The sequence below is a fragment of the Podarcis muralis genome, chromosome Z, assembly GCF_964188315.1.
Source record: "Podarcis muralis chromosome Z, rPodMur119.hap1.1, whole genome shotgun sequence".
In the NCBI taxonomy this organism is placed as follows: Eukaryota; Metazoa; Chordata; class Lepidosauria; order Squamata; family Lacertidae; genus Podarcis; species Podarcis muralis.
The window spans coordinates 29,670,692-29,742,780 of record NC_135673.1 but is presented as its reverse complement, the minus strand read 5'-3'; the positions used below and the strand labels follow the sequence as shown (position 1 = coordinate 29,742,780).

Below are 72,089 nucleotides of genomic sequence, written 5' to 3'. Positions count from 1 at the left end.
GAAATATGGAGGACTTGGCTTCTCAAAACCTTGTAAATTCCAAAAATTGGGTTGAGGGATGCCAGTGGATCACAGGGTGCTGGCAAGCGATCTACCCCACAAGGAATAAGAAGGGATGAAATTGTGATATCACACAATCATGATACCATGAAATATAATAATAATAATAGTAATAATAATAATAATAATAATAATAATTTATATACCGCCCTTTATCCAAAGATCCCAAGGCAGTGAACAACATTAAAAACATAATTTAAACAGCATACAGTGGTACCTCCAGTTGCAGATGGGATCCGTTCCAGAGGTCCGGTTGGATCCCAAGGTCTCCACAACCTGGGGACCGCTTCTGCGCATGCGCGCACAGCGAAACCTGGTCAAATACTTCTGGGTTTGCCACTTTCACATCCTGAAGCTTACATAACCAGAGGGTTACGTAACCGGAGGTACTACTGTAATAATAAAAAACAATAAAAACAATCACGGGGGGGGGGGCGGGAATCATAGTGACAGTTTTCCCCCACCAACCTCAGTCTGCATTCAGCCAATCCCCACCTGCTTTTCTCCTTGCTTACAGCAAACAGTCCAGAGTATGACGCCAGCAGTCAACTTCCTTCTACTTAGTCTCAGGACTGCCTCTGCAAGGAGGAGGATGGGAACAAAACTACGATTACTTGGTACCACCTGTCATTGGTTCTGGCTCTAGCTACTGTTGGGCTCCCTGCCTTCTACCTTGTTAGTCCCAATAGACACTAGCCACCACTGATTTTCACACGAAAATCCACCCCTGCTGTGTCCCCCACCTAAAAAAATAACCATACCATTTTATGCATTTCAGAAGCAAGAGTGACTTTTAATTGTTTCTATTGCCCAGCTGTTGGGAATTGGAAACCCCTCATAATTTGTTGCAGTTTACTTGGGGATCTGGCAGTAGATCTCGATCTACCTTTGGCCAATCCTTGCCCAATACCATCTTTTGAAGGAACTTCAGAAGCTGTTAATCTGGTCTGTGTTAGGCCTACATAACCATTGCACCCAGCATTTATGGCGTATGTTCGGGACCCAGTATAGCAGTCGTTAAGGAAGAAAATGGATGACACTGTGCCGTGTCTTTGTCTCTCATGTAGAACCTGCTTAGAGCTTTGCACACCTATTTGCTGCTTTTGACAAAGGCTCACAGAGACCTTGGCATTGTGTTAAGAGTAACAGGAGAAGCAGCCAGAACAAAGACGAAAGCACAACATGTTTTGTCAAACCAGGACTGGAAGTGTGTCAACATTCCCTGTATGGTGAATAGCTGATATAGAAGGGTCAAGTTGCTTGTTTCCCTCCTCCCACCTGGACATATTATGATAGTCCATAGTTTACGTTTTATGTGGCTTTTTATCTTTCTCCTCTCTCCACCTTTCCCATTGGCTTCTTTATGTACCCAAATGTAGGAGCGCTATGCTTTTCAGCTAATCTGCTGATGTTCAGCCTCTTCAGTCCACTGTGAGGCAGTTGTGAGAAACCACATCCATCTGAAGAAAGGAACATGGCTTTAGTGAAACCTCTGCATCAGAGAACATTGAGCATAAGACATGCTGTCACTAGCATCTTGCTTCATGGGGGGGGGGGGTGTAACAGAGGCTGTACAGCCATTTCCACTGGGCTGTGTTGGGTCGGGTGGGGTGGGGAGAGTTTGAAAAACACCACTTTAGAGCCAAAACAAAATTTCATAAGAGTTCAAGTTGGCAAAAATAAGGGCCATTTGAAAAGCATGGCACTTGCTGATAAAATTTAAGGGAGCAGAGTTGAATAACAGATCCATTATTTTATAACTCCCCTCCCCTAGCAACCTCAAAATCCAACTGCATCCCTAAAAGGCAAGACTGAAAACACAAACATGACTGTGAGAATACAATGCAATTTTTGCAAGCAGATTTGAGGCAGGGAAGTTTCCTTGAGCTATTGTTTCAGCAGTTGTAGTGTGCACTAGGAACATATGGAATTGCCTTATACTCAACCATTGATCTATCTAGCTCAGTACTGTCTACACTGACTGGCAGCAGGTCTCCAAGGTTTCAGAGAGGGTTTTTCCCCAACCCTACCTGGAGGCAGTGGCATAGCATGGGGAGCCCATGGCCCCAGACACAAATTTGAGAGGGGTTGCAACCAGCTGCCCCCACAATAGGCTCCCTCATTGAGGCTGGAGCCATGGGGAGGAAAGCTGTGCCCGGGTTAGGCCTTGGGGCTGGGACAGCAGAGATGCCTCCTTCTCCTTGTGTCTGGTGAAGGAACGCCTGTGCACATCCTACCCTTGGGCTGGCCGAGAGGGATGGAGGAAGAGGAAAGCAGGAAAGCACTGCTGGAGTCACATGTGTTGTCTGGAGCACCACCCTGCAAGGGCAGGAGGGTGAGACGACACAGTGGTGCTCCTGGCTTCGTGCTTCTCTACCTTTTCTCTGCTCCCAGGTTGTGGCTGGTTTGCAAGGAGAGACTCCCTTGATTAGATGCTGACTGGCAAAGGGACTGAGTGCTGCCTAGTCCACTAGGGGATTGCAATACTTGCTCTGCCCTGGGCACCGGCAACCCACGCTACACCCCTGCCTGGAGGTGCTGGAGACTGAAGCTGGTACCATTTGAATGCAGATCGGATGAACTGCAATGCGTCTTTACCTTTCTTTCCCCTCCATCCCCCTCCCACATGCCATTCTCTCTACTTTTCAAGTCTCTTTTGCCCATCGTATTCCTCCTCATTGCCACTTGAATGTAATTGGGACAAACAGTACACAGGAAGAGTCCTTCTGGATCATGTCATCTAGTCCAGCATTCTGTTCTCACAGTGGTCAACAAGATGTCTGTGGAAAGCACAATCACATCAACGGAAGAGCAACAGATGTGGAAAGGGGACCAAAAAAGGGGGGGAATTGGATGTTGTATGGAAAGATTACTAAATGCCCTAAATGCCACATATGCGCTTCAGTATGTGTTCTTGAGGAATGCCATGTGCACAATTGCTCAAGGACTGGCTGCTAAATGTTACTTTCGGGATTTGTCATAAAGGGAGAAAAAACGGGTTTCAAAAATAGAGTGTATCATGGTTTAAGTGGTACTCACTTGCTCTAAAAATATCAGAACTGCAGACACATTTAAACCAAGCCTTACTCACCACCAGCACTTTCCTGCCAGCACATGTCTCTTCCCTGGCTCACGTTCTCATGGCATCGCAGTGAGTAAGCCACTAGATGCAGCTCTGCCTTGTTTAAATAACTTACAAGTGAGCAACACATACAGTAAGTGGGTGACACTCTGCTGTCACCATGAGAGTTTGGAAGAAAGTGATGCAGGTTTGTTTGCCAAGAGTGGCTCATGGAAGGAGCGTGGTGTAGAGAACCTGTTTCATCAAGAATGATGGTCAAGCAGACATGCTTAAAGAAATGGCAAGGTGCCTTTTTAAATGCCACATAGGATCACACCCACACCATACATTCAAAGCACATCTAAAGGACATAAGTTTCCCAAAAGAATAATGGGAATTGCACGTTCGTAATGGAAAACTACCATTCCCAGGATATGGCCTACCTGTAAGTAAGCCAATGTTGTCCCTTTTCCTGTTGTCCCAATACACTGCACCTGGCTTGTTTAGATACACGATGGAGAGAGACATTTGCATGCAGAAAGTTCTGGCTATTGCACTGGTGGAATGTAGAAAAGTAAGAGCTGCATCAATTGTTCCACTCACTTTTGTCTTTGCTCCTTCCCAGCACTGGTAGGCAGCCCCTGGAAGGTTACTCATGAGGGAATTTGGCCCTCAGGCAGAAAAAGTGTTCCCACCCCAGATTAGAAAATCAGTAGGAAATAGCAGGTTCAAATCCCCAATGAAGCTCCCTGGATGATTTTGGGTTAGTCACTCTATCTCTCAGTTGGAAGACAAAGTGTAGTGCTATTTGAAGGGTTGTTCAAGTCCAGTTTAAAGAAGGGACAGCAGGGATCCTGAAGTTGTCTTTGACTATCTGCATCCAGACAGCACACTGAGCAGGCTCCACTTTGGTAAGTTGCATTGTATTTCTGTTTCTATAGTAATTAAATTGGAAGTTATACATATGCAAATCTATGCCCTCTTTTTCTGGTGACGCATAAGTGGGCATCCTATCTCTCAGACTAACCTGCTTCACAGGGTTGTTGTGAATATAAAATGGCTCCAGGGCCTGAAAAGATATGGCATCCTGGTGACATCATGGGTGCAAGACAGCCAATTAGCATGAACCACAGGCCCCTTTTGCTTCAAAATGGCAGAACCATTTCTCCCCTTTGCCATCCCCAGAGCATAAGCCATCTCACAAGGTATGTTTGGGTGGATGGTGTTTCCATCTACTTTCATCCTGAAACATATAATCAACTGAAGACTTGCATGCTGCTATCACAATATCTGGGTTGGAGTTCCCATTCCATGGCAAGCTTAGAGTGAGAGCCAAGGGAAAGCAGAGGTGTGATTCTCCATAGGGATAACGCTTCTGACCTTGCATCTCAAAGGCTTGTCTGCTGCTTCCAAGGGTTGCATCAACTATTCTAACCCAGAGCATATAATGCTCCCTGTTTTGCAAAAGAAAGAGACTCACATTGGTTTGTTTCATTTTAGTTACAAGCTCTTTACTCCTAAATGCTCAATTTAGAATACTGACAGTCTCAGTGCCTGTGTCATCGACACTCATTTCCATGCTCATCTGTGGCTTCATTTCTCCCCGCGCCATTTCCAATGGATTGCAGGTGTCATTTCCATCCTGCCAAGTGACCATGCCTATCTGCTGCCACCAGATGGTCCTTTGCCCTTAACTGTGCAACTTACTCTCTGCCTGCTGCTGTGCAACCCAGGTGAAAAGAGACCTGTGTCCTCTTCTCATCTGCCAGCATTCAGCTGAACAATGGGCACCTGCCCAAACTGGTTCAAACTCTCAATAGGCCAAGGAACAGTGCTTGGAAAACTCTAGGGCAGAGCTGCCAGCAGTAGTGGTCATTGCAGAACCTGCCAAGAGCTCCTAGACCTTCATGACTCTATTCCTGAGAGCAGATGAACAGGCTTGGCTTCACTTGCTCCAGTAATGCAGCTGTCTACCCTTTTGCCACAGTTGCTGAAGTATACAACCAAATCTCAGATGCTCAAGCAGAGGGGAAGGGGGGAGTACATACAGGCCGATCCTACTATGTGCTCCCATTGAAACCATCCTGTGTTCCCGTTGGAAAAAAGGGTGGAATATAAACATGAATGAATGAACAAACGAACGTTCATGTCTTTATTTAAACAGCCAGTTCCTAACATTCTGTGTTTGTCACACTTCTAAAAGCCAAATATTCCATCACACTCAAGTGATGACAAGAAATATAAGCCAAGATAAGTGTCTATAGCTTGGAGTCATCCATGAAGATGGTGTGCAGTTTAGTTCTCAGCAGGGACAAAACTGGCATGCTACAAGTGCATATGCTTTTCTTTTGCCATTTTGTATTATAATGATATTGGGATTCCTTCTAGTAGCACCTTAAAGACCAACTAAGTTAGTTCTTGGTATGAGCTTTCATGTGCATGCACACGAAAGCTCATACCAAGAACTAACTTAGTTGGTCTTTAAGGTGCTACTAGAAGGATTTTGTTTTGTTTTGACTATGGCAGACCAACACGGCTACCTATCTGTAAATGATATTGGGGTTACACTAAATGGTGTGTGTTTATTTCAAATCCTGTTCAATCCTGTGGTGTTAGTACAGTGATATCTCAGGATAAATACACTTCAAGTTGAGCGCTTTTGGGTTGCGCTCTGCGGCGACCCAGAAGTAATGGAGCGCATTACTTCTGGGTTTCGCTGCTCGCGCATGCGCAGACGGTCAAAATGACGTCATGTACATGCGCAGAAGCGGTGAAACATGACCTGCACATGCGCAGACGTGCTGTCACATCTTACGTTCTGTTCGGGATGTGAATGGGGCTCCAGAACGGATCCCGTTCGCATTCCGAGGTACCACTGTACAGCCATTACCTTTCCAAATGTAGGAAGAGCCTGCTGGATCAGGATAGTGACCCATCTCATCCAGCAGCCTGTTCTCGCAGTGGCCAAGCAGATGCACATGGAAACCCCACAAGCAGGACCTGAGCACAGCAACATTTCCCCCATCTGTGCTTTCCAGAAACTGGCATTCACAAGCATGCTGAATGTAAAACACAGCCACTGTGGCGTGCAGCTGTTTGTAGCCTCTTCCTCCGTGAATTTGCCCAATCCTCTTTTTAAAGCCATCTGAGTTGGTGGCTATCACTACTTGTGGGAGCGAATTCCAGTTTAACTAGGCACCGTATGAAGTATTTTACTTTGACTGTCCTGAATCTTTCAACAGAAGTGTGTGAAAGGGAAGAAAAGAGATAAACCGATCTTCAGATTAGAATTGGAAATAGACCCATAGGCTTGCTTAAAGTGTAGAATCCCAAACTGTGGCTTTGGTGCTTGCCGAATGGTGGAGCAGGATCTGTTTGGAGTGAGTGCTCCCATCTCATGTTCAGCCTGCACATGAAATAAATACACAACCAAACAAACCTGTATATAAACCTTACATCACAGTAGACACTCTAGTGATCCAGGGACCCCTGAAAACTCTCACTGCTCCAAGGCTGGGGTGCATGTAATAGTATTTTCTGGCTGTATGTTCTGCTTCCGCCTTCTCTTGTGGGCTGAGCAGGTACATGATCTGGTGGCTTTTCTGCCGGCAAAGCAGTGGCATCTCTCTCTCCTCCCCCCCCCCCCAGCAAATTTGATGTATGGGATTGCTCCATTAGAAACAAATGTTCCTGATTTCTTGTTGGAAGCCCAAGGGAACATTGCAGAACAACCTAAATATAAAAATGGCTGAGTCCTCAGTGTCCACAATGCAGCAAATACATGCAGGTGTGTTCTCTCTTCCAATAAAAGGCACTCTTCCCAGGAGACGTAGATTGTGACTGTTGATGCAGCCCAGCAAAATGTGTCACATTTTAGTCTGGGTCATCTTTAGTTTTCCAACAGCTTTTTTATATAGACTGCAATGGATCATGCCTACCAACAGGGGCATATGTCCTCTGCATGTATAGATATGGATATAGATAGAAATATATTCTCTGTCTCTTTTTTGCATAAGTTATATCACCAAATGCATTATCACCATCATCTACAATACATTATCAGGTTAAAAGTGTGCACCTTTACTACTTTTGCACAAATGGGTTATTTTAAAAATTGAAATTGTACAGCAGGTAATAGAAGTGACTGAGAGAAGAAGTTGAGAAAAGTATATACCAGGCATGGGGAACCTTCTATTGAACTACAGTTCCCATCATTCCTGGCCATCAGCCACGCTTATTAGGGCTGACTTGCAGTACAGCAGAATCTGGAGGAACGGATGGTCCCCATACTTGGTCAGTACAATATTATATGGTCAGTCAGTGGGAAACAGGAGTTGCAGTCCATCTGATTATTATAACTTGACTCACTGACCCTTAGAATACTGGCCATCTCTTATATTTCACATTCTAAACCTTCCACTGACATTGGCTGGAAGTACTCAGTATTTTTTCTATAATTATGATAAGCCATATAAAACAATAAAAAAGGGAATTCTCTTGCAGATTTGAAGCACGCAGTTAGAGACTTTCCTGGTGCATTTGAGCAAATACATAACTTTGCAGTTTAAATGTTTGTAGACAAACCATGAAATCCCAGACACTTATTTATATGATGGCTGGGTGAGGCATGTGGGACTGACAGGCAACCACAGTAATAAACTAGAATTTACACTTGTTTGATAAACCCACAAACTCTGAAATCCATATAGGCCCAAGCTATAGAACCAGAAAACCATTCTCGGTTTCCAGCTTTGTACACTAGATACACTTGAATGTGGTCCCACAAATCTTTACAATATCCCACTTCTGGAACCTTTTGCGAGATCAGGATTAGTGCATACAATAGTTTTTCCCTGCATGGAAAAACCCTAGCTGGATACCCACATCCTGAAATAGGAGCGTCATATAGCATCAGACGCCATACACACAAAAACATAGTTAGCACAATGAAGGTAAAGATGTGCTTAAGACCATACATCCCCCATGGGCACTATGCCATGTAAGTGAGGCTGAAATGTCTAAGAAATTTTGGAGTCATCATATGACTTTTCCCCTCAGGCTCCCCCATCCAATCCATTTGAGAGTTTCAATCCTACCCGAATAATATTCAGCAAAATCCATTCCTTCTACACTCCAATTAACCCACCTGTGAATGAGGTGGAAAATTTCATGCACAGCTGAGGGCTCAGTTTTAAGAAGGTTAGAGGGTCGAAGGTTGGCAATTCGAATCCCCGCGACGGGGTGAGCTCCTGTGCTTGGTCCCTGCTCCTGCCAACCTAGCAGTTCAAAAGCACGTCAAGTGCAAATAGATAAATAGGTACCACTCTGGCGGGAAGGTAAACAGTGTTTCTGTGCGCTGCTCTGGTTCTCCCAAAGCAGCTTTGTAATGCTGGCCACATGACCCGGAAGCTGTCTGAGGACAAATGCTAGCTCCCTCGGCCTATAGAGCAAGATGAGCGCCAAAACCACTTTTATCAGTACAGTGGTACCTCGGGTTAAGTACTTAATTCGTTCCGGAGGTCCGTTCTTAACCTGAAACTGTTCTTAAACTGAAGCACCACTTTAGCTAATAGGGCCTCCCGCTGCTGCCACGCGATTTCTGTTCTCATCCTGAAGCAAAGTTCTTAACCCAAGGTACTATTTCTGGGTTAGCGGAGTCTGTAACCTGAAGCGTATGTAACCTGAAGCGTATGTAACCCAAGGTACCACTGTACTGTTAATACTGTGTATCAATACTGTTGAAGGGAGTGCTGGACTGCACCCCTAACTCCTTTCAGACCTCTGCCCTTTCATGTATTAGCGAGAATTAACAATATGGTTTCATTCAGTATTAAATGAGTCAAAATTTCACTGGAGACAATTACCCAATAAATTTTCATTTTCAAATTGTCAGAGTATGCTGCCACCTCAACCACAAGTGTATTTTGTGAAATGTTAACCCCCCCCCCCGAAACCCCCTGCTGTGAAGGTGGAGAATTTTGGGGTACCATTTTGGTTCTCCTTTCCCATCCATTTGGACATGCATGCAGCAATGCATCAGTATATATCTTCATCGGCTATAGGACTCTGTTATTTTTTGTTATTACCTGTAAAGCCAGCATGTTGCCCTCCAGACAGTTGCTGGACTACAATTTCCATAAGCCCTGACCACCAGCCACCCAGTATTTTGAGGGCACCACACATTGTCTTCCCCAGGCCTCTCTCTTCTTCAGCTGCTTCTGACTGTCACATTCCATGTTCCAGAATGGCAGGCCATGACATCCATTTATTTACGTTAGGAGTTTGGGTGTGGCAATCAGGTTGCTTTACTGCTGAGTTTATCTTACTCAAAGGGCAGGAGAAGGGAAGTATGATAAAATCATATGCTGGTTTCAAACAGTCTAGTGATGTAGGGATAAGAACTTCAGAAAATTACTGGGATGCACTTTAGGAAGCTGTTCTGTATAAACCAGGGAAAGCCAACATGGCTATCCTCCAACTCAGCTCCAGCCATCATGACCCATGGTCACAGAAGATGGGAACTGTTCTCCAGCCTCATCTGAAGAGTGCACGTTGACTGCCCCGGGCGTAAATATTGCATCTGCCCCCTTTTGAGGGATTTCTAAAGCAACACCAAAGGTATCTACCAAATAATAAAGAGATGTAATACTGTCAAAAGTAGAAGGTGTGTTTACCTTGCCTGAATATATATTTTTTTAAAAGAAAAAACGTGCAGCATTTTGCTGTTTTTTAAGTCTCCATTTCCAAATGCCTCTAAATAGAAAAGCTTCTGGAATTACAGTTGACAGTGTGTTGGCATAATAGCTCTCACTTGTGCTTTCCTGGGCACCTTTGTTTCGAGAATTTGGGGTTGAAAAAGTCAGAGCCGATGGCAGAAGCAGCTCAGGGGTGGAGGGATTGAAAGGGCTTAAATCAATATGTACCAGCAGTCTTCATTAATCGTGGATCTCAGACAATTATACTCATGCCAGCAGCTGGAAGGCAAATCCATCAACCAGGATACTTTACTGGGAACCTTGTCTGTTGCCATGCTTTGGGCATTTAGAGAAAGAGACTGTTTTGGACTTCCCTTACCTCTTTAGTAACATGCCTTAGCTCTGCACCAGATCATTGGTTTTCATCGTGGTACATACTGACTGACAGAGGCTGTCCAGCATTTCAGACAAAGCCTAAGACTTTCTGCATGCAGAGCAGATGCTTTGCCATTGAGCTGCAGCGCTTCCTCACCTCAACCTGGGTCCCACTGGCCAGCTTTTTCACCCTATCTCTGACACTTTTAACTAGCTGGCACTTCATATTGCTGCAATCCTAATCATGCCCACTCATTTACTCAATGGGACTTACGGTGCCCAAACGTAATTCAGGGTCCTAATTTCAGATTAAAACTTGCCCGCTTTTTGCAAATGATTCTTGCCTGCCTGACACAAACTGGAAACAAGGTGAGAACATTCTAGGACAAAAACTGTCTCACAACTATATTAATAGCTGATCTGCTCACCGGTTGTTATGTAGGTGAAAATGCTTCTCACCCTTTGAGCATCGAAACCAAAATTTACCCTCAGCCAACTAGACCACTAGAACTGGACAGATGAGGATCTTCAAAATAGAAGCAGAAGATGGGTTTAGGTTAAGCATTAAATGAGGTTAGGTGGGGCAAAATATGGGAGTCTGTACCACTGAAGTCAACTCTGCAGAGGTGAGGCCAAATACATCCTTCCAGGCATCTCCAGCTGCTCCTCAAGGCTCTCCACAACCACATCCGTCAACAGCCCACAGCGTGTTTTCACTTGGCTAGAATGTGTTCTTGAACTCTGATGATGCCTCTTGCTTTCCTGGATGGAATGCAAAGAGGGGGGTGTGAGTGTGTGTAGTACCATTTTGAAAAAATGCTTTTATTTTTTGAAATAAACACAAATTACTCTTCCCAGTGCTGGCATATGGGTATCAGAAGGTTGTTCAGAAGGGAAAGTGGTCCTCAAGGAAAGTGGCTGAAAATGGTTCCTGCCCCTCCCTGTGCTACTGGTTACAGACGTGCAGAGTTGCCCCCAAATTGGGGGAGGGGGCATCACACGTGCATGACATCACATGTATGCTACCCCCCCAACCCGGTCAGGCCGGCTCGATCTGCCACCCCCACACCTCCCACCAGCTGCCATACCTTTGTGAAAGGGACACGCTAGGTGGCTTTTAAAAGGTCTCTAGACCTTTTTCAATTCCAGTTAACATAGGGGAGAAATAAAAATAAATTGATGTTAACAATGCTGATTTGCAAAAATGGGTGAAGCAAGTTGATAGGATAGTTACAAACAGATACGTGAGGAAGGAATACAATAAACAATAAACTGAACACATAGTAGTGTGTTTCTAACATGGAAATAAATAATTATAGTGAAGTTTACCCTTAACTCCTAAAACAGCATTTCTCCTACATGCTACTTCCTACACCTTTATGAAGATTATTTTATTATTTTTACCCCACACATCTTACTAGGCTGCCCCAGCCACTCTGGGAAGCTTCCAACATATATAAAAACATAATAAAACATTAAACATTTTTTAAAGAAAACTTCTCTATACAAGATTGCCTTCAGACGGCTTGGGGGGTCAGATAGCTTCACACCACCCAACATTTCTCCAACGAAAATAGGGACATCCTAAGGAAAAGTGGGACATTCCGGGACCAAACCAGAAATTGGGACAGCTTCTCTAAATCATGGATGTCCCTGGAAAATAGGGACACTTGGAGGGTCTGCAGCAGTAACATCTGAAATGCAGGACTTCATGATGACAGAGGCCCCCAACATATGCCCCTAAGCAGTGTCCCTGCTTATGGGAGTTCAATGCAGGATCCAATTAAAGGTAAAGGTACCCCTGCCCGTACGGGCCAGTCTTGACAGACTCTAGGGTTGTGCGCCCATCTCATTCAATAGGCCGGGGGCCAGCGCTGTCCGGAGACACTTCCGGGTACCATGGCCAGCGTGACATCGCTGCTCTGGCGAGCCAGAGCCGCACACGGAAACGCCGTTTACCTTCCCGCCAGTAAGCGGTCCCTATTTATCTACTTGCACCCGGGGGTGCTTTCGAACTGCTAGGTTGGCAGGCGCTGGGACCGAGCAACGGGAGCGCACACCGCCGCGGGGATTCGAACCGCCGACCTTTCGATCGGCAAGCCCTAGGCGCTGAGGCTTTTATCCACAGCGCCACCCGCGTCCCTGCAGGATCCAATTACCAGACCCTAACAAGGAGGGTTCTCTTCATGAGACCTGTGGTCTGTTTACTACCCCAGTTTGCCATGCAGAATAGAACTATTACTATTTGAAATGGCATTCTTATGCATCTACATCTTTTTAAAGCTTGGACTCGGTATTTAACAAATGCATGGTAGGAATTGTGTGGCCAGTGAAATGGAGAATATTTTACTGATGTTCAAAGTAGGAATGGATTCACCTGTTAATTTCAGTTTCTCATTTTTCCAGTCTAATATATGAATCTTTATAAACATTGTTGGCTGGAGAACTGCATCACAAGATTTGGAGAAGTAAGAATTTTGAAAGCTAGTCATGAATATTCACTAGCAGAGTCTGATCCAAACCTGGAAACATTATGGTTGAATAGCATTTTATTGCAACTGCTGTCAATATTTTACATCATAAAATATGGGTTCGGCTTTGGGGCGCATTTCATGTTGTTTGCCATGTGTGCTCAAATAGTTGGTTCCTGCCCTGCAAAGGGATTAATATTGGATTGGAACTAACAGTTATGAATATGTGACACACTTCTCCACAATGCTGTAGATTAGATATGAAACTGGAGAAGAATAGCAATAACAGTTCCCTTTTGTGGAAGATAAAACATCCAGGCTTGCATGGATTCTGCTATATATATTTTTAGAAAGGTGACATGGTTATTGCATTAGGAAAATAATGGGATAAGACATCATGAATACCTCAACTTTATAGCTGTTGCAAAGGTATTAATGTAATATCAGAAACTTACGTTCATGAGCAGAAATGTTTTACTACAATGAGCTTCCAGCAATAGTAGCAGGTTTTGATAAAGGGTGATATTTTGGCAAAGAGGTGTATGCACTATGTTGAGGGACTAAGAGCTGTCAACTAAAGAGGATGAGGGCCCAGAAACTGTCAGCTAAAGATAATATTCAATCGAGATCTATTCCCCGGTAACTTAAGCCTATTAGATCTTATTCCTCCCTCTGAGACAGCAGAGAACAAGTATTTGTCTTCTTCTACATGATAGCCCTTCAAATGTTTGAAAAGGCTACTATGCCCCCTCTTGCCTTTGCTTCTCCAGGCTAAACATGCTTAATTCACTCGTTCTATACCACAGACTGCCTTTCCCCCTTCCTTGGAATCTCTTCCAATTTGTCTACATCCTTCTTAAAATATGGTGCCCAGGACAGAACTGGACACCATATTCCAAATGGAGTCTAACTAGAGGAACTATTATGTCTTGTGACTTGGAAGCTATGGTTTGATTAATGGAACCTAAATTTGCATTCACCTCTTTTGCAGCAGCATCACACTGCTGACCCCCATTAATGTTTTGATCAACACCAATCCTGATATACTTTTAATGTTTACTATTGTCATACTAAATATCCCCATCTGATGTCTGTGCATTTTTTAATTTACCCAAACGAATAACTTTGCATTTATGGTTTTTGAATTTTATTTTGATGGGATATTTAGTATTTAGTATACCAAATTTCTGTTCTACCAAGGACATTTTGAATATTATCCCTGTCTTCCGTTAGCATTCCCTCCCAATTTTATTTTTTTGTCATCTGCAATTTTGATACAGAGCCCCATCACTCCTTCATCTAATCCGATTGGGCAAAGCTTTGTCCCTCCAGATGTTGCTGAACTACATTGGCTATTTACAATGGCCATTGCTGCCATGGCTGATGGCCAAATATCTGCAGAGCCAGAGGTTCCTGTCAACAGAAGTAGATAATTGATAAAACTGTTGACGTGCACCATGTCCAGAACAGAGACCTGCGACACCCCACACAAAGCCTCTCTACAGTTTGATGGGAAGCAGTTAGTGAGTTTTCTTTGAGAATGGTTTCTCAGACACACCACTAGAAATCCAATTAAAACAAACATTTTGGCAGGATTTATTCTTTACAAACCCATGCTGGTTTCTACTAATTACTGCATTGTTATAAAAATGCTTACAAAGTGACTCCTTTATAATGATCGGTTTCAGTGTGTTCCCTGGTATAAAAGTCAGACAGACCAGTCTCTAAATTCCTGAATCTTCCTTCTCTTCCCATTGTGAGCTTTAACCGGATATGTGTTCTATTTCAAAGTATATTTTGTTAACTTTTCCATTAATGCAATGGTCCAGAACTGGAGGTTCCAGGGCTGACTCACCCATGAGGCAAGGTGAGGGGACTGCCACAAGATGCAGAATTCACTGAGACACCAGATCCCAGTGTCACTCTTTCTTCTCCCTTGTTCCTGATGTAGATCTTCTCTTGATTTACAGTGTGATGGTACATGTGTACTATTATTATTATTATTATTATTATTATTATTATTATTATATTATAATGTATTGTTTGTTTGCTACATAAAGTCTCTAGAAAACATAAAACATAAAATCGGAAAAAGTAACAGTATGTTACAATAAAAACTACACAATAGGACAGACCCAGTATAACAGACCCTGAAATAAAAATAATTTTAAAATGGTGGCAAACCATATCATTCAGCAATACTCTAAAACCCAAAGGATGTGGAACCCAAAGGATATTTCACTTTTTCACTTTAAATATTTATATACCACCCAATAACAAAGGTTTTTGCGCTGTTTGCTAATAGCAATTGAAACCACAAAATGCAATATAAGTGAGAATATTAATGGAGCAGAACTAGAGGAATTCACAGATGCCTTTTAAAAGATGGTGCTGTTAAGGTGCTACACTCAATATGCCAGCAAGTTTGGAAAACTCAGCAGTGGCCAGAGGATTGGATCAGTGTACTTCCCAATCCCAAAGAAGGGCAGTGCCAAAGAATGCTCCAACTACCGCACAATTGCACTCATTTCACACGCTAGCAAGGTTATGCTTAAAATTCTACAAGGCAGGCTTAAGCAGCATGTGGACCGAGAACTCCCAGAAGTGCAAGCTGGATTTTGAAGGGGCAGAGGAACCAGAGACCAAATTGCAAACATGCGCTGGATTATAGAGAAAGCTAGAGAGTTCCAGAAAGACATCTACTTCTGCTTCTTTGACTATGCAAAAGCATTTGAATGTGTTGACCACAGCAAACTATGGCAAGTTCTGACAGAAGTGGGAGTGCCTGATCATCTCATCTGTCTCCTGAGAAATCTCTATGTGGGACAAGAAGCTACAGTTAGAACTGGATATGGAACGGATTGGTTCAAAATTGGGAAAGGAGTACAACAAGGCTGTATATTGCCTCCCTGCTTATTTAACTTATATGCAGAATTCATCATGTGAAATGCTGGACTGGATGAATCCCAAACTGGAATTAAGATTGCCAGAAGAAATATCAACAACCTCAGATATGCAGATGACACAATCTTGATGGAGGTTGGAATTAAAGAACCTTTTAATGAGGGTGAAAGAGGAGAGCGCAAAATATGGTCTGAAGCTTAACATCAAAAAAACGAAGATCATGGCCACTGGTCCCATCACCTCCTGGCAAATAGAAGTGGAAGAAATGGAGGCAGTGAGAGATTTTACTATCTTGGGCTCCATGATCACTGCAGATGGTGACAGCAGCCGCAGAATTAAAAGACGCCTGCTCCTTGGGAGAAAAGCAATGACAAACCTAGACAGCATCTTAAAAAGCAGAGACATCACCTTGCCAACAAAGGTCTGTATAGTAAAAGCTATAGTTTTCCCAGTAGTGATGTATGGAAGTGAGAGCTGGACCATAAAGAAGGCTGATCGCCGAAGAATTGATGCTTTTGAATTATGGTGCTGGAGGAGACTCTTGAGACCCTCAATCTAAAGTCCAGAAACACCCTTGTTATAGCACTTAAAACAGTTTCTCACTTTATGGTCGAAATTGAGATCTCTAATTCTTTATTCCATTCTTCCCTCAATACCTGTTTATCAAATTGATTTGCTAGTAATAAAGATTTATATATGTTGATGGCCAGTTTTTTTGTTGCGTAAGAATTAATCAACTGCTTCAATATCTCTGGGGTATCTGAGACTGTAAAAGCTGTGGGTCTGTAGATGGTGGTTAGCAAGTGTTTTATCTGGAGCAGTGGCGTAGCGTGGGTTGTCAGCACCCGGGGCAAGGCAAGTAATTTGCGCCCCCTAACCCGTGGATTTGCGCCCCCTAACCCGTGGATTTGCGCCCCCTAACCTGTGGATTTGCCCTAACCCCAGATGTTGCGCCCGGTGCGGCCGGCCCCCCCTGCACCCCCCACGCTACGCCACTGATCTGGAGATACTGCCATTGAGCATTTGTAGGTAATCTGTATTTGTCTCTTAAGATGGAATATGTATAAAATTTATGTTTATCAGCTGGTCTAATGTTAATATACCCAAATTCATTGAGTTTATTTATATGCTGCTTTTCCACAATAAGCTGTGCCCTAAGCAGCTTACAGCAAACATTCAAAACATCGAAATGCAAAGCATTAGAAATGCAAACATATAAAATACAGAACATGTCAGTAAATTTAAAAATGACAAAAGCCAACAATTTGGCAAACACAGAATAAATTCAGTATTACCCCCCCACCCCACCCCACCCCACCCCAACTAATCTAGATTTTTGTAGATAAATACAAACTAAAACAAGAGCTAACCAACAACAGAGTTTCTGGTACGGGTCTCTAAGGAGCCTGGTTTAAATACAGTTCAGAATGGAGGAGGAGATTACATACAACTGGTTCCTATATCCTTACTCCAGAGAAGGCTGATAGGAGCAAAAGGCATATATTAGTTGCAAATGCCAACTGTTTGTAATTACTGCAATTGGGAGGTATTGCCTTTTGGTGGGGCTGTTTGGGTCTATGTTTCCTTTGTCTCGGCGTGTAAGCATTTTGCCTGTTTTGGATGGGGGGCGGAATATGAGCACTGATTAGTTTTCTTCTGTGATATGGCTATTTTGTGGTGCTGATGACTTTTTTTAAAAAAGATTAAAAATGCTTTTCAAGTGTGCCCCTGGACTCCTAAATGTTTGTGGCTCCTATACCATTGCCATGCTTGATTTCTTAAAATATCTTGCACTTAAGCTTAGTAGTTTTACTGTGGTGGGTGAATTAAACTGTTAAAGCAACACGCAATAAATAGATGGTAACAGAACAAGCATTGCAGCAATTTACAATAAATAAAACATAGCACTGCTATTTCTGGATCACAATTCCCTGTAATTGTGGAAGTGTCTCCCCTAAGCAAAGCTCTTTATGTTTTAGGGAATTATTATCATGTGCTCAGCTCAGGCCATCTAGAATGTTGAGTACTGATTATGGACTATTACAGCTCTTTGAAATTTTATTAAAATAATAAGCTCATTGCCAGCTAAAGGTATGTAATTATATACTTGAAAATAACTATCATTTAGGCTCTGCAGTAAAAAGCACCATGTAGCCTCTATAAATTCCCACTTGTGCTGTTCAAAAATGACCCCCTTCTCAATTATTCTGATAAACTCATGCAGACTAGGAGTTAACTTTGGATTGTAGGGCTGTATCTAGTGGAGAAGCATTTATTCAATTGAAGGCACCATTATAGTCAGTATCTGCTAAATAATGTAGACATGCTGACCCTTCGAGCTTTGAGTTTTCCCTTTTAAAGAGAGGGATTGATTTATGCAGTTTGTAACTGGTGAGTGTAGCGTTTAGGAAGAAAGCATGAATTTGGCTAGTTTGTTCAAATCAATATCTCAAATCCAGCTTTTCTATTTATTTATTTATTTTGCTTTTTTGGTACCCAGACCCACACATACCCCTTGCCTGTCCTCACCTGCCACACCTCTTGTCCCTAGTTTTTCACCAGCCATACATTGATTCCTTTCTTCAATTATATGCTTCTTTCACTCACTGTTCCCTCAGGTCCGAACTTACCAGCTCTGTAGTTGCTCCACTAACATGGTTACACCCCACCCCCAAATACAATTAAATCACAGGGACTGTAGCTTACCTATCACAGAGCTACAATTCCCAGCATGTTTAACAAACTATAGTTTCCAGGATTCTTTTAAGGGAAGACACGTGCTTTAAATGTATGGTGTGTTTGCAGCCTAAGACTCTGGACTGGGTTTGCCCAACATGATGCCCAGGATCAATCAGAAGGGGGGGGGGTGAGGAGGGCCATTTAAGCTCAAATGCATGGGTGTAGCCAATGCAGCTGCCCCCCTAAATTAAATAAAACAATAGAAATTCTTAACTAACTGACCAATCACATCAGTTCCACTCCCCTAACAAATCCTGCCCCCCCCCCCAAAAATCCTGGCTATATATTTCTTTTTAAGCACATGGCATCAAACTATGAAATACTCTAACAGCTTGGAGCTGCAGATTCAAGCGAGCAAGAGATGTGATTTGGTAAAAGACAGTATGTTTTTTGGTAACAGATGCATATTTTGCCATTCGCTCAATGTTAAAAGTGAATGGCATCAAGATTTTTCCTCAATAATTAGTGCATTTGTGCATATACGTAATGGCTAGAAAAGCATTTGTTAAATTAAGCATTTATTAAACCCCTGCTAAAAAAACCACTTGACATCTCTGCATATTTGCCTGATCTGGAGGCTGTGGACTTCGCTGACGTTCCTTAAAGGGGGGTCCAGGCATAAAAGAGGAAAGGATGAGGGGCAGCCTTCCTAAGTTTGTCTATTTTTCTTGTTGTGCCTGCACTCTCCTAGGATAGGGCCCACAAAGGGGAGCTACTCTTTTCTTATGTAGCTTTATTATGCTATTGGACAAAAGGGTCTTTTGTGGCTGTATATTAACATATTGGAATAAATAATATATTTGGATCTAATGGTGTGGATATTGGGGGACCTGCTTGGATCTAGTGTTTGACCCATCTACCTATGTGGGAGTACCCACGTGGTGCCACATTTCTTGGATACAGGGCAAATATTGGCCCACCTAGAAATCTCTAGTAAAAGATGACAGCCCACCCATGACACCGAAACATAGGAATTGTGGCAGCATTTATTTGTCTCTGTGTGTGCAAAGTTTAGCAGTGCTTTTTTTTTCTAGAAACAAAGGTGTCAGGACTCACTGTCCAAAAATGGTCAGAGAAGGGACAGCCAAATGGACAAAAGGGAGAAGCACTCTGCACATGCTCATGGAAGGAGGCAGCAGGGCTCCTCCCCAAAGCAGGGCAGGCAGGAGGCAATGATGCTCTGGTTGGAGAGGGTTGGAGAGCCCTGCCCTCCCTCAGTGGGAGAGGAAGGGACTGTGGTACTGCGGAGGGAGGCAAGCAGAGCAGGGAAGCCTTGGGCAAAAATGAGGTTCGTATCCCCCTCAAAAAAAGCACTGAGGTTTAGTATTATTATTTCATTTTATAATGTATGTAAAACAGAGAGAACAATTATTAGCAGATAAAAATGAAAAGATAAAAACAAAACTATAAAATAGGCACAAAGAATGAGTATGTGCACATGAGTTAAAAAAGCAAAGTCCAATTAAATACTATAAATGCTATCAGATTGTCATAGATAGTTTCAGATTTGCCAGGCTTGTAATCGGGGTTGTCATAAAAATGATGGTTCCACTGTTTATGTCATTAAAAATTGCCAACTTAAATAAAAAGCGTCTGGAGGTTCTAGACCTTGTCAAAATCTCAAATTGTGTGTGATTTTCTCCATTATTACAGTACTTTTCCATATATAAGACTAGGGTTTTTTTTTACTTTAAAATAAGGTTAAAAATATTGGGGCGTCTTATAAATGGATAGTGTATATGGCCATTTTCTAAACTTAGAGTCCTCAAAAGTAGGGGGAGTCTTATACATGGGGGCATCTTATACACGGAAACATATGGCAATTCCAGACTGAGTGGTACCAAGTATACAGTGTAAGATTGTGAGCCATTTCCCATTGAGTTGCAATTACTATTCATGCGGCCAAGATCATACTGTATATAAAACCAAGTCTTTTGGTAATATATTTACATTAAATTATAAAAAATATTCAGCAACAGTAATTTTGGACTGCAGACAGAAGTTTCTTTAGTAATATTTATCATTTCTCTCCAAATTAAATTCCAAAAATCTTGCACCAACTGACATTCCCACCATAAATGTACCAAGTTCATAGCAATCCTTCCCATGATTAGGAGATATAGAAGAAAACATTTTTGACATTTGCAAAGGAGCGTGATACCACCTGTGTAATACATTTCAGGGGTTTTCCCTAAGAAAACTGGAAAAAGATTTTAAGGGTTGTGATTCCCAAACCTGATTTCAATCCTTGGAAAGAATTTGTGTGCCAACATCTAGTTCCCATACCTTTTTTTAAGGGGTTCCATACATCCCTATGTTACGTTAAGCAATTTAGTGTACAATTTACAAACTAATCCTTTTCCTCCTCTAGCATTTGTACTTAATTAATTTTCAGAATGTGTTAAGGGTCTCAAGAGCTCATTTTTTTTACATATTATTTTATAATTAAACTATGACTTTTATTAAAATAAATGCAGTTTGTGTTAAGATTAGATAAAATTCACTCAATCAATCAATCTCCTTTATTGGCATAGAAAAAGTGCATCGTATACATGGATCAGAACACAACACAGTTAACGAAACATAGTAGGAAATGCTTTAGGATAAAACTGTCCAAAAAGGAAAAAAGGAAAATGATTGTTTTAATCATGCATTTTCTGTTTTTTTATTCTATTTTTATGCTGTGAACTGCCCTGAGATCTACAGATGAAGTGTGGTATACAAAATTAATGAAATATAAAAATGTAACTCATCATCTGCAGCCATTGCCCATGCTTGCTAGGATGGGAGGATTCCATTGTTGAATTAGCTAGGCAAGTTACACTTCTTTTCCTCCTTCTGGTTTATGTTTTTATTTAGATTCTTTTTTTTTTCCTTTGATGAAAAAATATTGGATATCTGATATTAACCTTTGTATATTTTCTTTCTAACCTTAATAAACTTTATTGGGAAAAGCATAACAAAGGACATTGCTCTGTAACACAGTGCAAATAGGTGGACCCCCTTCCTCACCTGGCTAGTAGTAAGAAAGACAAAAGCTAGAGTGTGTTTGAGCTAGGCTGGAAGCAAGCAGAAGCTAGAGAATGTGAGCAATGCTTGATTGCTTCTGGAACCCAAAGCTGTGACTTTGGGAGAAGCAAGTCCTTCCAGGGGGTGGATGATGTGAGCCCCTCCATCATAGGCTCAGGTTGTACATATGTGTAAGTAAACCATATATCTTAAAGACAACATAGTCTCTGCTGTCCCTCATTCCAAGGAAATCAAACCCATGGTGAGTGCCTGGAACTGCAACAATATTTTAGCATTTCAAACATCTCCCATGCTGAATAGCAGTGACTTCAGCACCTGCACTGAATGAAGAGCCCAGGATTTATATGAAGGTAAGTTCCATTGAATTCAACAGGATTTACTCAGAGTAGATATGGCTTAAGTTTGCTGCTGTAGACACAGTACCATGAGAAAATATTTCAAATTTTGCCTAGGATGGCAGTCTTAATCTTATTAGCTGCTTTGGGAATAGCATTTGGTGAAGGTGTGGGATACAAATCTGAGAAATGTGATAGTGTGGTTACTTCTGAGTAGACATTGATAGAACTATCAGAGCTGGCCCATCTATGAGGCAAAGTGAGGCAACTGCCTCAGGAGGCAGGATCCACAGAGGCAACAGATCCCAGGGTGGATCTCTATTCCCCCTTGTTCCTGGTGTAGATCTAAACTCACCCCTTCTTCCTTGGAAGGGAGCCATTCTGTGGTTCACCTCAGGCATCAAAATTTCTTAGTCTGGACCTGGAGGCTGTGCTGTTAATTAGCCATTATGAAGTGTAGAGAAGTTACCACAACTTGTCAACAGCAGCTGTGTTCCAGATCTGCTACTCTTGAGAGCACCAGCGCCTGTCTTTAAATCTGATTTATTTATTCACCAAAGAACAGCTTTTAAAGCCATGGTTGAAAACTGCCTCACAACTATTGCAAACTATGTTACAGCAACTTTTGTCACATTTTAGATCGTCTTGAGATGTAATGGCAATTCAGAATTTTGTAGTTCATTTCAGTTATGTGTGTATAATGAAAAAGTGAGGTCTTTTTAGCAAGCAAAACCTAACAGGCCGGTGTTTGGTGTTCTATGCTTGTGGTGACTTCAAATCTTGACCAGGGAAGCAGGAATCACTATCCTCTGCGTTTTGTCCCCTCAGGTGTTGTGTTTGTCTGAACGCTTGACACGCGGGCAGCGCCGCCTACTACCTCAGCTCCCGCCCGCTCTCGTTTTCCATGTCTTTCTCCCGTCAGACAGAATCCCGGTGAATATCTCTTCAATCCCAAACGCCGCCGTTCCCGGAACCGGCCAGCCCTCCCTCCGTCCCTTGGCCAAGCTGGTTCATCAAGAGAATCGCCACGGACGCTCCTCCTCTCCGTTATCCCCCATACACGGCCGCCCTCCACTCTCCCGCCTTCCAAGCGGGGGCTGTTCCTTAGATCAGGCTCTACCCCCCCGGGGGGGAGATTGAGAGGCGGGGGCACAGAGACTGTCCCGGCCAGCGCTGATCTCGAGCTCCGATTGGCCGCTGTCTACGCTGACGTCACGATCATGATGAGAATTAATGATCGGAGGCGCTGATTTCATTGTGTGACGCCGGGACCGACCCAGCCGAAACCGGCTGAATTCGGAGCCCTGGGCCCCCCCGGACCAGCCCCGCCTGCCCCACAGAGCACGGTGGGTTCGGCGGCAGGGGATCGGGCGCAGGGAGGGGGGAGGGGCGCGATCGGCGCGCGGACCCTGAGGGGGGGCCGAGTGAGGAAGATCGTGGGAGGGGGAGAAGGGCGGCGGTGTGAGGACTTGACGGGCGGCCTCTTCGATGGCCTGTGGGGGCTGAGATCGAGGAAGACGCTGCCCCCTCCCCCGCGCTATCACTTCTTGGCTGAAGGCTTTGAGGTGAGGGGGGAGGAGCCGGGGAATCGAGATCGAGGGAGGGAAGGAAAGGAAGGGGGGGGGACACAAAAAAACTCCCGAGCCTCGGCTTCAACCTGGAGCTCGCGGACCATAACTCGGGGGCGCATGCGCACCTGAGCATTCGGTTGATCTGCGGCAGGAGACGCCAGCGTGATCAGCCCCCTTGCGCGAACTTGGAGGCGCTTACGCGCTGTGCGCGAGTATAAAACGAGGCGTTTGTGCGCATGCCCTTGGGCGGAGAGCGAGGCGGGACTGAGAAGACGAAGTCGTGCCAGCGGTAGCCCAGGGTTTGGGAAAGCAGCGTCTTGGGCAGTGCTGTTGCAGCCACCAAAGGGCAGCACTGCTCAGCTTTTAGCACGCTGCTTGCTGTTGGGGTTTGCGGCGCACCTCGAGAATGTCTCGGATTTCTCAATCCAAAAAAGGGAGCCGGCGTCGCTCCTCGAAAATATCTCGGATTATAGAATCCATATCGCCCGACGTTTTTACCCATCCCTACAGCCCCTATCCTCCAATATTTGAAAATGTACGCATGCGTAGTGGCAGGTTTAGTTGCTAAAACTACGAGTTACAGAAGTTGCACAAGGAGTAGGCAGAGAAGCAAAATTTGTGCAAGTTGTAGGGAAAAGGAATAGGCGTTTGTGCCTGCTTGGCTTGCCTGTGCGTCTGCCGTGTAAAAAGTCGAACTTGGTGGTGGTGTATAATTGGTGGTGGTGTGCCTCCTGTAACGCTAGTCTAACTTTTTTGTTGGTAAGAATGCGAGTTTTCATCTTCATTCATATGTATATGTGTTTTGAAAATTGCAACTTATGGGGGAGAGTGCAGGACAATAGTTGCATTTGGCAGGTGTTGGCAACGAAGAAAAGAAAATGGGGAGTTGCTAATGGTTTGTCTGTGAACACAGTCAAGTGTTCTTATGTCATGTGTGTCTTCGGCTTTTCCCGAAGTAAATGTTCATGAAGGCAAATGTAATGTACAGTGGCACCTTGGGTTAAGAACTGAATTTGGGTCCGTTCTTAACCTGAAACTGTTCTTAACCTAAAGCACCACTTTAGCAAATGGGGCCTCCTGCTGCCACCGCGCCACTGCTGCACGATTTCTGTTCTCATCCTGAAGCAAAGTTCTTAACCCGAGGTACTATTTCTGGGTTAGCGGAGTCTGTAACCTGAAGTGGCTGTAACCTGAAGTGGCTTTAACCTGAGGTACCACTGTATTTGCTTCATAATGTGGTATACAGTGGTACCTCTAGCTACATACGCTTCAGGTTACAGACTACGGACCTCCAGAACGAATTAAGTACATAACCAGAGGTACCGCTGTATAGTGATCTTTGTGGTGGTGAGGTGGTATTTTTGCAAAAAAGGTTATCAGTTGTGATATTGAGACAGATGCATCTTAGGGCTGATGAGATAAATGCCTAGGAATCTTCTTCATGCAGTGTCTAAGGGAGCATATTGTTGCTTGTCAGGAAAAAACAAAATGTGCATGGTGGTGTGGTATGTTACGAGTATCTACATTGCATTCACCATCTGTGTTGGCTTTTGGTCTTCAGTGGCATCAGCATAGCAGTAATAGAAAGCACCCAGTTTTTTAAATTATTTATTTATTGTATTTATAGCTTACCTCTTTTTTTCCAGGAGAAAAAGCAATTTGGTTCCAGAAATTCATTCAGATAGTGCATATAAAATATAACTGATAGAATTCTACAGGACGCGGCATTATTGTGTGACAACAGTCCAAATCCAGTGATCTCCAGATGGTGGAGATGTTAGATGTCTAGGCATTTTCACTTGGTTGCAAGGGGTCGAAAGCCAGGAGCAAAATGCCCCTGGCTAATTTTGAATATTGCTCACCACTCCTTTCATCCTCACAACAACCCTGCGAAGTAGCTGGGTTAGGATGACTGTCCCAAGGTCATCCAGTGAGCTTTATTACTGAGTGGGGATTTCAATCCTGGTCTCCCTAGTCCAACATTTTACCACCAGACTCTGTTTTTGTCCCATGGAAATTGCAAATGGATATTCAATTTCCCAGTTAAACCACAACTTCAGATATGGAAGGACTTCAGTATGGCCATACCTGGTGTTAAGGTGTGAAGGTTAAGAAAATCCCTCAGCACTGTTCATGCAAGGTCAGGTATTTTGTGTGATCATGCGTTTGGTATTCCTATTCTCAGTGCTGGATAAGAAGTACCAGAGTTTGATCAAACACATATATCTGCTGTAACATCATACAGTCTTTGTTGTTGTTGTTTAGTCGTGTCTGACTCTTTGTGACCCCATGGACCAGAGCATGCCAGGCACTCCTGTCTTCCACTGCCTCCCACAGTTTGGTCAAACTCATGTTGGTAGCTTCGAGAACACCGTCCAACCATCTCATCCTCTGTCCTCCTTGTCTTTACCCATTTATAATGGCATTAAGTTTTGTGCACCAGATTTAATCTTGTCAGGTGCAGTAAGTAGTATCTGACATTCATATCCATATATCATTTCGATCATAGGTGACTAACCTCCAGACACTGAATTTCAACTCCCAATATTTATTAGTAAAAATAGCTACATGTAGCAATTTCATTAAAAATGCAAATATGTTGCACAACAAATATATAAATTCTAGAAACCAAATCACAGATCACTAACCATAAGAGTTCCCCTCCCTTTCTCTTTTATTGTCTACATAAGCCTAGTGATATAGAAAAAAAATCAGTAAACTGATGGTGTCTACTGCATTCCACAAGACTGGACTGGGCTGATGACACTGAAAGCTTGTGTTGACATCAGATGAGTCTTACCTACTTGCAGTGCAACCATAGACACTCTTGGCAGATGATTTCAGTGGTCAAGTTGCAATTAATATAAAAGCCACAAACCTGGTAGCAGGTGGCAAGCAGTGCAGATGTTTTCATGATGTCATCTATTGTCAGCTATCTACCTTCATCAACATTCCAGCTGCCACATTCTGTACCAGCTAGAGCTTTTGGACCAAACCCAAGGGTAGCCCCACATAGAACTCAATGCAGTAATCCAGCCTCTGGGTTAACCATGCCTCTGGCTTAGCCATTCTGACTGGTGCTGATGAGAACTGTTGAGTCCAATAACATCTTGAGGTCCATAGGTTAGTCACCCCTTGATTCTAAGCTGTGTGCATTTAAAGAAAATGATGGTCTCTAAAGAATCCTGGGGACTATAGTGTTTGAATGGTGCTAGGTGTTCTAGTTGTGAGTGGTAAACTACAGTTCCCAGGATTATTTGGTCATGCACTTTAAATGTGTGTTGTGTATTTAGGTGATGTAAGCAACCAGCTTTTCTAAAAAAGAAAAGCACACACTAATCTGAGGATCTGCAACATGCACATCTTTGCAAATGACAATGGTCCTTTTTCAGCAATAGTAGCTATACAAATAGCTATTGCTGATATCCTTCTTTGAGCCTCAGAATAATTTGTGGACTTGCATCCACTGATGAATTATATATTGCATCCCATATTAGAGAGATAAGCCAACCAGCATTCTTCTGGGGTCTTTATCAGCAAGGTGGCATTTTTTTGCTATTGATTTTTCCCTGCATTACTTTGTTCTCTGGCTATACTTGGAAGTCTCTTTAATGAGTGTCCACTTCATATGCAGTTATTGACTTTTCATTCAAAAGTAGTACATTTCTCTATGGGGGAAAAATGGAGCCAACAAGTACTTCCAATGTCCAGGTTGATGGTACCAATGGATTGGTAAAGGCTTCTAAAAAGGAACTTGCCATTCTTTTGGGCTTACAAGTACTGTATAGGTTTTGCTAACCCATTAATTGTTAGAAAATGTACACGTTACCATGGAGGTAGCTACGAAGATGGCAGCAACCACTGTTCAAAGTTACGTGTGCTGTAGGCCTAAATACCATTGAAACAAATGAGATTTACTCTGGTGCATATTTGATTAGACTTTGTTTGCTGGTCCCTCTGCCTTTTCCAAGTCAACTGTTTTGGAGCTATGTCTAACCTTGGTATGAAACGTGTAGCACAATTGCTTTTAACTCATTTCTATAGCCAACATTACTCTTGCTATCAGGTTAAATCTAAGCTGTTGTATATGTTGTTAAATCTAACACATAATGAAGTATTGTCTCAAGTTAGAATGCTGTGTCCATTTATTTGGAAATCAACCTTGTTGAAGGCCTTTAGTTCAGTGGTAGAGCACAGGATTCACCTGCAAAAGGTCCAAGGTTCAATCCCTGGCGACCTGCATTTAAAAGGACCAGGTTGGACAGGTGTGGGGAACATTTGGTCCTACACATGTTGCTGAACGACTCCACCCATCTGACCAATCACCAGAGATGATGGGAGTTGTTCAGTAGCATCTGAAAGGACAGAGGTTCCCCAGACCTGAAGTAGGAGGTGGTAAGAAACATCTCTGCCCAAAACTTTGGAGAGTTGCTGCCAGACAGAGTACACAATGCTAGGGATGATAGAATCCTGCTTCCTATATTTCTGTTTAGGAAAGTGAGTAGACCTGTTAAGAACACTTTAGTTTTAGATCTATGCTTACTGCGGGCTAGGAGCTGTTATAGTATGTGTGAGGATACAGTTTATGGTTAAATATGTGGCAGTGTTTCCTCTTTGGTATTTAATTTTTTTAATTTTTTGCATTTGAGCCACATATAAATGGTTTGTGAGAAATAATTCACCTAGCAATCATTTTTTTAAAAATAATATTTGTTAAGTTTTCCATTTTAATAATCCAATAAAAACACATTAAAACATTCCAAATTACAATACAATAAAAAAGCCAAATGTAAATGCCAAATTATGTATCTTTGGGTGTCTTCCCATGCTCTGAATTTCACGAAATGCTGATCATCCAAATATCACATAGCATTTCTTAGTTAGTCAATAAACCATTCCGATGTTAATCCTTCATTTAATTTTCATTTATTTTTGCAACCACTGGTCTGTTCAACTTTTGCCTTCTTAATTCTGGATGAAATATTTCCCCTGTTGTTATCCACACTCCAGCAATTTCAGTTTCAGTTTCTGCTCACAGGAGCCATAATATTCCACATCCCAAACCCTGGGCAGAAATCTGAAATTCCCCTCTGTAATCTCGCTCCATCTCCCAACATGCTGGTACCTCTGCAGAAACACATTAACTCCAGTCCAGAATTCTTTCCATCTTCCACTGAGGGTAGCTGCCAGAATCTTCACCCAGTCAGTATTACAGTGGAACCTCGGGTTGCGAAAGTGATCTGTGTGGGAGGCACATTTGCAACCCGCAGCACCGCGTCTGCGCACACGTGGATCACGATTTGGCGCTTCTGCGCATGCACCATTCTGGTACTTCTGGGTTCGGAACCCGAAATCATATAACCTGAAGCATCTGTAACCCGAGGTACCACTGTATATTTAAACCACAACGGCAGCAAAATGCTCTTTCAGGCTCGCTTGCGTATTTCAAACAGTTGCCCTTCGGGGGAGGTTTACCAGGTAAAACTACAAGTACAAATTGTATAGTCCCCCTGGGGCTATACAATTAATCCACCAGTTAATTCAACAAGCAGGTTAGTCCTTTGTGATGTTATTCTTGCTCCTCATCGACGCTACTTTCGTTTTCTGCTCACAGGGATAATTTTAACTGTGTCACAGTCCACCATTAATCCTGGGCAGATATCTAGAATTCTCCTCTTTGGTCTTCTGCTAACGAGATGGTGCCTCCCCGCTAACTCAGTAACTCCAATCAGGAATTCCTTTCATCTTTCCCTTAATGGTCATTGCCAGAATCATAGTCAAAATTTCACAAAGTTTATTTTGCATGTAGCTTAGCGCCCACTCATATATTTCAAACAGTTGTCCTTTAGTTACGACGAAAGTCTTTCTCCACATCAAATCCTTCTCAGTGGCTGGTTAAATTAGCAAATTATTTTATCTCTGCTAGTTCACAGCATGCCTGTTAAATAAGTCTGAATTTTTATCTTAAGAAACTGGTGTCCTCTGCTCATGGCGCCAGCTTTGAGGAGATGCCAAGATGTGCAGTGCATTGCACCCAGCGCCCCCTGGATTCCTTCAGGATGGGCAACAGATATCAGATGATCTGGGGGTGGCCTGCTCCCCCCAGCCCTGGTGGGGGGGGGCCTTCGGGAGGACAATTACTCCCATATTATCCTTGTTGTCTGCACGACAGGGCTGCACTGTTATGGGCACAGCCATTCACCATGGCAGCCAAACAGGAAGTCCAATAATTCACCTAGCAATCTTATTTCCTAACACATAGTAGCCTTCATATACTCTTCTATGTTTGAATAGATTAGCACTAGTAGAGCACATGTGGTTGTTAAAGTAAATGTTCCATCCATGGAGCAGAAGGTTTGGGCAATATTTCGTTTTTAGCTAAATATTCTTATATATCACATTGTCTGAAATGGGAATGGAACTATGTAGAGGTGAACGGAGCAATGTCCTGGCAACTGCTCTTAATTAGGAGTCTAAAACTGGTAATTTTTTACTTACCTTTAACATACTGTTACTTTACAGTATAGATAATTTTTTAATTAGCATATTTTCTCTAAAATTAGAGGTGTAGAAGTACAGCAAGAAGCAGTTAGAAACTCAGGTATACATCTTTTATACAAGATACTCTTTCCATTTGAGTATCCATTTTAGACACTCTATACAGGGCCCAGAACAGACTCTTCCTGCAGGAACTTCACATGACTTAATCTGCTTTTCTTGAGCTGGATGATATACATTAATTTCAACAACCTTAATATGATCCATGCTTTTTCAGAGCCATTATTTTTACTGTTTGGGTAACTCATTCTTGCATTTATATGACCATAAAATGTGATCTGTATATCAGTTCTACTTGTGCTGTAAGTTGTTATACAGTGGTACCTCTGGTTGTGAATGGGATCCGTTCCGGAGGCCCGTTTGCAACACGAAAAGAGTGCAACCCGCAGTGGCGCGTCTGCGCACGCACTGGTTGCGATTCGCCACTTCTGCACATGCTCATGACGTCATTTTGCGCTTCTGTGCATGCGTGAGTGGCGAAACCCGGAAGTAACCTTTTCTGGTACTTCCAGGTTGCTGCGGGATGTAATCTGAAAGAAAGTAACATGAAGTGGACGTAACATGAGGTATGACTGTACAGGCTTTGTAATATATGCACCACTTTAGTAGAAACTTTGGGTTTAGCTTTTTCTATGTTTGCTTAAATTTGCACAAAAATAATAGTTTCTGGGGAACCTCTTGTAGTTTTTCCTGCACTTTGTTAGATTTATGAGGGATTCCCAAACAGTCACTCATCCAGATACTGTGCAGAACCAGAACTGCTCGGCTTTAGAAATGGCAAGTTTTTAGTCACTTTCAGGTGTTGGAAAGGGAAATCAAGATACCTCCACAGTGCTACTTTATAACTAGGCAAGTCCATGTGACTGAAGAGAAGGCTGAAACATTTGAGAAGGGTCCTTATGCTTCTGGTCCTGGGCTCTGAGGGCAACACTTTTTGCCCTTCCACATACATAGATGTGTATAGAAGGACTGTAGCTCAGTGATAAAGCACCTGCTCTTCATGCAAAATGTCCCAGGTTCAATCCCTGGCATCTCCAGGTAGATCTAGAAAAGCACCCTAGGGCCACCGCTGTCCAGAGTTGTTCCTGGTGTAGCATAATGTGGCTTTGTACATTCTCATATACTTACAAGTTCAGGGATAGCAAGCCGGCTATATCATATCAGATAAGCTGTGGCTCTTTCATTGAAGTATATTACAGAGATCCCTTGCTTCAATGTCTGCAAGATGGAACAAATCTCCCCCCTGTTCCCAGTCTGTGCAATCAAGTATGCCCCAGATTGCAAGCAATTTCTTTTTTCCAATAGAACTCAGTGGAAGCTATTAAGAACCAAGTGTCCCACTTCTTGGACATTCTTGAATGTGGCTGAGAGACAGAATCCATTCCTGAATGCCTACAAACATGATTCTATCAACAACCCTCCTAGTTATTTAGAAAATGTGGCAGTTCTCTGATTCTTGTATGTATTAATATTTTTGTATGATTAAGAAAACTGATAGCAGATAAACCAGAATATAACAGAGCTCAGTCCACTGTAGTTTTCTATTTGCTTGGATAAGTGAGCACCTGCTTTAAAAAATAATAATAATCTGCAAGTCTTAAATTATTCCAATTTTCATAGTATCTTCTTTTATTTTTAGATGAATCTGCGTTCTGTATTTACTGCAGAACAACAAAGGATATTGCAGCGTTATTATGAAAATGGAATGACAAATCAGAGTAAAAATTGCTTTCAGCTCATATTACAGTGTGCACAAGAAACTAAGCTGGACTTCAGTGTAGTCAGGGTAAGTACTCAGGTCTTCCATGCTAAAATTTGCATAACAGTTTATCAAATGCACTTGTTTTGCTTCTTTATCTGCAGGGGACATGGAGCTATTAAGAAACCAAAAAGCTCCTTTCCCCAATATAACTTGTGCTTTGTCCCATCCCCCCCATGACAGCTCGTTATAGTCTTGCCTGTTGTTTGAGATAGTGCTATGAAGTGCTTTCATCTTGTCCAAACAACTTAAGTCTCTTTAGCATCTGAAGTTAGGGCTTTTGTTGAAATTCTAGCTTTTGTAGATGTTTGAAAAATTTCTTTCATCTTTTTAACTTGGATGTTTGATTATTATTTCAAACAAGATTGTGTGAAGTATGTAAGGGACACTTCACACATTACATTGGGGTGCAGTTACATTGATGCTTTGTAGATTTATGCCTACAAATTAAGTGTAACAAATATGCCTTTGTAAGCACCTGTATCATACAGCTATGCTTGTCAGGAGTTCATTATTGGCTACAGTTCCCTGTTGAGTGTAAGCTTGGTGGCTTTGCCTCCTCCTAATGGGTGCCTTGGTAGAAAGATGGTATATAAATGCAGTAAATAAAAGAAATAAAGGCTCTCAAACAGTGTGAAATGAATCTGAAACAGTAGTTTAATTGCATTAGTTTGCACTACATTAGTAAAATGTTGTAGTTTAATTTCGTTTCTGCTAAAACAGGAGTGGGTGGGCAATTAAGTTCATTCTATGGCAAGACACCCCCCCCCCCTTTCTCAACTGATGAGGAAGACGCTGGGGACATTTTAGCCATTTTATGAAATTCTTGATCTGATTTGGATATTAGGAAGATTCCTGGTATATGCGTTGTTGCTCTTACAATTTGTGATAATCTTCTTTAAGAATTTCTTTTGAGTTGACCTCACTTGTTCTTATGAGTGGTGGGGTAAATGCTAAGTCCTTGTAGTTCTAGGTGAGGACAGTACCAGGAAAGTACTAGCTGCCTTGGAATATTTTTTTCAGCCATGTACATTGCAGTGCGTTGTTCAGGGGCCTTGCTTGGAACTATTATGTATCTATTATGCTGAAGAAATGATAGAATATACTTTGATAGCAGGACCAGCATGTTCTTCACGCCCCAACTGTTCAATAGCAAAAGTTCGATCTTCAGAAATGGGTAGATGGAGATCTTTGCAGCATGGTTGTAAACATTAGGAGGTGGTGATGTGTGCGCATCAAGCTGCTATTAAAGGTACAGTCACATAGGACAGTTCAAAGGTTTACTGCTCAGTGTCCAGAAATATTAGAGTTCAGTATTGATCCTTCCTCCTCCTTGGAGAAGGAAAAGATAAAGAGACAGAAAGTTATGGTGGAAAGGGCCTGGGGGGGGGGGAGGTGAATCTTGCACTCTGGTGGCTTGTTTATGGGCAAGGGCATGTGGTATATAAGCAACAGCTGGAAAATTGCAAGTGGTAGTTAATAGTAAAGGTAGAAGTCACTCATGTGTCTCATTCATTCACTTTTTTAGTCTTTGTACTGTGATACTCTGGACTGAATGAAATGAATTTGAGTTGGATCCTTTGCTGATGAACCCTTTTGTGTTTGCAGACCTGGGTTGGCAACAAAAGAAGGAAGATGAGCAGCAAGAATGTTGTGGATTCTGGAGGCACCCCATCAGGGACTGTTGCCAGCACGTTGAACATACCTACAGTAACGAATGTCCGAAGCATAGCCAACCTTGCTTCCCCCCAAACCCAACAGGCATCTTGGACGTCCTCCAACAACGATGTCATGGTAACCGGTGTATACACCCCAGCCAGATCTTCTCACAGGCTGGTGTCCACTAAGCAGTCCAGTGCATCGGTGAGTGATCTGCATAAAAATTCTCTTCCAAGGCCACAAACAAAAAGTGAACCTGAGTTTCAGCGGCAGCAGATTGCAGTGGCACAGCAAGCCCCCCACTGTAAAAATGCTTCTCTGTTCCTGGGAGAAAAGACTATTATCCTGTCAAGGCAAACAAGTGTGTTAAATTCAGCAAATTCTATTTATGACCATGCTAAGAAAAGCTATGGTGGTTCTTCGGTTCAGACTGCAGAGTTGGTTTTACCTCAGAAGCCCATGTTGTGCCACAGACCAAGCAAAGTGGAACAGATGGGATGTCAAAGGTTACCGAAACCGGAGCATCCGATCCTAGCCTCACATGTGCCATCTGGGCAAAGGGCCAGCATTAGAGATCCTTCCTGCAGCACACACAATGTGGAAATTCGAGAGGTTTTTTCCTTGGCTGTTACTGATCAACCTCAGAGAATCCTGGGAGGAAATACTCAGAAGCCACCGTCCTCTTCTTCTGCAGATGGCAGTTATTTGTCCATTGCCATGGAAACGGGGGATGTCGATGATGAGTATGCTAGAGAGGAAGAATTGGCATCAATGGGTGCCCAGATACAGAATAACCCCCGACTAAGGGGCACATCCCTCATGGTGGAGAACCCAGGCACAGGCCCAGCAGGGTCAGGCAGAAGTGTTGGCTGCAGTTCACACTTGGTTAATTCCAGGGACTTGCACAACAGTACCCCGTATCATAACAGAGACTACCACTTGCCTCCACGTACCTCCTTGCATACTATGTCCAGCACACTATATAGCAGTTCTTATCCATCAAGAGGTAATCTGTCTTCTCATTCTGCAGCTTCCAATCAACGAAGGCTGTCTCAAAACCAAAATAATTACCAGGTAATTGGAGTTCCTCCTACGTTTTAATGCTTGTGCTTTGACATCGTCTTCTGTTTTGTTGATGTTTTTGTAAACCAGGAGTTCCAGCAAGTTAACTTCTGTGCAGTGAATTGCAGCTGCTTTATGCATTTCTTGCCAAGAAAACACCTTGAATCATTATGCATTCTATTCCATGATTTTGGACACCTTATCCTCTGCACCAATACATGAAGCTGCAGAGTCTTGCTGTATAGTGGAGCCATAGGTGTGACGGCCATAAGGTTCTCCTGCATGTGCGAATCACATCTGCCTTTTGTTTTCTTTTCATTGCTACTTTGGCCTAAAGCCTCTATCCATGAATGGTAAAGGTAACTCCAGTGTGCCTTTGCTGAGTCTGTCTCACCATTCCTGCTCTCTTCATTTGCCTTGAAAGAGGTATCATGCCTGGACTTTTCACTCATTCAGTGTTCAAAACTCCCATTGTTCTATGTGCATTTTGTGAATTTCATTAGCACAAGCAGTTTCTGAGCTCTGGGTGCAGTACTGTGCTGAAGATTTCAGACTTCAGAGTGGAACAAAAGGAGGAGCTTTTTCTGCCTCCCCACTTCCAGCTACTCTCTGAAGAATATTAGGGGGGTGGGTAGGGAAAGGACTAGACCATGTGAAAAATGAACATAATGTTTTAGCTGCAGTTTATTCATTTTCAGCTTTGTATTCTTGTTATTAAAAAGATTGCCTAGACATTCTGTTGTTGCACCCATAACCTAGGCTTTCATATCTCAATTTCTAACACTGCTCATATTTACAGAGGCAGTGAAACATGACAGTCTTAGTTTTCCTGCGTTGGCACTTGCTGCAGTTGCCTAAGCCACAAGGATGCTGGTACCAGGCCTAGAGAGGTTCTGGTTAGACCTGCCCAGGATTTGTGACCAGTTACGTTAACCTGATGGCTAAATTGCTATCCAAATTATCTGCCATCCTGAGAGTGACAGCTTTTTTTAACCTGAGAGTGGCTGCTAAATTCATGGAAGATTTTTTCAGTGTATGAAAGGTTTGACTGATGATGTTTTTGCGCTAGTGCAGGGGTCAGCAAACTTTCAGCAGGGGGCCAGTCCACTATCCCTCAGACCTTGTGGGGGGCTGGACTGTATTTTGTTTGGAGGGAAATGAACGAGTTCCTATGCCTCACAAATAACCCAGAGATGCATTTTAAATAAAAGGACGCATTCTACTCATGTAAAAACATGCTGATTCCTGGACCGTCCACGGGCCAGATCTAGAAAGCGATTGGGCCGAATCCGGCCCCCAGGCCTTAATTTGTCTACCCATGCTCTAGTGTGTAGTTTTACTACAAATACTAAACCAAAGATTGTGAAACTTTGTGCTTTTTACTGTGAATGTTGCTTAATCAGATTTCAGCTGCTGCTGAAAATGCTTTTAAATGTTTTAAAATAGTTTTAAAATAGTTTTTAATCTGTGGCGTTTTAAATGTTGGGTTTTGTGTGGTTTTTGCTCTGTTGGGGTGGGATAAACGTTTAGTTGGGGTTGGGGATTAGTTTAATTTTAGTATAAATGTAGTATTGGTTTCTACTGTTTGATTGTATAGTTTGTATTTTGTTTAGAACGGCAGAGGGTTAGGGCTGTTTGGGAGTGAGCCCCAGTTAACAGAATGGCTGGGGTTCCATGGGGGGGTGTACTGGGACAACTGATCTCAGTGACCGATCTCAGGAGGAGGAGGAGTTATGCAGGACCAGACCATGTCATTACTGAGGAGGCAGGTTTGGTAGTTGGTTGAAGACTATCCCTGCCCCCGGGTCTGGTCTTGACCAGAAGGATACTGAAATTGACAAGGGAGACCCACATGACCTTAAGGTGCTGCTTGCAATGCCAAGTCAATGATTCACAAGACGGCTGTCATCCATGACTTGATCGTGGATGGAGGACTTGATCTGGCATGTGTAACAGAGACTTGGTTGGATGAAGCAGATGGGCCTGTCCTTGCCACTGCTTGTCCACCGGGCAACCCAGGTCAGCGATGGGGGTAGAGATGCTCCTTCAGGAATACTGTTGAAGGCCTTTCAGCTGATGCCCTGGTGGTCTGCTGCAATGTGGAGTTAACCAGGGCTATTGACTTTCTGGCTCTGAAGTGCCCTCACCGATTGCATTGAGCTCAGACAGCCCCGTGGTTTTCCCCAGAGCAGAGGGCGATGAAATAATTGCTGAAACAGCTAGGGAGCCGGTGGCAGAAAACTCATTCTGAATCGGACCGGACACAGGTTAGAGCTCAGTGTTGAGCCTACCAAGTGGTAATAGCGACAGCACAGAGGATCTTCTTCATCGCCTCTATTGCATCTGCAGAAAACAGCAGCAGAGACTCTTTTCAGGTGGTTCACAATTCAACAGAACCACCTTTGCTATCGGGGCCTGGTAAGATCTGCAAATTTTTTTTTGCAGATAAAGTCGCTCAGATTCGGAAAGAGGTAGAATCCACCTTGGGAGCAGGGCCAGGGCAGGAGAGTGCTAGAGTCCTGTCTAGTCAAGTTGCATGGGATCAATTCCAATCTGTTACCTCTGAGGATGTGGACAGGCTGCTTGGACAAGTGAAACCGACCACCTGTCTCCTTGATCCTTGCCCACCCTGGCTCATAAAAGCAAGCTGGGAAGGGCTGGGCAATGGTCTCTGTGGGGTGGTGAATTCTTCCCTCTGTGAGGGAGCCTTCCCAGACCTGCTGAAAGAATTGGTTATTAAAACATCTTTGGACCCAGCCAATATGGCCAACTATCACCCAGTCTCAAATCTTCTATTCTTCAGCAAAGTGATTGAGCGGGTGGTTGCTGAACAGCTCCAGGCATGCCTGGAGGATGCGGACCATTTGGATCCTTTCCAGCCAGGATTCAGGCCACCTCATGAAACTGAAACTGCCTTGGTCGCACTGGTTGATGATCTCCGGTAGGCTAGGGACAAAGGTGAAAGCTGTTTCCTGGTTCTGCTAGATCTCTCAGCGGCTTTTGATACCATCAATCACGACATCTTTCTGAACGTCTAGTGGCAGCTGGGGGCACTGTTACACAGTGGTTCTGCTCCTTCTTCCTGGGCCGTGTCCAGAAAGTGGTGTTGGGGGATGAGTGTTCAGACCCCTGGGCTCTCACTTGTGGGGTGCTTCAGGATTCTGTCCTCTCGCTCATGCTTTTTAACATCTATATGAAGCCGCTGTGAGAGATCATCAGGGGGTTTGGGCTGGGTGTTCATCAGTATGCAGGTGATACCCAGCTCTACCTCTTTCAAATCAGAACCAGTGAAGGCGGTGAAGGTCCTGTGTGAGTACCTGGAGGCGGTTGGAGGATGGATGGCGGCTAACAGATTGAGGCTGACAAGACAGAAGTACTGTTTTGGGGGGACAAGAGGCAGCTAGACTGGTGACTGGGAGTGGCTGCCGAGACCATATAACTCGGGTCCTGAAAGACCTACATTGGCTCCCAGTGCATTTCCGAGCCAAATTCAAAGTGTTAGTGATTTAAAGCCCTCAATGGCCTCGACCCAGTATACCTGAAGGAGCGTCCCCAACCCCATTGTTCAGCCCAGACACTGAGGTCCAGCTCCAAGGGCCTTCTGGTGGTTCCCTCACTGTGAGAAGTGAGGCCACAGGAAACCAGGCACAGGGCCTTCTCGGTAGTGGTGCCCACCCTGTGAAATGCCCTCCCATCATATATCAGAGAAATAAACAACTACTGTATCAGACTGTTAGAAGACATCTGAAGGCAGCCCTGTTTAGGGAAGCTTTTTATGTTTGATGTTTTATCATGTTTTTAATATTATGTTGGGAGCCAGAGTGGCTGGGGAAACGCAGCCAGATGGGCAGGGTATAAATAAATTATTATTATTTATTATTTTATTTAGTAGTGAATGGTAAAATGACCCTTTTATAGTGAAAGAGTGAAATTCTATGGCTAGATTAGCAGTTCAAAAAATATTGTTTCTGAATTTCTTTATTAATGTGGAGAGGAAATTGTACATGGATTTGGCTCTGAAAAAGTTGGCTTTTAAAACATACATTTCTCACCCTATTGCACTATATTTGGAGTGGATGTGGAGATACTCACCTCATATTATGGGCGGATAGTCACTTTTTATTCTGCTACTGATTCACCTTTTAAATTCTGCTGCCAGATATCTATACTACATAGTTACCAACGCTTTTAACTACCGTATTTTTCGCTCTATAAGACGCACCGTTTCCCTTCTAAAAAGTAAGGAAAAATGTGTGTGCATCTTATGGAGCGAATGCAGGCTGTGCGGCTAAGCCCAAAGCCAGAACAGGGAGACGGAGCGCTCCGCAGCGCTCCGTCTCGCTGTTCTAGCTTCTGGCTTAGCTGCGTAAAGCTTCCGCAGGGCAGCGGGATGAAAGCACCCCGCTGCTCTGCGGAGGCTTCAAAGGCTGTCCCCGAAGCCAGAACAGCAAGAGGCTATCCCAGAAGCCAGATCCCTCTTGCTGTTGTGGCTTCTGGGGTTCAGAAATTTTTTCTTCTTGTTTCCTCCCCCCCCCCCCGACTAGTTGCGTCTTATTGTCCAGTGCGTCCTATAGAGCGAAAAATATGGTATATTCTGGTAATGGCGGTAATTTAGGTATGGTACAAAACTAGCTAGAGACTCTTTTAGAATTAAATAAAAGTAATTATTTATTATAAAGTATAAATATGAAATAAATACTATACAGTTCTTCCAATTTGCTACTGTGTCTTTAAGACCTACTTATATTTGCTGTCATAGGGTATCTTTCAATGACAGTTACAGACGCTTACATAAGCCTGGCTGATAAAACTTTATTCCTAACCTTATTTAACTTGATAGCCAATAACACTTAGTCCCTTTCCCATAGTCAGTTGCACCACCAGGTGCTGTAGACTTCAGCTGGTTTTCTTTGAGTGAGGCTTGCAGGTAGTTCTCACTTTGGTCCAACTCAGAAGCTCCTGAAGGGATTCTCCTCACTGCTTTAATGCCTTTACATGGCCTCACTGCCAATATTTGGCTTAATCCAGTGATTCAGTTTTTTGGGGGGCAGGCTGTGTACTAAGCTTTCCTTTAGGCTCAGTAGCCTCTTGCCCATCTTCTGCTTCTGCTTCTCCTTCAGCTGCCTACTCCAGCCTTCTCCCTCAGCTTCTGTCTTCCTCTTCTTTGTCTCTCTCCCTCTGTCTCCCTCTCTCTGGTCAGCAGTGTCCCTCAGTCAGTAGTAAAATAGGCCTATTTATGTTCTAGGTGGCTTGTCCTTCAAACCAGTCAAATTTTAGTGGCATAGTATTCTCCCCCTCCCCTCATCAGAACACTTTCCCCATCCATTGAGTGACCAAAACTCTATTCTAGTAAACACGTTTTCGAGGGTGATTTATCCATAGTGTTTGTACTATGAAAAAAGCTAGTTTCTGATTTTTTAACTTGGAGATTGTGTTCAGTATTTGCAAGCCTTTAATGTGCAATGTTTCTGTTTGGGAAGGGCCCCCAAATCTGGATCCAGGACCATGGTGAATGGATTCTTTCCTTGTGCACTGAGTTTGTATCAAATTTCCATTCCTTACAAAGCTTGCATTGGGAAATCAGTGGAAGCTTTCTTATGAGGCTAAAAACCACCTTTGGGTGGGTTTTCTGTGAGATCACAAAATGTGGGGAAGCAGCCCCACCCCCAACTTAGATCTCATATTTGAAGAACATAGATTGTGGGCTTTTGGACTAGCATTTATCAGTTACAGAAACAACTGTCTTAATGTTTTTGGTTTTATTTTGTTTGTTTTAAAAAAAACACTAAGCAAAAATGCTTTCTATTTAGATGATACAGGTGAGTGTTGTGGTTATCTCCTGCCATTCCAAATCCTGCTTGTTAATTTGCATTTCACAGTAGAGTTTAGATTTCTTTGGGTAATAAAAGAATAAAAACCTGTGGGGTATGTTTCATGGAAAAGGTTGATAGGCTAATTACGGGTTATTTTTCCAGTTTGAAAACCAGAACAATTGTGATCTTTTGCTTGATTATGAAAAGCCATTGACTGGGGACAGAGCGCATTTTATCTTGGCAATTTCAATGTAACAAAATCTGATTATAGAGGAACAAATTGCTAATGGCTTTCACTGCATGCAAATTTTTGCCAGCAGAAATAGTATTGCATTATGTTCAGCAATGTGATACTTCTAGATATTGAAATGTACTTTTCCTTTGGGATGAAATGTTTGTCTTGATGTAGTACTTTTGATATTTTAAAATACTTTAAAATAGTGTGTTCTTAATATAAATTCTATTAGTATTTTTTAATAGAGTACACTTGAAAAATAGTCATTCACTTTCAGAAGCAAACCTTGCTCCTATAGCGTGGCATGCATAGAAAACACTGGTAGTGTGCAGGGCTACAGCCGTGTCACGTCAAAGTAGCCTTGGCTTGGAAGCTTCCAAACTGTTTGCTGTGCTAGGAATGGGACAAGCCACAGCAGAGCTCTCTCGGTGATAATGATGATGGTGATGATAATAAATTATTTATACCCTGCCCATCTGGCTGGGTTTCCCCAGCCACTCTGGGCGGCTTCCAACAAAAGATTAAAAATACATTAAAACATCAGTCATTAAAAACTTTCCTAAACAGGGCTGCCTTCAGATGTCTTCTAAAAGTCAGATAGTTGTTTATTTCTTTGACATCTGATGGAAAGGCATTCCACAGGGTGGGTGCCACTACCGAGAAGGCCCTCTACCTGGTTCCCTGTAACTTCGCTTCTCACAGGAATGGAACCGCCAGAAGGCCCTCGGAACTGGACCTCTTTGTCTGGGCTGAATGATGTGGGTGAAGATGTTCCTTCAGGTATACTGGACTGAGGCTTGTGCCCAACCGCGTACAAGCTACTAGGCTATAAAAGAACTTTACCAGACACGTGTCCACATCTGTCTGTTGCAGAGTGTCTTTAATAGTATGTCTTTAATAGTAGGCCTGGCAAATTATGTGTCCAGCTTCCTAAAAAGGAATAATTGTTCACTTTTGATAAGTAGTTAACTTCACAGCTGCTTAGGTTGATAAGACAGATCCTGCCAGATCAGATCAACAGTAAAACAGCCAGGGGTTTCCGGCCTGATGTCATGGTCATGGTGGTCGAGCTCTTCTGCCCTCCAGGGCAGTGGAGCTGTCCAAGCAGGGGAAAGCAATAATTTATGAGGAAAAATTCCTGGCAAAGCTCCTCAGGGGATTCTGGGGAGTGCACGGTATCCTGCAGTGTCGCTTAAGCCTGTATCTGCCAGCTTGAAAGGCAGAATGGGTGCGGCCTGGGAAGTGTGTCCCTGCCATGGACGAACCTCCGCCTTTGGCATGATCTGTGATCAGTTCCTCAAGAATTTGGAATATTGGCTTTACTTAAGGGGCACTCCCCTGCAAAAGGAAAGAATCGTTTGTAGTTGTTATGAGGTTATTTTGTCTGATACTGAGGAAAAGAAAGGGGGCTCAACAAAGGGTTTTTACAATGTTTTTCTATACCCTCCCCTCCTGACCAAGGTAAAGGTAAAGGGACCCCTGACCATTAGGTCCAGTCGTGTCCGACTCTGGGGTTGTGGCGCTCATCTTGCTTTATTGGCCGAGGGAGCTGGCGTACAGGTTCCAGGTCATGTGGCCAGCATGACTAAGCTGCTTCTGGCGAACCAGAGCAGCACACGGAAATGCCGTTTGCCTTCCCACCGGAGCGGTACCTATTTATCTACTTGCACATTGACGTGCTTTCGAACTGCTAGGTTGGCAGGAGCAGGGACCGAACAACGGGAGCTCACCCCATCACAGGGATTCGATCTGCTAACCTTCTGATCGGCAAATCCTAGGCTCTGTGGTTTAACCCACAGTGCCACCCATGTCCCATGTTCCTGACCAAGGTAATGGACCCTATTTAAATTATCTTTGGACTGAACCAGGAGTGGATGAGAGAGTAATTTGGCAAGACAAAGGACTGGTAATTACATCTGACAGGACTTTATATATGTGACTTTATTCTTTAACTGGCGGGCTGAGGAAAATAATCCCCAGTGTTTTAATGGCGGAGCAGGCATCTTGTCGGGGCGTTATTTATAGCTCTGTAAGGCCTTGAACAACGGAAGGAATGTTTTCAAAGGAGTGGAATGTGAATGGACAAAAGACGATGGCATAAATTATCACTGTACACCAGGTCTGGGAACAGAGTTCTGGAAGAACTACACATGTGAAGTGGACTTTTATCTGTTTGAGAAACAACCAAGGTTACATATTATGAACAACCTCCATCTGAGGATCTTGTTTCCAGTCTAAGTGTGAAGATTTTATTGGATAGCCTTCTACAGGTCACCTGAAACAGAGATTCTCATTCAGGTGCCTAGCTGGGTGATTCAGACTACAGATGACATTTGGACTCATTGTAGGGGAACATGGACTTAAGGACGATGGCACCCAGATTAATGTGAGAGTAGTTGGTTTGTTTGGGCTTAATATCACCAGGATGGACTTCAAGACACTGCTGGCAACATAAGATAGTCAAGACAACACAAGAGCCAAGCTCAGTATCGGAGATGGAAAAATCTCTGACTCCTGAGGCCCACCTGCTCCCACACTTGACATCTTATAATGTCTGGGGGAGAGTGGGTAGAGCCACAGCTTTAGAATGTGCTCCCAGTTGTTCCTCTGCATGCGGGGCTTGTATTTGGCGCCTTTTAAATTTGGCACCAAATGCAAATCTATGACTAGAAAGGAAGATGATGATTCACCCTTTAAAGTTTAATCACTTGACTTCAGGTGACTGGCCTGTGGGGGGTGGGGTGGACCAGTTCCAGATGCAGTCCACTGACCAGGTACAGTTTCCCTGGTCTGTGACAACAATTGTGTATCTTTCCAAACCCATTTTGAAGAATATTATTTTTCTTTCCTCAGATTTCAGGAAATCTTCCTGCACCTTGGACTATGGGAAGTTCACGAAAAAGAGCTGTAAGTACTTCTCACTGAAGCAGTAAGTGAACAAAGTGCAGACGTAGATTAGGTATTTTAAGCTTAGAACTTTTTAACTAATACGAGTAGGGTTTTAAATAAAGTTTGTCTTGAAACGAAATCTTTCCTCCCCACCCACAGCCCCCTTCCTACTTCCTCAGCATCTCCTGTTAAAGTGCAGAGATGACATTGTTAGATATGTGTAACCCACAGTCAGAGGTATGCACTGTTTTTCCAAGTAACTTTGCATATTCACATTGCCTTTGCCATTGATAGTAATTCTGATTTATGTTACACTTAACTTTCAACCTTGTAAAATGCTCGAAGCATCTCTGTCAACACTGACAGTAGTGAATGAGAAAGGGTGAAGATTATCATCTGCATTCATGGAGATCCTAAAAGTCTCCCCATTGACAGTAATGTTTCCTATATTTTATTAATAGCTAGCAGTATCAACACGGATTTCTCACTGTTGGCTTAAATAATGACAAAAGCAATAAAACTTCAAAATTAAACCTGCTGTTAGGAATCCTCCTTTTGTAAGATGGACTGCAATGTATTTCCAGTTGTCAAATAATTCTAGTGATGGATTGGTGTCACTAAAATCAACTGGGAAACTCAGTGGAGTGAAAAATAGCATGGCATAGCCCTTTGGAAATGCAGAATAAGACTTAAAAGGAGATGAGCATTGCTAATGGCAAGAGTAACAAAGACATCTCTAATGGATGGCTCTCAAAATAAAACCTTCATATTTAGAATTTATAGTCCATTTCAACTAACTATTGAAAGCTCTCCTTTTACATTCTGTGTGCCTCTAAATAGTTTTGCCTTCTCCTTTTCTGTCTCATTTAATTAATTTAGAGAGAATGAAACCCAGGCTGTCTGGCACATAGCGAAAGGAAAATGCAATGACAGAGAACTATAAATCTTTCAGTTCAGCAATAACTCTAAATCTACCATGGAAAAACAACAGTGCACAGACTCTGCTTTTAGTGTTGTTGGTTAACTATCTAACTATTAATTTGTGGTGGCATTGAATAGCCTCAATCTCTGCAATTGAATATGCTTTTAAAGCAATTTTAAACCTGTTTGTAGATGCTGTAGTCTTAACAAATGACACAATTTCTAGACTTTCATATAATCTCTCTATTTGCACAAGGAAATTGTATTCAAATGAGATTTGCTAAAAGGGTAAAGTATGTTATAAGTGTCTCCAGTTGTGCTAGGACAACAAAATAGCTCCATTGGTTTTGTGACCTAGGGCAATCTTGAATGCCATTCTTAAATGAGCTGCAGATAAATTTTGACCCAAAGCCGAAGAAGTGTGCATGCACACGAAAGCTCATACCAATAACAAACTTAGTTGGTCTCTAAGGTGCTACTGGAAGGATTTTTTAAATTTTGTTTCAATGCTGTATAGAGATTCATCTTCTTGATACTTTCAGCTTCACATTCCCCCAAATATCAATGACAGCTAGGAAAGGGGCAACTACCTCTAGTACAGCTAAATTATGTGTGTGTTGAATGTGTTGGAGCATGTACTGATCCATCTTGTTCTCATCTGTGCTGTCAAAATGTTTCTTTCAGCTGAGCTGCTTTTCCATTTCCCATTGACTCTTTGTGGGAGTGGGGCAGTGCAATCCTATTTTTCAGAACATAAGAATCCTCCTGAATCAGATGAAGAGCTCGTCTATTCCAGCATCTTGTTTCTAACAAAGACCAGCTAAATGATTTTGGGAAGTTTGCAGGAGATCTGGAAAACCTTCTCTTGTTTCCCCCAGGATATAACACCCAAGTATTTAGTATCCTGGAATTTATTGCTTCTAAAGAGTTACATTTTATTATCTAGGGCCTTATCCATAAGTTACTGCTTTCCTGACTCTCATTTGAAATCATCTATGTAAATCTCTCAAAGTTTGTTAGTTTGAATACACAGTATATTAATTTCGTTAAATCAATAAATTTCAGCAAAACCCCCACATACTGGTGGAGCATACACAGACACTTACTGTCCCCTCTAAAGACAACTATTACCAAGAGGATTCAGTCCACTTCTTAATGTAATCTTGGAAGGAGAATGTGTAGTATGCTAGCCCTGAAAAATAAATTCTAATCCCATGGAAGCACCCTTGTATGTGCCACTCATACAGTGGTACTTCGGGTTACAGATGCTTCAGGTTACAGACTCCACTAACCCAGAAATAATACCTTGGGTTAAGAACTTTGCTTCAGGATGAGAACAGAAATCGCACGGTGGCGGCGCTGTGGCAGCGGGAGGCTCCATTAGTTAAAGTGGTACCTCAGGTTAAGAACAGTTGCAGGTTAAGAACGGACCTCCAGAAACAATTAAGTTCTTAACCCGAGGTTCCACTGTATTTGGTTTGTTTGATAGGTTATTATTGCAGTTGTACCTCAGGTTAAGTACTTAATTCGTTCCGGAGGTCCGTGCTTAACCTGAAACTGAAACTGTTCTTAACTGAAGCACCACTTTAGCTAATAAGGCCTCCTGCTGCCGCCATGCCGCCAGAGCACAATTTCTGTTCTCATCCTGAAGCAAAGTTCTTAACCCGAGGTACTATTTCTGGGTTAGCAGAGTCTGTAACCTGAAGTGTCTGTAACCTGAAGTGTATGTAACCCGAGGTACCACTGTACTTTTGTTTTAATGCATTTTTAAAATTTATACTTCATGCTCTTCAAATTTTGTAAACTGCTAGTGTATAGGGATTAATAAATTGAGTAAGTGCACAATAATAGTTCCTGGATGGAGAAGCTTTGTGGGTTAGTGGTTCCCAACCCCTGCTTTTGATATGGTGCCTTACTATAGATCAGAGAATCTAAAAATTGAAGCTTTTCTTATATATAGTCAGGCACAGTATTTAAGTATTTGCAGTTGTGCTAGATGCTGTCCCAGGGGTTTCAGTCTTTGTATAATTGAGGCAGGAACCCCAGAGAGGTGTGAGGTTGCCTACTCTGGAAAAACTGCTCAGGAATCTTCACCTTAACTTCTTTCTTGGTGGAATGCCACAGGCATGAAAGCAGTTTTGGGATTTTAGCTGTTCAAGTGAACATGGTCTTAATTAGCTGAAGAATATAATGCCAGATAGTTAAAAGAAAGGATAATTTTAAGGCAAATAGGCATCTCAAGGCATTGATAAACACCTCTTTATCCTATACCTCTGTTTTCTCCTAGTTGCGATGCAAGTGAATTTAGGTTAAAGAATCTTTAAAGGGACCCCTGACCATTAGGTCTAGTCGTGACCGACTGGGGTTGCGGCGCTCATCTCGCTTTATTGGCCAAGGGAGCCAGCGTACAGCTTCCGGGTAATGTGGCCAGCATGACTAAGCCGCTTCTGGCGAACCAGAGCAGCACACGGAAACGCCGTTTACCTTCCCGCCGGAGCGGTACCTATTTATCTACTTGCACTTTGACGTGCTTTCGAACTGCTAGGTTGGCAGGAGCAGGGACCAAGCAACCCCATCGCGGGGATTTGAACCGCCGACCTTCTGATTGGCAAGTCCTCGGCTCTGTGGTTTAACCCACAGTGCCACCCGCGTCCCAAAGAATCTTTAGCTTTGGTTAAAGAATTGTGAGCGTTACCTTCAGCACAACATTGCCCATGCTGTGGAATAAGAGATATTTTTGCATGGTGGTTAGAAGCGGTATTTATTATTTATTTCAGATATTTATATGCTGCTTAGTATTCAGGGTATGGGGACAGGGAAAGGAAGCCCTTCAAAAGAGTCAGTGCTGTTTGCAGGCCATCCCTTACCCAATATTGAGAAGAAACAAATATTGACCTTCACACATGAGAAACCATATGTAATCTTGAGCATGACAGAGAGGCAGCCTCTACTTAGCCACAAGGGCTGCTTTTTATAGTGTATTAATTGAAGTTCTTTGCCAGAAAACCGTCTGACAACCTGTCCTTCAGCATCTGTATAACATGACTGATGAATTTAAGGCCAGGCAAGATGTGAATGATTTAGCAGACAGTGGTGCTTTAAAGGGCAAAGTGAAATCTTCAGTCAAAGAGCTTGTTTACATGGATTTCTTTTTTTAACCACCTGCTTCCTAATTCTTGGTTAGTGACAATCACCATGTCACTTTAAAAATCCCTTTGCTTAGTGAGGTGCCCTGCTGGCTGTCCTCCAATTTTGGAGTCTTCTTCCTTCTCAAGTTTGCCAAAGTCCAGCCCTGAGCCACTTGGGTGGCTTCTTATTTGGGACTGGTGTTTAGTGACCAGAGATTAACGCCGCTGCCCCCGCAAAGTTCATTTTTTAATAGTACATTTTATATCCAGATTGGGGAACCTGTAACCCTTTAGGTAGACTCCAATTCCAATCAACCCCAGCTGACATGTCCAGTAGTTAGGGATGATGGGAGTTGAAGTCCAGCAACATATGGAGGGCCCACAGGCTCCTCACCCCTGTTTTATATTGTGGAAGTTGGCTTTGCAGCCAATAACCAATGGAGTTATTATGGTTCCCCCTCAACTTGCATGGTGAGGAGGAGAACCATGCTTTTCCAGATAAATGCAGCCATATTTATCCCCTGCAAGTGACCAGGCATGTGCTTTATCACCAGCCTAATCTACATGGTAACTTCTTATTTCATTCAAAGGTTAGGAGTTAGGAACTGGGCTTTAATTTTTGACTTTGCAACACCATGTGGAACACCTTCATTTTCAACTGTTGTCTCCTTTCTAGTACTTAAAACAATAAAGTGTGTGCTTGATTTACAGCTACAAGACCGTACACAATTCAGTGACCGGGATTTAGCTACCCTTAAGAGATACTGGGACAGGGGCATGACGAGCCTTGGTGCAATTTGCAGAGAGAAAATTGAAGCAGTCGCTGCGGAGTTAAATGTTGACTGTGAAATAGTACGGGTAAGAACCTCCAGTCCTCCCGTTTCTGGTTGCAGAAAATAGCCTAGATGAAAGCTTTTTTAAAAAATTACATGAGGTAGACTGAAATAGACTGCACGTGTTACATAATGAATGGCCACGTTAGGAAGTGCTCTCTTGCTCTGTTTCCTGTCTATTTATAGTTAAAATCCCTCAGGTGAGACTTTTATCAATTGGCAGCACGAGCTGCATGTTTGACAGTCCAGTTGGACTGGGATTTTAAAACAAGCAAAGGCTTTCTGCAGAACTGAAAATGAATAACTTGTGCAGTTAGTCAAAATATAAAAGCTCCTTGTGAAGGAGAAGGGAGCTGAGTTTTATTTTTATTTTTTTGCAAGGGAGCAGTACAGTTCTGTGTTGGGAGCTGAGTATGTTATGTTATATTATGTTATTTTGCTAAGGGAGCAACACAGTTCTGTGTTGGGAGTAATCCTTTGCATGTTTCTGGTCCTATGTTCATTGTCACTCACCTTGGGAGTTGTGAAAGACCTCTGCTTGGTACCCTGACTGGTCCAACAGTGAGCTTAATGGCTGAGTAGAAATCAGAATCCAAATCTTCCCCATTTCTACTTCAACACCCTAACCACTTTAACTTGTTGTCTCACAGTGATGATGATGATGATACTCACCATTATCTTTAAAATAACAAATTGGTGAAAATTACCTAAAGCAGATAGAAGCATTTCCCCTGAAATATATATGTTTGTAAATATATTTCCAAACAACATTAATATTCAGGAATTTATGTATTCTGTGTTCTTTCTCTGCTCGCCTCCTCTTCCCCCAATACTAAAGCAGGAAACCCCAGATTTTGTTCCCAAAATTAAGTATTCAGAGCAGGTAAACGTGTTTTGCAGTGTTTCATTCTGCGTTGTTGAAATTTCAAAAGAGGGAAAATACTTTGGGAAATATTAGCATATCCTAAAGGTGTGTGGGGAGCAGCATACAGTGGTACCTCAAGTTACATACGCTTCAGGTTACATACGCTTCAGGTTACAGACTCCGCTAACCCAGAAATAGTTCCTCGGGTTACTTTGCTGCAGGATGAGAACAGAAATCGTGCTCCGGCTGCGCGGCAACAGCAGGAGACCCCATTAGCTAAAGTGGTGCTTCAGGTTAAGAACAGCTTCAGATTGAGAACGGACCTCCGGAACGAATTAAGTACTTCACCCAAGGTACCACTGTATTAGGTAACAGCCTGGTCTAACTCAGTGAAGTAGAGATAACTGATATCCAGGCCTACATAGCCCACTGCACTCAGTGGGACTTAAATGTCAGTGTTTATTTTAGAAATTTCTGCCCTTCTTTCCTTCCACTAGGGGAACTCAGAGCACACAAGAGGATGGAGATACAGGCAAGCAACGTTTTAGGCGCAACAGATATGTGCGCAATTGCGCACACACGCGCAGTGCCGAACCTGGAAGTGACCTGGAAACATAAAGACGTCACTAAAAGGGCAGAACGGGAGTGGGGTAGGGGCAGGTTGTGGGCTGAATGAGGTGAGAGCGGGATGGAATGGGGTGTTTCAATTGCACACGATTTCATGCAAGTGCACAATGACCCAGAACCCAGAACGCCTGTACATGTAATCCATGCAATATCAAGCAGCATGATAAAGCTTCTCTCAAAAGGCCTGTAAAGAGCCAGGTTTTCACCAGGTGCCGGAAGGCATGGAGTGACAGCCTCCATAGGGCAGGCAGTGCCACAACTGAAAATGTGTTGCTCCTCTTTCTCAACTGATGAACCTCAGTTGGAGGAGAGACGTGAAGTAGGACCTCAGATGTTGAACCGAGTTTAGGAGAGGCACCTGTGGGCGAAGCTGGTTCTTAGGATACTTTAAACTGTGTAACTTCAATGTAATTGGTCTACAGGTGGCTAGATGTGGAAAAAAAGGAGTGGTAGATAGTGTTGAAATTCGATCTCCTGACCACTGGGAAACTTAGTTTCTCTTTGGTTAGTCATTCCTTATGCAGAACTATTAACCCCAAATTTGACTGTCTTCCGAACCTCCAAAAATGATAGCAAAGACCCGCACACCCCTTAATCAGTGATTATGTTTCAGCTAGCGGTTTGCATGTGTGAAACAACTGACGCAGGTCAAACACTGCAAAAGTGATTTGGGGTCTTGTAACACTTGCAGTCTCTACAGTGAGTTGGAAGTTGTCGAATCAGCACTTTGGAAAATGCTGCAGATTCTAGGTACTAACCAATGTGCTAATGATTAGCAAGAAGATGGTGCCTAGCTGGGAATAGTGGTTAACAGAAATTGAGGGCAGAAAATTTGCAAAGGCAAAGGTGGTAGCTCCTGGCCTGTGAACCTAGTTAGACTCACCTTCTAGCTTACGAGGCCATTTCAGCTAAGGTTCACCTGCCTACCATGTGGGTGTGGGGCAAATAAAGATACGTTGGCTTGGGGTGGTGTGGGAGACATAAGGATCTGGCCCATTTAACCATTAAGAAACTTTTCAGGGAAAAATAAATTGCTGTTCTTCTACAAAGTTGATTATGTTGCCAGAGCAGCAGTTGTCAAAAGATGTTGTCTGCTGACCACTTTAACTGGTGTCCTTACAGGGCAAGGTGTAGGGGGTCCTTGGCAAAGTGTCTGGCTGGCAGACTTAGCTGCTAGTGCCTGGCAGCAGCATACCAGGGAATGCTGGGTGGCTCCTGCTGATATCTGGGAGCTGCTGCTGTTAATTCCCCGCAGTATTTCAAAGTGACATTATGCTAAACTTCAGACCTTCACTGTAAAGCACCCACTATTTTTCAGGAAAGGGTAGAAAGAGCATGCATCAGTGGTAGGGTCTGCCAGGGACTGGCACCTCAGCAGCTAACATAGAATCATAGGATTGTAGATTTGGAATGGATCCTGAAGGCCATCTAGTCCAAGCCCCTGCAGTGCAGGAATCTCAACTAGATCATACATGACAGATGGACATCCAACTTTTGCTTAAACACATCAAAAGAAATACAGCCCACCACTTCTTGTGGAAGTCTGTTCTAGTGTCTTAACAGCTCTTACTGCCAGAAAGTTCTTCCTGATGTTTAGTTGGGATCTCCTCTTTCATAACTTGAAGCTACTGGTTAAGGTCTTACCCTCCAGAGCAGAAGAAAACAAGCTGGCTCCATCCTCCATGCAGGAGTCCTTGAGATATTATAAGATGGCTATCATGTCTCCTCTTGGTCTCCTCTTTACCAGGCTAAATACATGCAGTCCTCTCAATCATTCCTCATAATGTTTAGTTTCCTGACCCTTGATCATCTTGGTTGCCCTCCTCTGCACACATTCCCTCTTGTCAATATCCTCCTTAAATTGTGGTGCTCGAGACTAGACACAGGACTCCAGATGTGATCTGGACACTATACTTTTTTTTAATGCAGCCTTCTTTTTAGCTGCTACATCTTTTGACTCATTAAGCATGTGGTCTACCCTATATCATTTTCACATGTACTACTGGCAATCCAGGTGGTTCTCATCTTATATTTCTGTAGCTGGTTCTTCCTGCCTAAGTGTAGAACCTGAAATTTCCTCCATTGAAATTCTCTCTCTCTCTCTCTCTCTCTCTCGTTTTTTAAGTTTTTAGCCATTATTCCAATATGTTGAGGTCATCTGGAATCTCAATTCTATCTTCCACCGCATAGGCTACCTCTCCCAGTTTAGTGTCATTTGCACATTTGATGAGCATTCCCTCAATCTCTTCATCCAAGTCTTTTATAAAGATGTCGAACAACGGACCCAGAACAGAACCCCATGGCACCCCTCTTGTCACTTTTTTCCAGGATCACAAGGAACCGTTAGTGAGCACTCTTTGGGTTTGGTTAGTCAGCCAACTACAAATCTATGTGTTATGTTGTCCAGTCCATATTTTACCATCTTTTCTTCAAAAATATCATGGGGGACTTTGTCAAAAGCCTTACTGAAATCCAGATACACTATGTCCACAGAATTCCCATGATCCACGAAGCTTGTAACTATCAAAAAAAGAAATGTGATTCATCTTCCAAAATACCCCTTGCAGACCTGGAAGGTTACTTCAGCTTCATGGAAACTATGCTATAATAACTAATGTGCTTTAGCGAGTTGAGGACGGTGACCTGAAAAGCAACTATGATGTAGGAATGTGGTAGCCAACATACAGGAGCCTTGTGTGATCTGGCCAGATTCTCAGCTGACTTGCAGAAGCATCACATGGATAGATCTAGGGTCTAGGCAGGGTGATGAGGATGGTAGGGTAGAAAAGAGACAGTAGTTAATGAGCCATTTGGCCCCAACAAGAGCTCCAGAGTTAGGCATTGTTAGGCTAGGGTGGAAATAGCAGTGCAGTTACTAGGCTCCCATTCTGAAGCCCTTTGCTGCACAGCTATCTAGGAAGGAGGCAAGATTTTTCTGGACAGAGAATTTCTAACCAACTGTTTCAGCCATAGTGAATTTGTGAGAAAAGAGACACGATGTCAGTTCTTTTTTTCTGCCTCTTGATACCTAAATTCTACATACTTTCCTCCCCAGGACTAAGGTGCTTCTTTAGCAATGTTTTATTTGTAGTTCACCACCCCCACCACTTCCTTTTCATTCTGCAGGAGCTCAGTTAAACATTGCCATAATGGAAATACTATCTTTTCAAAAAGACTAAGTAGGTCTCTGGCCAGTTCAGTTTAACGTAATCAACAATTAATTCAAGCGTATTGGGTTTTGTTCGGTTTTGTTTCATAAACATACAAAACAACTTTGATTTGTTGAAGCTGTTGACTTTCCAGCTAAAGGAGCAATTCATGAGCCCTTGTGTTTTTGACTTAGTATTTCACTGATCTGTTGAGGGTGCAGTAATGCCTCACTATAGTCCACCATTTCTAAAAATGGAAACACCACTAAATAAAGCATAGCTTTTAAGTTGGTCTACTGAGGTTAAATATTTAAAAGAGAGCAGGTGCTATATATTTTTATTAGTGCCATTCTGTCATGCAAGAAAAGAGCAAGGAGATTGTGAGAGGAAGAACTTTTAGACATACAACTCCCCCACTTGCACTGCCCTTGTTCTGTACCATGAGATGCAGCTGTGTATGTTGATTGGCTGTAACCATGCAGAGGATTGGCCATCTCATGGAAACATTTTGATGAGGTCTATATCAGTGACCATCTAAGTGGCTGGCAAGCAACCAACAAGGACACAGTAGTAATGTGATGCTATATACTCCCCAAAAGCCCCCCAAGAGGGGTCTTTATAAGAGATGGGGTGAAGGACCAAGCAAGCACCCAGGGAAAGAGAGATCCAAAGCCTAGATGTGGTGTTCAGAAAGACCTTATCCCACATATTCACCAGCCTTACTTTAAAAGAACATAAGAAGAGCCTATTGTATCAAGCTAATGACCAATATAGTCCAGCATCATCTTCTCACAGTGGCCACCTGATGCCTATGGACCAACCCAGTCCTCAAGCAGGACCTGAGCACAAGATTACTTTCTCCTACCATGGTTTCCAGCAACTGATATTCAGAAGCATTACTACCTCCAACTGTGGAGAAAGATAATAGCCATCATAGCTAGTAGCCATTGATTGCCATGAATTTGTCAAATTATTTTCTAAAGCCGTATAGGTCACTGTGGGAGTGAGTTCCATACTTTATATGTATCTTGTGAAGAAGTACTTTCTTTTATCTTTCACAAATCTTCCAACATTTAGCTTCATTGGATGTCCATAAGTTTGAATGTTACAAGTGATGGAGAAAAAGCTTTTCTCTGTCCTCTCTCTCCATGCTAGGCATTATTTTATAAACTTCTATCACTTGCCTCTCTTACTTGCCTTTTCTCCAGAAGGTCCCAAACTCTGCAGCCTTTCCTCATAGGGGAGTTGCTCCATTTCTTTGATTATTTTGGTTGCCCTTTTCTGAACTTTTTCCATCTCTGCATTATCATTTTTGAGCATATCAGACAACAGGGGCATAGATCCAGGACCTCAGCTGAAGATCTATCAGAGCATGTAGGCTCCTGTGGAAGGCGGCAGTCCTTAAGACGAATGTGGAATTTGAGGCCTTCTAGATTATGTTGGCTTGAAATGCCATCAGTCCCAGGCAGCATAGCCAATGGTCAGGGATGATGGAAATTGTATCCCACCAACTGGAAGGCTATCAGTTCTCTATTCCTGTTAAAATATCTTATTTCCAGGCTGCTTAGGGCTTTAAAGGTCAATATCTGCACTTCGAATTGGGCCCAGAAGTAAATGGGGAGCCAGTAGAGTTGACACCACACTAGGGTCATATGCTCCAATTCGGACTCTTGCTGCTGCTTGTATCTTTGGGGAACCTCTGCCTGTTCTTTAGCGCCAGGAAAACAGTAGGCAGACTGTTTCCAGTTGCTTTATGCAGGGAAATTGTGGTCTCCTAGACTTGGAGATCTCAGGGCTTTCCTCCTTTACATTCCAACTTCTGAATCAATTATAACTTCTTTTAGTATAATTTTTATTGATTTTTTTAATTTAAAAAAGCTGCAAAGAAATACAGTAGCATGCATACAGAAGTAACATTTCCATTAACACAAAGTTATACTATTATACAGAATTAGTTACAACTTCTGATGTTCTCCATGTCTGCTTCTCATTACAAGACTTGGATTGGGAATCGAAGACGAAAATATCGTCTAATGGGAATTGAAGTCCTCCCTCCTCTAGGTGGCCCTGCTCTTTTCCCCAATCAATCTGATTCCAGCAGTAGATCAATAACCATTCCAGAAGATGATGCTTCGACAGATGTTGGAGATGATAATGACAGGAATGATGAAGTTTCAATATGTTTATCAGAAGGAAGCTCACAAGGTATTCAAACTTGTCACTAGTATTATATTGTTATTTCTGTTCAATCTTAACCTAATAGTCTGAATGTTGCCTGAATGTTGCCTCCCTTTATTCCAAAGCTACTCCCAGGAAGTAACTAGCATTTGGATCCTAAATGCATTTACTTGGGGCTAAATCTAAATATGTTCAGGATTACAAAGTTTTCCTTTAGCCCTGGGAAATCCTCAAAAGATAAGGAAGCAGCCTTATAAAATGTCAGACCATTGGCCCCCCACCTACCTCATTGGCTATGTTTACTGGCAGCAGCTCTCCAGAGTTTCAGATAGGGTCTTTCCCAGTCCCACCTGGAGATGCCCGGGATTGAACTTGGGACCTTTTGTACACAAAGCAAACGGCATACCTTGTAGTAGTCAGTTGGGCAGTGAAGGCAGGGTGGTGTTGCGCACCTGACTTGCAGTTAGCAAGCACTGCTTCTGCTTGCTGTATGGGGGATGGATGAGGCGTAGAGAGCCTGTTGTTCGGTGGGGATGATGGCAGAAGTGTTGGAGTGACTTCACTGCTTGCATGTGCTGCATTCAGCTCCCCTTGCCGTGCTCCTGCCTCAGTGATGCTTGCCATTCGGAAGCCAAGTGCAAAATGGCTCCTCGCCTTTGCTTATACCTCTGACTGCTACTGGGCATACCACTGAGCTATAACACTTTGCCAACTGAAAACACAGCTGAAAGTTAGAAGTGGAGAAAGCAGGATTTGCTAGAAGAAAGCATGTGCTCAGTTGAAATGAGGCTCCTATTGCATGTAGAAGTGCCATTGTACACATTTACAAAAACCACATGTCAAGGAGTGAGAGCTGGATCTTTGAGTCACAGTGAATGTGGTTTGTCCCTCAGGGTCAGAGAGGATTGTTCAGGCACCTCTCTGGATTGAATACATTGTTGTTGCCATGAGGATGTAGGATAAAGCTAGCTGCTTGGTAGCTTCTGTACATCCTCAGTAGTTTGTTCCAGATTTTTGAGGGTGTGATTAAGAATGGTAACTGCCAGTGCTTTTTTTCTGGGGTTACTCAAGGGTACACAGTACTGGAACCTTTTGTTTCTAAAAGAAAAGCACTGGTAACTGCAGCGTGGTTTGTATAGGTGGCTTTCCCCCATCCCACCTCAAGATATTAGTTCTACTCAAGGAAGAGGCATCAAAGTGCCTGCCACATGGGAAGATGTCTAGAAAATGTCTGCCTCTTCAAGCCCCATCCCTAGTGTGGAAACCAGTCCCAGTCAGGGTGGTGATCAGTATCAGTATTTTTGAACATCTCCCATTAATCAGTTGAGCAACAGGCAGGTCCAGCTGTGTAACAGGGTGGCTGGCCTTTCAGGAGGAAAGGGGTATGACAGTGACCCCTTAACAAAAAGCCAGTTCCCTGCCCAAGTGAAATGGCAACTGTAATTCAAACTTGACTACATAGCAGGTGGTAGAGCCACAACAGCATTGATTTTGATGCAGTGTTACAAAACGGAAGAACCAACAACTTATTTAGTTAGGAGTGAACTTTAAGTTGCACATTTCACGAGCTTTACAAGTTCAGCTAATTGCTCCTGGTGTTTCTGACTAGAGCAAACCAACAAAGACTTTGGCTTCTGAACTTCAAAATAAATAAATAAAAATAAAATAAAATAGACACATTTGCAGATTTGTATGCCAGGCTTGATCTTACCATTTTGTTTGAACAACTTGCTGAGAAAGTGGCTGAAGAACCCGAGAACTGTTGGGAGCAAACTTGTGATGGGTTTGTCAGAATTTCAATTATAAAAAGAATAAGATAACATAGAATTGGTTGAAGATGACTGAAAGCCAAGTAAGTTAACAAAGTCTGCAGATCTTCTCTGCCTTGGGGCGAAGGAATCAACTCCTCCAACAGGACAGTAGAGAAATAGTCAGAACACACTGCAATTCAAGTGAAAAGCTGCCTTAATATTAATTGGGTCTGGCACTCTGACACTTATGAGATGGAACTGCCAGGGAGCGGCAGGAAGAAGATGATTGTAATCAATACCCCACACAGCTGCAGGATAAATACAGAATTTCTTAGGAGCAGAATAAAAAGAGGCTTGGTTATTATCCACACCCACCCACACACACCTCAAAACTTGTTCAATCAGAGGAGAACCGCTGGCCCATGGGCCAAATGTGGACCTCCAGGCCTTACTGTCAGGCCCTTGGAGCTCTCTCTAGGCCACAACCTTGCCATCCCTGCACAAATTCTTACCTTGCCTTAACGTGTCCTTTAATATGCCTGAAATATGTGTATGTATAGAAATCTTTGTGTGACTGGAGTGTAGCCCACTGTAAATATGTCCATTACCCTGCCCCTTTTACCTCTGACCCCATCCATACCTGGCACACAGCCCTGGAAGGTTGTCCATGGCAGAATATAGCCCTTGAGTTGAAAAAGATTCCCCACCCCAAACTTAAAGAGACACCAATGGGACTCTAGGACATACAATGGATCTGCCATTCAGTATTCACTGTTTTAGCTGTCTTGTGTACTTGAATTTTGGTGGAACTTGGCTACTGTTTTGGATTGAGTAATGTGCTTTGATGCAGATAATCCTTAAAAAGAAATTTGTTTACCATCCCATGGTGATGGCATAGTGATCCTTATAGCTGGACTATAGATTGTAAAATTATTACAGTTTCTAACAATGTTAGCTTCAGAATATGACCACTTAATAGACCAGAACCTCTATGTTAACTAAAGGTTATTTCTTCTGATTGTGTAAATTAATAGGCAGCAGAGGTTGTATTTGGAGAACGGATCATTACTATAAGCTTCGAGGTTGAATTCAGTGCTGGGAAAAAGTATGGTGTGTGTGAAATGGGCAGCATTTTTTTTTTAGAAACACATATTTTGTTTCATTTCTGTAGAAGAACAAAGTGAAGTTCTTCAGAATGAAGACACTGGCCACGGAAGAGAAGACCAGGCTACTCTAACTGACACTAATGGGGTACGGATGTTTCCTAAAACTTAATAGTTTGATTAAATCCAGTTACTTGGATGGGCTGATGTATGAAGGGCCACAGTTTTTTCCATTGTTTTTCTGTTAGGTTCTATATTCAAGGCTCTTTTATGCAAATGCAGAAACTATGATGTGCACAGTCACACATCCTGAAAACCTCTCAATTGGTTACAAACAACCAAAAAGATGCAGGGGCATCTGATGTTCTAATCGTATGTCAGTACCTTTTTGATTTCAAAATGAAAAGCACCATTTGCCTTTTCAGACAATACAAATCATAGACGATGAAGAAGATGGTATGATAAGTGAAATAGAACAATTGAATTGTCTTCTGGAATTCAAAGTAAGTAACTCCTGTAGAAAACAGCTAACATTTGTATACAAATAGAAAGGTGATTAATCAGCTTAAACCCAAAGTGCAGGCTTTGTTCGAGGAATCGAAATAGGAGCCTGAAAGGACAGAATTAGTTTGGAAGAAATTCAAAAGAAGCAAAGAAAGACACAAGACATCAAATGTTCACTTAAAAAATCAAACTCTTAAATGATAACAGGTTTTTTTTTTTTCAAAATATTGAAAGCCCAACATTCTTCAGTTGAAGGCAGCTTTCTTTGGGGTAACTGAAAAAACTAACATAGGAATTGATGAGCCAACTAAATTACAGTTGATTATAAACTTATATAAAGTTTAAAATAAGTTTATAATATATCATAAACTTAGGCACTATATGGAACAACCTATTTTTAATGTATCCAATGTCAGAGTAGACCCATTGGAATTAATGGACAGACTCTGAGTAGGACACAACCCATTATACATGGGGCATTCTGCAAAATGAAAACTAATCTGTTTTCATTTTTGCCTTAACACTGGTGAGCTGGTAACGGAAGGGAGAGAGATAAGGAATTTATTTCAGTCACACAATACAACAATTCTGCTGTTCCGTTATTGCCAAACTGTGTGACCCATTAACCTTTTGAGGCAACCCATTTCTGCTTAATGTCTCTATCCTAAAACGTACAGTGTGCAGGAACTTGAGGGTGGGTGAGTGATGAGGAAGGGGAATATTGCCAACTAAAACAGTTCAATGTCATGAGGATGCATTGAAGTTTGTGGGGATATTATTGCATGCTCGCAGGCAGATGGCGCAAGACCCAATGTTTAGGAAGAAGCTGCTGATTGCTTTGAAGACAGACGGCTGTTCCAATTTCAGCAGCTTGCAGATTACAGCTGAACATTTGCTTTTGATGCTATATGAGCAAAAGCAGTTGGAAACCGTGACAACTGTTTTTTGCCAAAATTGCGAAAGGTTACATGTGTACATAAGAATTGGGGGTGGCTTACTTTCAATTCAGACGCCCTCAAACAAATTTCAGTTGGTGTTAGAATAAAATATGTATTTTTTACTAGAACTTTACCTACACTGAAATGAGTAATGTCTTTAAAGCACACACAACGTGTGCATAATTGATGTCCATGCATTAATTTCTGGACTCTGCCTTCAGGATAAGAGCAGTTCTGAATGAATGTGTGTGTATGTGGAAATGACCTTTTCTTAATGTCACTTGTCACAATACTGAATGTCTTGTTGTGACAGTATGTCCTACAAAACCCTGTTTGTTGATTTTTTGAATTATGTTTTGACATGTGGGCTTCTTGGTCACATAGTCCATTTGCATAAATATGCATGTTTGCTTTCATAGGTTTCCAACAAGCTTTTTTAGCCAGTAAGAAATTGGATAAGCTTTTTAACACCCCCCAAGCTTTCTGTGGACCCCAAAGACAGCTGTTTTGAAAGCCACTTTGTACTGCCTGTTTTCCTCAGTTAAGGGGCCAGTTGTCCAGTGGTGGTTTATCACTGCCGCCAGCCCACCCTTCTCTTTTTTTAACAAAAACAAAAAACAAAATATATTTAACTTGTGAAGATATTGCTTTTTGCTTTACTGCTAAATGAAAACTAGCAAGCACCTATGCTAACTGGAGTCTGATCTCCAGCAGCTTTGTAAACTAGGGTAAGGAAAACAATTTGCCTTTCCCCCAATTTTTTTGTGGTTATACCATTTCAAGAACTCTGGAGTAGGGTTTTCTGGTTTTGTAAAATAAAAAAATAAATAAAAATCAGCATATTCCCTATAAAGCTCTGTAGGGGGTAAAACTGCAACACTGATTCATTATTTGCTGTTTTTGTTTTTAAAATGTGCTAATACTATTGGGGTACACTGGACCCCCTCCTATTATTTAGGATGAGCTCAGTATTTCATTAGGGCATTTTTTTGCTTTCTGATTTGTCTTTGTCCCCCGCCCCCCTGCCGCCTCTGGGCTTCCTCATAGCCCAGAGAGAAATTTCAGTTAGCATACCAGGTCTAATGAGCCCTATTAGCTTTTTAAAATTCAATGCCAATATTTTAAAGTTTCTAATCTGGAGTCACTTTGAAATTGATGATTAACTTTATTTCCAGTTAGGACTTCAAAAAGAATTCATTGGAACCCCTACAGCAGATAATGTTTTTTTAAAAAGTTGTTTGACAGTTTTGATTCTTGAAATAAGTATAAATAAATATTTTATTACAGTAAAATAACATTTATTGTAATAAAAGCTATGGACTGCAGCATCCCTCAAGCCTCCAAAGGTGCCTTACAGTGCTTAGGGGTAATTGGCAAACCTCTAATAGTTAAAGGCCACGAGCTGAAATAGCTCTTTCAATTCAGAGCAATATGTTTCCAGTGGTTTCCCCACTGGAATGAACTCAGCATATCAAGTAAAACTTAAGCATTTTTCAGAATTTGTTTTGCCCATTCCTGTTGTCTGCCCTGCAAGGCAACTACCGAATGGGACCTGGTGTTGCAGCCTTGCATTTCTGTGATGTTAGAAGTAATACTATGGTTACGCTCTGCATGATTCAGATGTGCCCTGGAATAGGTGTTTTTATTTGTTGTTGAAAAGGTAATGGCTACAATGAAGGACTTAAGACATTTCTATCTGTTTCATTTAGGACTGTGAACAACCACCAACTGTTTTTTGCACAAGTTCAGTGTTGCTGCATTGTGTGCTAGTAGTTAATCAGAAATGAAAGTGCTAAGTTCATAAGGGATAGCTTAGTTGGTAGAGCATGAGCCTCTTCATCTCAGGGTTTGGGGGTTCGAGCCCCACATTGGGCAAAAGATTCCTGCATTGCAGGGGGTCAGGATACAGATGACCCTTGTGGTCCTTTCCAACGCTACAGCTCTGTGGTTCTGAAGTCCTCAACCCAGAGCAAACCACAGTATGCCAATTAAGGATGCTGACTTGCTTGGCACCACTAGTTAAAAGGTGGCTGAGGTAACAGCCGTTTGCAGGCATCTGTAGGACTGGGCTATAAGGGTAGTTCACACCATCCTTTATTTGAACTTGAAAAAGTCATTGCCTTTCAAACATAAGGATAACAAGCATCAGGCTTGTAGCCTTCAGAATATTCTTAACACAATGCAAAATTAATACATGAAATCCACCGCTACATTGATGGCCACTCATGTAGGCCACTCATGTAGGCTTTAAAAGGAGAGTAGACAAATTCATAGGTCTGTCATCAGGTATTTGTTCTGATGTCTTAAAAAAAGTTTTATTAAATTTTTTATCAAAGACAAAGCTATGCATAATTGTGGAATAAAATAACAACAGCAAACCAATCTACCAAATTACAGTCTTTCTTCACTGAATATCGTATGGTATTTAAATACTCCAGCCATAGCAAAGAGTGGGAAGCTGGAGGGATGTGGGAAGATCCCTCCCTGTCGATATATCGCCTGATGTCTGTATGGAACTCCCATATTCATGAGATGTCTGCCACTGAATCAGAATGCTGTACAGAAACCTGTCCTCCAGCTTGACGAAAGTTTTCATCCCCTGTGAAAGGGACTCCTATTTTTCTGCCTCTTGGGAAATTTAGGATTTCTTTATAATTTCAATATCTACAGCATTGAACTTACTTTATTGGTCGTGGATAGTATATGTATATTTTTCCCTTTCATTAAATATTTCTGCAGCCTCTCCAGTTGCCTGAAAAAGCCCTGTGGGAGAAGTTAACCTCATGACATATTTACATTGCAGCATAGGACGCCAAGAAGGCATCCACTGCTTTCATTTTTAAGGGAAGATCTTCCTTTTGGTATTAAAAACTAACTCCACACTGATTTATTTAAAAAGTAAAAAGACTTCATTTAAAAACAGAACAATGAACAGCTGTCAGGTAGACAGTAGGCAGCCTCCCCAGATTCATGTACTTACAGGAAAGCAAACTGAGAACATTATGGGACTTTCATAAAATGCAGTCACCCAGGAAGGTTGAAGAATGCATACTGATCATCAAAGAGATGACCCATAGATGGGAAGAAGGGAACTCAGACCACCACTTGGACACCATAAAAGTAAAGTAAAGACAACAAAAACCCTCCACCTGACACATTAAAAAAATTCACTGACATTTTCTTTCCCCTTTAATAATATTCAAATGCAATTTCATCCATCATTAGTTGATAGAGAATTGTCAAAAAAGTCCAGGAGACATTTTTTGGCATAATACCACTGAATGCCATCTGCTTGGTGTGTGTGTGTGTTTCAGGTCCTGATTATGGGCATCTTACTAGCCACTGTGGAAAACTTTGGTGAGAATGTTCTTAAGGGTATTAATCAGATGTCCTGCAACTACTTGGCTGTATGTGTAAACAAGACAAATGTATGCTCTTGACATACTTTACTTGTCCAGATTTGATCTGTTCTTTGTTTTAAAATGTTCTCTTTTTATATTTCCCCCCTGTTGTTGTATTAAATGAGGAACGTAACAATCAATCCTTTCATAGCCCAGTGCTGAACTTCCCCCTGTCACACGACTGCTCTGCCCTCAAAATATATTTGCTCAGAAAGTACACTGTGGAGTTCTAATTTGCAAGTCATCCTCACAAATGAGGAAAGGGGAAATCATTCATGCTTGCTGAAATGTTTTTCTGCCTGCTGTCTTTCTTCACACCTTTTATTTAGGAAAGCTTACATCCTTTAAAGGGGGGGAGGGGAGAGCCCTGATCAAGCCCTCTTAAGAGGAATCGCAGTGGATACCTGTGCAATATTTCTAGTGTTGTACTCACAGCAGTGTTTGTTGAATGAGCCTTGTGGAATGTCCTCCTTGTATCACTCCCCTGTGATAAGAGAACCAGAGGTGGGGAGGTGGTGGAAGCACTGCAGGCTAATCTGTTTGCAGGCTAATGAAGAGGGGAAGTGGAAATTTGCAGGGAGCAAAAAGGGCCATCAACTTAGCTTCTCCTCACTCCTCTGGACTTGTTGGAGCTCCCATCACCATTCCCTAGTGTGAGGCCATTCACACTTCTAGTTGTAAAAGTTTCAGTTATCATGGAGTGCAGAGCAGTGTCTGACCTGGTGGTGACTTTATCCCCACAGTCCATTCTTGTTGGTTCTTGCTGGCTTGAGGCTCTGAACGCTGCTGTCCCTCAATCACTAGTCTTCTCCTTGAGTGGGCTGTATCTGCTCCTTGCCAGTCTTGCTGCTCTTGCCTCTCCTCCAGGGCCTGATTGGTGCCATCTATCCATAGAGACAGAGATGGGCTGCTTCTCTGTCTTTGCTTATGCATTCAGAGAGGGCAGGTGGACAAGCAGCAATCACAAGAAGGAGCAGCAAAGCCAGAAAGCTCCACCAATTGGCAGTGGTGCCTTGGTAGGTGCCCAGTGATGCTGGTCATTGCTCCAAATTAGGGCTCTGCAATAAACAACTGGGGCTGTAGTTTGACTTGGAGCCTTGGTTGAAGCAGGCTGGAAGTACAGCTCTGTTCACTAGGCAGAAGATACTTGGTACCAATCCCGAGGGATCTTTCTCCTCTCCACTCATGGGTGGTAACCTGTTCCCAACTTACCTGAACAGGGTTTTGGAACCTGAACACAAGCAGACCTGATTAGACTAGACACTTTGGTAGCCTCAGGTAGAGAATATCTGTTAAGCATTCTCTCTCTAGATTTTGCCCATTGTTGATACTGTTCCAAGCATACTTTCAAATTTTCAAGTAGAACTTCATTCAGTTATTACCATGTATTTGCAACATAATCTCTTTTTTTAAAAAAAGCTAGGGGTTTTATTCATATCAATCTGACTTGGAACTGAATAGCCTGAGTTAGTCCTTTAATTTCAGTGAGTCTGCTCTGCATATGATTAACAAAGGGAACAATTTGGTTCATTGTACTCCGAAGATGATCTTTGGAGTTGTGCATATATATGTAATTTTCCCCCCTCTCCGCTTAGACCCAGGAAGTAAGGTTCGTTGAAGAAGACCTGGAGCATGAAAAAAAGAAATATGTTGAGCTACAGGCTTTCACTCGGCGTTTGATACTTGCTGTCAAAATGGATGATAAAGAACAGCAGCAGGTAAGACGAAAGTGTAAACAGCTGAGAAGATCTTATTTTATAGAAGTGTGCAGCGACCACAAATTTTGCCTTGTATCTCTAGCGCTTGGAAGCAGTCCAGTCTGCTTCAGAACCACTCTGTGCCATTCTGATTTAATTTTTTGTTTGAGTCTGAATCTGATCCGTAAATATGAAGCTCATTTTTGTTCCCATTGACTAATTGAGAACCTACAAACCTCTATACTGTTTTTTCCTTTTCATAAAGATGGATGAAATTTGCAGACAAGAGAGCACACCCAGAGTGAATTATGCTTGCAAAATTTCAGACAGATCCATCCCAGGCTTTTTATGCAAGGAATTGTTGAACTCACTTTCTTTTTTCTTTCCTGCCAGAATTGGGTACAAGTTTCAGGCATGATCACCCCTGCTGAGTAAATGAAGCCTGCCAAATATCAGAAAGATAGGTGCAGTGGTTCTCCCACATGGGCAAACTTTATTGGTTGGGGTAGGAAATAGAAATTGTTATAAAAAGCTATAAATGTAACTCTCTTTCTCACTGCTCCTCCCTAGTTGAATACTCTCAGGGAAGAAAAGAGAGAGAGAGCAATAATTTTTAATTGTTTGTTATGAAAAATATTTTATAGTCAGGCAGGCTAAACCTAAGCATTCTGATAAGGGTTCATTTCAAAGGAACTATGGTACCTATGCAGTCTGCTCCTCTGTACAGTCATACCTTGGTTTTAGAAAAGCTTAGTTCTCGAACATTTTTGCTTCCAGATGCCGCAAACCTGGAAGTGACTGTTCCGGTTTGCCAACTATTTTAGGAAGCCAAACATCCGACAGGGCTTCCACAGCCAATCAGAATCTCCTGCAGCCAATCAGAAGCCATGTTTTTGTTTCCTAATGTTTTGGAAGTCGAACGGACTGTTCAACTTCCAAGGTACGACTGTATACGGTTATTTAGAAATAAGCTCCACCAACAGAACTAAATTATTTTCAAATAAGCATGCCATGAGCGTGTTTAAGGCAAGGCTCTTTGTCGCCTTTGCTGCAAACAGGACTTGCCAGAACTCACCAGAACTCAGTTCCAGCACCTCTCTGGTGAGAGCCATTGCCATTCTAAGAGAACAAGGGAGCTGTTTGGCACCTCATTTCTAGAAAAATAGAAATAGAAAAATGGCTGCAGGAGATTAGTACAGCTACCCCTCTGAAAACATTTTTAGATAGTAAAGCCTGCATGATCTAATTGAATTATATTTCTAACACAATTAAAGTACCTAATTGTTAAGAGGCTTATTTAATAAATTTATACCACAGTATTTGGGCAGCTTACATTAGCCATTGAAAACAACTAATGAGGCCCTGCAAGAAAACTTAGCAGTGTGCAGTTCTCTTGTTTAGGGTTTCATCCAGCAGTTGCTGAGATCTCCTTTCTCTCTGCCAAGGAGTGTTGCTTTCCTTCTTTCCCCTCCAAGGAGTTGGGTCAAATACGAACTATGGTGCAGGAAAGTAACCAGGACTGCTACTCCACCAGAAGCTGTTGCAGCTTCTCATTTATTTATATTTTGTATTCTAATTCAGGCACTTCTGGCAGACTTGCCTCCAGATTTAGAAGAGATGGATTTCAATCATTCATTTCCGGAACCTGATGATACCTCGTTCAGCTTGTCGTCTTCATCGGAGAAAAACACCTCGGACAGTTTGTGATCTTTGATGCAATGCAATGTACTTGCCTAATCTGTATGTTTTGAACAAATTGCATTTTGTTGGCCAGTACCCTTGAATATGAAGGTGGGGGGTAGGGGTGGAGGTGGGGAGACTAGCAGCCTTGTTAACTGGGGGAGGTAGGTGGTAGCCAATTCAGAATTTTGTTTTTGTTTTTTTTATTTTGGTGAATGTGAAAGCTACTTGAGAAAAATACACTATGGTTCTAGCATCTATTCCTTGGTTATTGTACCTTTTTATTCATTACTGACCTGCTTCGGTAACAAAGCCCTCCTCTGAGCAGGGCAATAAGTAAAATGGAGAAAAAGTTGTGAATTATGCTAACAGTTCAACCATACTTTCCTAATCTAGCCCACTAGTTCTGTTCAATGCCTTCGCTCCCTTGCCCCTCCTCAGGTAGGTTAGCAGGTCACTGGAAATTAAGGCCTTCAGGAGATCAGTGAATAAAAGTTGGGCCCTCACTAAAATGATGATGGTGATTCCAAACAAGGGATCAAGCTAAAGAAGCTTGCAATTGTACCTAACAGCAAATCATTGCTTCTTCTCTCTTCTCCACCTTTCTCCAATGCCTGAAAAATTATTGGAAGAGTAAAGCTAGCTATCTTAATTGATTTCAGTAAATTATATTGTGCATAGTGGCAGATGGAAATCCTGAACAAAAATAGTTGGCTTTTTTTTTTTTAAGGAATGCCCAAATGCTAGGAAAAGCAACAATTTCCAGTAGCCCCAAGTCTCTCTTCCATTGTACATAGTGAGAGTGTGTGGCAATAACACTGGAGAAGTCACAAAGGAACAGCATGTACACAGATCCAAAATTTGCATTTGACTTCTGTAGCTTATTTATATGACCAAGCCTCAGCTGAAGGCTGCCCAGAAGATGCTTTTGTAGTTCACAGGGGAGCCTTCTCCTTGGCTGAGACTGAGAATCAACAGACAGAGCTTGGGAACCTGAGGACTGAGAGAACTGTTGATAAATGATGTTCCCAATGGAAGTACTCCCTGGCATTGCTATTTGGAACAGCTGCTCAATTCAAATATGAATTAGCCTAGATTCCCCCCCCCCCATACCAACAACAACAACAACAACAACACTCACTTGTGAATTGGCTGTGGCATACAGACCAGTAACTTAAAAACACTTTAAATATGTTCCTGACTTGGAAGTCATTTATTTCAATTTGTTAGGCAAATATGAGCGCATGCAGAACTGAGCTTGGTGACAAATGCATTTTAGTCACCCGTATCTGTTGCGTGGGTCGAAATCTTGATGTGCATCAAGTGTTCAAAATAATGAGTTTTGAGATACCCAACACACACACACGTCACTATTTCCCCCAGCTCTTAGGACTGAGTCTGTTTAACCACTTCAATAATTTTTATCTACAGTTGCATATGTTAGATCTTTAATTGGATGTTGAAAGTGTTAGATACTCTCCCCACCCCCATTGCAAAGAAAGATGTATGGTTTGCTCTTTGGGATGCTATTTCTCTTTTAAAAAGATGCGTTTTATTATTTCTCTGATTCAGTAACAAAACTTGGTGTGAAAGAGCTGTTATCCTACTCCCAAAGTAACCTTGCACATCATTGCTAGCCTCCTTCACTCTGTCCATCACAGCCTCAACGTGCAGCTCTCCTCCCACCCTCCCTCCCTTTCAACTGCTTTGGTCCTTGCTTGAAATGGCAAAGGGAAACAGCTTCAATAGAAAAACAACTCCCCCCCCCCCCCATCTCAAGAAGACAATTTTAGTGGCAAAGAGAGAAGAGGTGTTACAACTTGACTTTTTATCCAAGGGCAATTGCTCTGTGTCCGAAAGTGAGGAGGCAAATGACTAACTGCCTCTCTGTATGATAGTTCTAATTGACTTAGCTATGATCACAGATGTTTTTACTGCGCACTAAAAATATATAGGATACTGTTCTGCACCAAGAATTCAAAATTCCGTGCCAAAAAAGGATTTATTCCTTGGACCTGTACGGAATATCCTGATTTCTCTTATTTGACACAGTTCTGCTATTTTTGCTATTTTTCTGTATTACTCTGATTTGCTTCATTCTGAGGAGGGGCAGGGAAGTATTCAGGACATTGAAGCACCTACCCCCACTTCCCCATGCCCATTGGAAACCTCATTCAGCCATCCCTCTGGGTTCTGTGATTTGAGGAGGCATTACCCACAGAGTGTTTTTAGCTCAGCTTTGTTTGTAGCAATAAGGGCTAGAAACCTGCTGCTTAAAAATGAAAGTTGAGATTCTCAGGAAGCTTTTAAATCTCTTCCCAAGGCCATGTTGTATATCCCCCCCCCCCTTGCACTCTCCTGTAATCATGTCACAGGCATGACTTCTGCTGTGAGCAGTAAAATCCACCAGAAAACTACTTTCAATTAAAAAAGAAATGAAGAGAGTGGGAATGAGGGAAGAGGCAGAAGTGTAGTGGGTAGCAATGTGGAAGAGGGAGGCAGTTAGAGAAAGGAGGATGTTTGGACAATAATGGGGGAAAGGAAATGGGAGAAGCAGTACAGCAGGCACATATTGCCGAACCCTGCAGTTATTTTGTGTCATGCAAGTCAAAGTCCTTTCAGAGAGCACAGGTTTTGATTGTGTGCCATTAGATAGTGTGGAAAGGATCTATACAAGACCTAATGGACCTGCACAGTACCTTGATGCTGGAAGCCTTTTTCTTCCACTTACTTCAGTTTAGCACAAATGCACTGCTTACTATAGCTATTGAGTTGTATCTGACTATGTCATACTTGGAACGGAGCCATTGCCATTAATGGCCCTCAAAAGCTATTTGTTTCAATGGGTCTGCTCTGAGTATGGATAACATTGGTTTACAACCTGTTGAGTGTTGGCAATTAATTGCTTTTTTCTGCCCTAGCTTTCTAATGGTCATCGTAGAATGCAAGTGAATGGGTGTGAGTAGAAAGGCAAAGCATATCTGAAGAACCCATAATTTGCTAATCTTTCAATGAAAAATTTAGTTTTCTGTACTTTTGACTACCTCCCACTTAGGTGCCCAGGTTTCCCCAAGCGGACTCACATTTTACTTGGCTAGAAGTAAAATGTGAGAACTTGAATACTGCTTAGGCACGTCCCTTGTGATTGTCCTGGAAAGTCCTGCATCAATTTTTATTGTTTTATCAATCATTTATTGATGCACTTCCCTTGTGCTAGGGAACTCTCTTCCTTCCCTCAAGAACCCTTGACAGTAAGGCATTTGTTCCAGTTTTACACGCACAACACAGCCAGTGTGTTTAAGGGCTTGGGTGGGATGTGAATATAACTCTGCAAGACTTTAATTTTAACATCTTGGGGGCCTTGTTTGCATATTCTTGTGCACTTCTTGATGTCATGGAATCTTAGAGTTGGAAGGTACCCAAGGGTCATCGGGTCCAACCCCCTGCAATGCAGGAATTTCAGCAGCTGAAATGTATGACCTGACTTAGCCCAAAAATGTATTTTATATGGATGTGACTGAGCCGCAATAGCTGTTTGATAAGAGTCTTGCAATCTTCAAGTGATGCAAATATGCATTTTTATTTATTTCTATTTATTTTATTTATTTAACTGTCTGTGCCAGCCTTCTACACTCAGGTTAGTTTGCAGCAGATCATAAGCCTGTTCGAATTTGTTAGCCTGTATATTCAGTAGAGCAGGCATTATGGGGAGAGCCTGTGGCCCTCTAGATGCTGCTAGACTCCAGCTCTCATCCACCCCACCTTGCCGCTTCCAATGGTCCAGGGGCAGGATGGGAGTTGTAGTCCAGCTAACTCTTGGAGGGTTGTACGTTCCCTGCACCACACCCATCAGGTTCTATTCGGGACTTGTCTTTTTACTCGAACCTTTAACATGAACCCAGGTGATCAGACACAAGGGAAGTCAGGACTCCCTTTTAACAATTCTATAAAATGGAATTTTGGTGGAATCGGCTTGTGTAGGGGATAAGGGCACTTGCAGCTGCTGTAATTTTCTTTTCTGTACAGCTGCAGGGGTGGCTGGCACACTCTCAATCCCTCTCTCTCAATCTCTCTCTCTTTAAAAAACCCAGAATGGTAACATTCTGGCTGTGCCACCTGCATCCTATTTCTATCTGAGTTTGGCCCACTTTTTAGATCCTTGCATTATGTGAAGACTAATCCACAAAGAAATGCTATTCTGTACCCACTTAACCTGGGAGTAAGTTGGGGAACTAACTTCGGAGTATGGTACCTTTTCTACCTTGGTGATGTCCCCCATGTGCAAGAACCCAATGACTTTACCACACGAACCAACGTATTTCATACAGATGGTATTTATATGAGGGTTGAGTTGCGTAACTATTACAACTACTGGAATAGTCTTTGATATTTGGCATTGTATTATTTGCTTTCACAGAGAAGGTATTAATGTTTGATTTTCATTGGAGAACCATTGGGAAAATCTTCCCCTGCTCATGAATTAATGTTAACTATGGATGGATGGGGTATAAATTTAAATCCTGATTTATTCGGATGACTATAGCAAGAATAGCTTGGACAAATCAGCACATGCTAGTTTAATGCCTCCTAGCTGAACCTGGAATGTGGAACAGTTTAATGCATTAAAACAACAACAACCTAGTACTTAAGCAAACCACATGCCATTTTTTACATGCTACCTCTGCAAGATGACATCGCTTAGAGGCCATGCCAGACTATAATGTGACATTCCCCACCCTGTGGCAATAAGTGACTTGCAGCCAATGGTCACTTCCTTACACACACCAGCCTTTTTTTTGAACATTGCCTATATCTGGGGTGGCTGACCTGAGACTCCCAACTCCCTCCATCCTCAGCCAGCATGTTCAAGGATTAGGGGTGATGGGAGGTGGAATCCAGCAACATTTGGAGGGCCACAGGTTGGCCAACTGGCCAGATAACTGCTGTTACAGATTTGAACTATTTTTTCTTCTGCTAATATGGTTAGCACTATGACGGTAATTGATGGCTGATTTGATAGGCAGGTGTATGTGTGTGTGTGTGTGTGTGTTTTTAACCACCGTGAAATATTACTGTATTGTTAAGGCAAAGCACTGCTGGGAATGTTTCCATTGAGGTGAACAGAATTGTACAAGCTCCCCACAGCATTGTGCCTCAAAGCTGCAACAGATATGCTAAATAAGCTGGTAGCTGCAGGTATTTCTCAAACCTCCATCTTTCTCTTGGAGTAGCTGTTCCAGTGTTTGTTGCAGGTGGCTGGAGTTAATTCCACACTATCGATGAGACCGAACTCTACCTTTTGTAATTATCCAGCTCTTCCTGCTACTTTCCCCATAGAAATCTCTTAGCTGGAGATGCCAGTTAGTTTGGAAACAGGTAAAAAGCAACTTCTTCCTCCCTAGTCGCCTCCCTTGCCATGTAGAGGAGTTTTCTTCAGTTGAAGAGTCTTTCCTCTTGTTAAATGCTCCCTTTTTCTAGCCTGTACAATAGGCTCCACCTACCTCTTGGGCCCAAACTAGCCCACCCTCAGCACTGGCTGTGCCTCACCCAACATTCCTGTAGCTTTTTTAAAAAAAAGCCAAGAGGGCACAGAATAGTTTAAAATCCAGTGTAGTTCTACCAAAACTCACTGACGCTTTATGAAGAACACAGAAAGCCTCTGCCCACCCATGTCAATGTGTAGGTTGGAGCTTAATTTGTTGTCAAAGGTAGTATATGTGATATAAAAGTGACTAGTTAAAAAAGAAAAAAAAAAGGGTTTGCAATTTTTTAAATGACTCTCATCCACTTTTCCTCTGCATAAAATTCATAGGTATTCATAGAGCAGCCTCCTAAAATAGTGCATTTAGTTCTCCTCCCCACCTAGAACATTTGGAGGAGTTAGATCAGGTGTTTAAAAAGAACTGACCAGTTGAATGAATTAATGATATTTTCTAAGCAAGAGAGGGTGCATGATGTGCCCTCCATTTGCTGGACTGTATTATGGTTTTGGCCTTTTATCTGGCTGCGCTTGAAAATGAAGTGCTTGCGATCAACTATGATCCCAGTATGTCAGAGTCACCAAGACAATTGAGAAAAAGGTGGTGTGCTTCGGGCTT

The 72,089-nt window shown here is 42.5% G+C and overlaps 1 protein-coding gene across 10 annotated transcripts; it reads left to right on the top strand.

Moving 5' to 3' along the window:
- Positions 1-22,865: 22,865 nt before the first annotated feature.
- HDX (highly divergent homeobox) lies at positions 22,866-67,099 on the top strand. 10 transcript variants are annotated; one of them, XM_077922394.1, is made up of 11 exons: positions 22,866-23,016; positions 31,439-31,585; positions 33,167-34,291; positions 43,181-43,234; positions 47,977-48,123; positions 49,134-49,316; positions 54,737-54,944; positions 57,840-57,919; positions 58,197-58,274; positions 64,210-64,332; positions 65,893-67,099. In XM_077922394.1, the coding sequence occupies exons 2-11, from the start codon at positions 31,439-31,441 to the stop codon at positions 66,016-66,018; spliced, it is 2,271 nt and encodes a 756-aa protein (XP_077778520.1). In that variant the 5' UTR covers positions 22,866-23,016; the 3' UTR covers positions 66,019-67,099. The 10 variants fall into 10 exon arrangements, with proteins under 10 accessions (XP_077778520.1, XP_077778523.1, XP_077778522.1 ...); XM_077922396.1 differs by lacking the exon at positions 22,866-23,016 and adding an exon at positions 23,132-23,235; XM_077922392.1 differs by lacking the exon at positions 22,866-23,016 and adding an exon at positions 23,503-23,776.
- The last annotated feature ends 4,990 nt before the right edge of the window (positions 67,100-72,089 follow it).

Excerpts from the sequence above, each read along its gene's own strand:
- HDX (XM_077922392.1), top strand. The coding sequence starts at position 23,648 with ATGTCTCGGATTTCTCAATCCAAAAAAGGGAGCCGGCGTCGCTCCTCG. Across the intron at positions 31,586-33,166 it reads TGGACTTCAGTGTAGTCAGG|ACCTGGGTTGGCAACAAAAG; the intron begins GTAAGTACTCAG and ends TTGTGTTTGCAG. Across the intron at positions 58,275-64,209 it reads ATTGTCTTCTGGAATTCAAA|ACCCAGGAAGTAAGGTTCGT; the intron begins GTAAGTAACTCC and ends CTCTCCGCTTAG.